The 70,313-nt window shown below is 44.8% G+C and overlaps 3 protein-coding genes and 1 long non-coding RNA gene across 15 annotated transcripts; 1 reads left to right on the plus strand and 3 right to left on the minus strand.

Annotated features, from left to right (window-relative positions):
* Positions 1–3,880: 3,880 nt before the first annotated feature.
* Positions 3,881–7,628, plus strand: LOC137484291 (uncharacterized). Of its 4 annotated transcripts, none has more exons than XR_011004815.1 (3): positions 3,881–4,281; positions 4,670–4,760; positions 5,805–7,628. It is a non-coding gene; the product is annotated as an uncharacterized lncRNA (long non-coding RNA). The 4 variants fall into 4 exon arrangements; XR_011004816.1 differs by lacking the exon at positions 3,881–4,281 and adding an exon at positions 4,288–4,514; XR_011004814.1 differs by having other exon boundaries at positions 4,670–7,628.
* Positions 7,629–10,978: 3,350 nt separating this feature from the next.
* RBM38 (RNA binding motif protein 38) lies at positions 10,979–25,632 on the minus strand. The gene is made up of 4 exons (XM_068208018.1): positions 25,267–25,632; positions 24,452–24,575; positions 23,781–23,835; positions 10,979–12,434 (listed from the first exon to the last, which is right to left on the minus strand). Exons 1-4 carry the CDS (start codon positions 25,432–25,434, stop codon positions 12,131–12,133), a joined length of 651 nt encoding a protein of 216 aa, XP_068064119.1. The 5' UTR covers positions 25,435–25,632; the 3' UTR covers positions 10,979–12,130.
* A 12,804-nt stretch (positions 25,633–38,436) lies between these two features.
* RAE1 (ribonucleic acid export 1) lies at positions 38,437–46,238 on the minus strand. Of its 9 annotated transcripts, none has more exons than XM_068208025.1 (12): positions 46,216–46,238; positions 45,433–45,529; positions 45,196–45,300; positions 44,543–44,635; positions 44,050–44,136; positions 43,532–43,618; positions 43,219–43,290; positions 42,597–42,704; positions 42,194–42,300; positions 42,018–42,093; positions 41,289–41,483; positions 38,437–39,797 (listed from the first exon to the last, which is right to left on the minus strand). In XM_068208025.1, the coding sequence occupies exons 2-12, from the start codon at positions 45,520–45,522 to the stop codon at positions 39,711–39,713; spliced, it is 1,107 nt and encodes a 368-aa protein (XP_068064126.1). In that variant the 5' UTR covers positions 45,523–45,529; positions 46,216–46,238; the 3' UTR covers positions 38,437–39,710. The 9 variants fall into 9 exon arrangements, with proteins under 9 accessions (XP_068064126.1, XP_068064128.1, XP_068064129.1 ...); XM_068208027.1 differs by lacking the exon at positions 46,216–46,238 and adding an exon at positions 46,176–46,194; XM_068208028.1 differs by lacking the exon at positions 46,216–46,238 and adding an exon at positions 46,152–46,169.
* Positions 46,239–47,044: 806 nt separating this feature from the next.
* SPO11 (SPO11 initiator of meiotic double strand breaks) lies at positions 47,045–59,198 on the minus strand. The gene is made up of 14 exons (XM_068208049.1): positions 59,088–59,198; positions 58,395–58,539; positions 56,223–56,336; positions 53,734–53,822; positions 53,098–53,164; positions 52,783–52,891; positions 52,089–52,175; positions 50,764–50,800; positions 50,431–50,540; positions 49,452–49,551; positions 48,913–48,950; positions 48,149–48,225; positions 47,841–47,952; positions 47,045–47,592 (listed from the first exon to the last, which is right to left on the minus strand). The coding sequence occupies exons 2-14, from the start codon at positions 58,490–58,492 to the stop codon at positions 47,473–47,475; spliced, it is 1,158 nt and encodes a 385-aa protein (XP_068064150.1). The 5' UTR covers positions 58,493–58,539; positions 59,088–59,198; the 3' UTR covers positions 47,045–47,472.
* Between the last annotated feature and the right edge of the window lie 11,115 nt (positions 59,199–70,313).

A 70,313-nucleotide genomic window follows, 5' to 3' on the forward strand; every position in this document is an offset into this window, starting at 1 on the left:
GCATGGATTGCTGGAGAGGCCTGCCCTGAGCTCTGCTCCTTCTGGGGGGATCAACAGTGCTGCAGCACACAGGAGGCAGGGTGCACGTGGCTCTAGTCTGATAGAGTCCACCCAAACACGTCCCAAACCCACACAGGCAAGAAAAATGACTCAGGAGAATTTCTCTGGCATTTTACCTTGCACCTCACTTCGTGATGCTCTGAGTTTGTGCAAAGACACAGCCCAGGTTGGTTGAATCTCAAAACTTATATTAAGCATTTGCTGTCTGGTTTCCAGGAGCTGTGAGCAGCATTTCCCATGCTGGGGAACAGGCTGGAGGAGGGATGTGTGCCCTCCACCTGGAGCTGTGGGGGCTGCAGTGACTCACTGATATCAGGGCGATGCCCAGAAAGGACCTGTGGATGTTTATGTTGCAAGGGCTTCTGGAGGTTTGCTCTATAATTGCAGTTATGTAAAGAAAAGAGGCAGATTTCAGAGTTTACTCTAAATGAAAAAGGGAGGAATGATTGTTTCTGACTGGTCATGGATTCATTTTTTAATTATGTACCCACAATGTGTTGTCATGCAAGAAAAATCTAACCCTTACAAAAACTCATTTCAAAATGAGTAACTGCAACATTTTTTCAATCATTGTCTAAGAAGGCTGTTGCAGGACTGCTGGGACTTCCCTTTTCCCCAGAATGATATTCTGGTATAATTAATATGGCATTTGGACTCTGATAGCATTTGCTTCCATCCAGTTTCTCATGAATACCCTCCTGATGCCTCTCAGATCTTCATGAAGGTATGTAAGCTTTACTCCCCCACTTTCTGCCTCCCAGAAGGAGAATGGGAACTGGAAAATTCACCCAGTTTCTTGGCAGAGAGGCTGAGGTGATGTGGTTCTGCACAAAGCAGGTCTGGCCATGGACTCTGCAGCAGTTTTATCTTCTTGCTGGGCTGGAAACCGTGACCTCAGCCATTGCAGCAGGTGTTCTCTGGAACATTCCGCGAGGAAATCGGTTTAAACAGCAACAGCATAGTTTATCCATCAGAACTAGCAAAGTGTTAATCTGTCTCAGGGGTGAGACAAAAATTCTGTGAAACTTTCAGGGCTTTGCTTGGTTTTTCTGCACCCAAACAGGCTCTCAGAGCTGTGCCTTGTACTTGTCCATCACTGCCTGGAGAATGCCCAGCACAGAGAGGCCATTTCTGCTGATAACAGGAAAGTCAGTGTTTGGTCCTGCTGTCAACAGGTTTTAGCTTGGAGAGAAACCTCCACTAATCAGCTGCTTTGTGGCAGTTTTACAGCAAGATAAAAGACGCCTGGAATTATTTGTTGGTCACCAAGCAAATGTTTTTACTGGTGAAATGTTCCAGAGGCTGTTTAGAGTCTTGATTGACAAAAGTGCCAAAAATTTACAACCTTCCCCATGCCCTCCCCTCCACAGATTCAGGGCTGAGATGGGAGATGGAGATGATGGAGATGATGGAGCTGTAGGTAAAGGAGATAGAGCCATCTCATGCAAGAGCTGCAGGGGTAACCCGGGGTTGAAGTGTGGGGAGAAGCTCATTTGTTATGCAAATTCTGCTTGAGCCTGGCGTGAACAGTGGAAAGCTTGAATTATTTTAAGCAGAGGACCAAAGTTCTCTCCATCCCCCTATCATCTTGGATCCTTGAAAAAACAAAATAAAACAGAAACCTCTGTGTGAGCCATCTGACAATGATCAGCACTTGGCTTTTCTGGCAAGAGCTGGGTGCACACAGGCACATGGAAATAGAACAGTTAAGGGATAAAAAACGGTATTGGAAGCAGCCAGGCTTTGTGTTGTCTTGATGACAGCACAAAGTGATCATCCTCCAGCCTTATCTCTCAGAGCCTGCCAGGGACAGCAGAGCTGCAGGGCTGGGGGCTCTCCCTGGGTGACACACAGAGGAGCTTCCTTGCTGCCTGCTTGTTGAGGGCTGCGGCTCAGCCTGGGCTCTCTGGGCAAGGAGAGGAGCGAGGGTGGCTGGTTTGGATGCAGGAAGCCCTTTCAGGCTCAAAGCTCGTGCTGGGAGGCTGGCCCATGCAGGGAGGCACCCGTGCATGGCAGCGGCCTTCCTGCACCGGCCGGCAGCTGGAGCTCCCCGGCCACCCGCCCGCAGCTTTGCATGAGCAGATGTGCATTTCGTGCTGCTCAGAAAATCCTGTCAGTATTTACATAGCGTCCAGGGGCACCAAGGGGACAAAGCTGAGCCTTTCCTACGTGGGCAGTGATGCCATGCTCCCATTTCCATGGGAAGAGCCAAACCTGTGCCATGTGCTCCGGCAGCACGGGCTGTGTCGGGCAGTGGTGCTGCCTGTACTCTGCCCACAGGCAGCTGTGCTAAAACCCTGTTTTCCAGATAGGTTGCATCTCTCCAGAGTGGTTTTCCCCTGAGATGAGCTCTCCCCTGGCCTCAGCATCCTTATGCCCCTGAGAAGGTCCTGAGGGCCACTGCACTCTGGTGTACAGAGGGCTGGTTAAAGCTGGGGATGAATCTGCTTTTTAAAAGGGGCTTCAGACAAGCCCTTGATCTGCACCAGAAAGATTCCCACTGGTTCTGCAGCCCTGTGGTCAAACTGGGGGGGCAGCCTTCCTGCCTCTCTGGGTGCTGGCACAGTCTGGGCTCTGCTGGGGGAACCTGCCTTTTTCCATGCAGTACGTGTCACACAGGGAGTGTGTGAATCCAATGATTCCTGCTGGGGTTTCCTCCCAGCCCGGTCCCACACACATCAGGCTATGAGCTGTGCTGCATCGCTGCTCCCCAAAGCACATGGGTCCCTGGGGCTTTGCTGGTGTCTCTGAGGGAGGGCAGCGAGGCCATGGAGGCTGGGGAAAACCCTTACCAAGCCTAAACAACCCCCCAAAAGCCCCGTCCAGCCTGCAGAGTCGAGTTCAAGCCGTTGTGGGCTCTGCTGGCTCCTCAGCACCCCGGGATCCTGTCGGCACAGGTGACAGCCCTGTGAGCTCAGGACTCACTCTGTGTGCCCCAACAGCGTGTGCTGTGGCTGGCTGAGGCTGAGGGTGACACTGAGCTGGGGAGCTTCACGAGCCCCTCCCAGGCACAGGGCAGAGGAAATGGGATGATTTTCCTTGGCATGGCCAGGAGATGCTGGCATGGCTTTCCCAGTAACCCCAACATGTCTCTGCAGGGCCACCTGCCCCCAGCCAGGTGTGAGCCAGGTGCAGTGGAAGGAGCTGTGGCTTGTGGTGCAGTAACACCTGGACTATGTTTTCCCCTCTGTATAAAATGCTTTGTTTCCTTAGAGCCATGTCTGCACTGCAAAGTCTCCACTGTCATTCTTCGACACTTAAAAGCAGTTGCTCTCATGGGCATTTTTGAAATTGTTTGAAAAATTTGTGTGCGCATTACAGTGTTTGTTTTCTCTGATGACTATTTTTAATCTTGTTTTTCATTAGAAAAAAAAAATCAAGATAGATATGAATTGAAACTGCGCCTTTAAATATGACGTGATATTGGCTGCCCAAAGCTAAACACAAAATAAGGGAGAGCTGGAGCATGTGCCTAAAAGCTGGGAAAGGCTAAAGCTTTGAATGCCACTCGCTTGGCAGCACCGTGAGACCAGAGCCCAGGAAGCATGGCCAGGGCACGGTGCTGGCCAGCGGGCACCTGAGGGGTTAAAGAAGCGGGTTCACCCTGCAAGGAAAGAGCTGGAAATGGCCTTTCCAGGAGGAGGTGCTGGCACCCCACTCTTCCCCTCGGCACCCAGGCTGAGAGAGCCACCAGAGCAGCCCTGAAGGACACAGGGCAGCACCAGGAGTGACAAAGGCAGCGACGGGGTGCTTCACTTCCATGCCCCGCTGGTTTCCAGCGCTGGAGAGGAGCTGTGCAGGGAGCTGCTCCCTCCCCCAGCTCCCTGGCCCGTCCTGGGGCTCTCTGCTTTTGTTCCTGTGCTGGGGACTTGGCCAAGTGGTGTTTGGCCAGAGCCAAAGGCTGCGAGAGGCTGAGAGGGCACGGTGCTCCCTGCAGCGAGCCAAGGATGGGATGGGGGCCCTGCAGCGGGGCCTGTGCGAGCAGGGCACCCCAAAAAGGCAGAGTCTTGCCCCACAGTGCCACGTCACACTCAGTGCCTTGTCATGCTCAGTGCCATGCTGCCTGGAGAGCACGGTGCTCCAGGACAGGAGCAGCTCTGCATGTCCTGCTTTGCCTTTCAGGAGCACAGCCTTCCTGAAGGGATGGTCCCGGCTGAAGCCAGGCAGGGAGGACGGCAGCATGTGGGAAATGCAGTGGCACAGACCCTAATGGATGTCATGGTGAGCTATTTTAAGGCTTTATCTCGCTAGCCTCTGACAAAAATGTGCTATGGAGCAGAGCTTATCACGTGCAATTTGGCACATGGGGCCGGTGAGGGGACAGTGGAGCTGATCCCTGGAGCTGGGGCAGGTGACACGGGGCCAGCGGAGTGGTGGGTGCTGCTGGTGCAGACGAGAGTGTGTGCCACAGGGGATGGGCATGGACAGGGTCTGACCCAGCCAGCAGAAACCAGGTATCTGAGCCTAAATCCCAGCCCAGGTCTGAATCAGGGGAGTGCCAGCTTTGCTGTACTCTTGGCTTCCTGGTGTCACCCAGAGCATGAGGATGCAGCATGAAGCTGGGACCTACCCTACATCCAGTTTCTAAACTTTGGATCCTCCTAAACAGGGTTGATTGGTCAAGGGAATGATGCTGCCTCCTGTAGCCCCATTTCCCCATGGCTGTGCCCCAGGAGCTCAAGGCATGAAGAGCAGAGGAGGTGAGCGGGCCAGGGTGAGAGCTCTGGGGTTGCCGCCACCACGAACTCCTGCTGGCTACCCTGGGGAGGGCGAGGGGGTGCTGGGCTGGGCTGGGCTGGGCAGACAAACCCTGCGAGGTGAGGAGGTGCAGCTCTGCAAACACTCAAACCCACAGCAGCACCCTGCACTGCTGGGACCCGGGGGCTCTGGGAGTTATCACCCTCAGCCTTTCGGCTGCTGTGGCTGGAGATTAGGGAGCTGCTCCTTATCAGCCCCCGGTCCTGCGCCTGTGGGGCTCCCCTTTCAGTCTTACTCACTGGAGAAATGAGTAAGCCTGTTGTAACCACCGTGCTGGGACCTGTGGGGCAGCGGGCTGTGCTCGATGGGTTGGGGTGGGGGTTTTTAAAGCATCTCTGCACAGTGACCTGCAGCCTGCAGGACATGCTGCAGACACCCAGCAGAGCTGGGGCTGTGCTGGAGCTCAGGGCCCTGCACATCCAGAGCTCACTGTGTCTGATGAGGATGGAGGATGGGAAGAGTTAATTCTGTGTGTGTGCAAAAGAGGGAGGGGAAACCCAAGGTCCTCACATGCCCACAATCTCCAGTGTCTCACTTGCACACAGACCCCCACACCTACCCCCCAAAACCATTGCCTGTGCACAAAGCTCTTGGCCCAGCCTCTGAACTTGGGTCCAACTCCTGTGTGTGTGTATCCATCCATCCATCCATCCATCCATCCATCCATCCATCCATCCATCCATCCATCCATCCATGTCTCAGCCCCTGCCTCCTCCAGGATCTCTACACAGTGACCATTTCCAGCAGTTTATTTGACAGCTACAAGAAAATATTCTTGCACTCTCCAGCTCCACGAGGCACATGACCCGGACAGTGCCGATGGAATAAACATTTGGATTTAATTTATTATCTTTCCTGCAGGCTCTGTCTCAGCCGGCGGCTGCAGAGGGGCCGGGGCTGCTCCCTGCCTGCAGGACAGGGCCCAGGGCAGCCTGGCAGCCTTTACCCAACTCCATGGGATATTTTTATTTTTTTTTCCATTCAAGCCTGTGCAGAATTCCTGGGAGGACTGGAGCTTCGTCCAGATTGCAGATGCCCAAAATATCTGTATTCTGGGCTGAACAGACTGAGGCTGAAGTGCTCGTGGTTGGCTGATTGAGGAGGACATAGGAGGATGAAGAAAGACAGACAGACAGAGGAAAACTGCCTGAGCACGTATGGCAGCAGTGGGCAAAAGAATGGGGGATGCCCCTGGGGTCTGCCCCATCTCCAGGTATGGCTCTCACACCAGCATGGGATATTTTTACTGCTTTTCCCAGTCTGCTGAAGCCTGAGCTCAGTCCAGGACAGGGTCTTGCCCCAGATTAGCTTGTGCTACCAGCCATTAAATGTGGTTGCACTGCTCTTATGTTATGCGTCTTATTTTAAATTATCTTCTAAACTGTGGTTCACCTGGCATCTCAGGAGCCAGGATTTGTGAAATGAAAGTTAAAATGACAGTTTAAATAAGGCATTTATGTGTATTCTTTGATATACACACACAAATGCACACAGCTACTGATAAAAACCACGTGTTTGTTCATACATACATGCTTCTAATCGGATTTATAATGTATATAATATAAGTGTTTTTCTACATATAAAATTCATTGGAAACAGGAAACCCAATTAGTTTACCTTACTAAAGTGGCATGAAATAAAGAGCAGCGTGCACTGTTGAAAAGAAGGTAGGATGTGGTTTTTGGAGAACTTTTCTTCCCCTCAGGGCTCGTTCTACCATGTTTATGTCTAAAACCTGCTAATTTTAAAGCCAGCTCACAGGAGACTAATGGCATGACTCATTTATTTCATTTCACTTTCATTTTGCAGTGTTCAGGGTTTGTTTAAGGTGCTCACATGTCAGCAGCTCATGCAAACACACCAGTGGGTGCTACAGGAGACCACAAATGTCTGTGGGTGTCTGCACATACTGACCCCCCCTGTTTATCCATGAACAGGAGCCACTCCAATGAGCTGAGTATGATTTTAAAAGATCTTTTGAGTGTTAAACATGTAATAAGATGCTCAGTGCTGTTTTCAAACCAAGACATGTTCCTGGCTGATTTATAAAAGGCCACAGTCTCCACTTTTATGTGGGCAAATGCTTTTAAAAATTGGCTCCTGGGATTTCGGGAGCTCATTGATTGATTCTCTCAGAAGCCTCCATCTCTGACCTTTCCATTACCAACTTTTCCATCCCCAACTGCTTCATCATCCTCCTGAGCATGGGCACACAGCTAATAAATCTGAGTCTTTAATTGCCCTCCCACACTGTGTGGCTTTATCTGAGCCATCATTCCTGTCGCTGTGCTTTGTCGCATCTCTCTGCTTCCAGGTTTGTGCTGCTGGAGTCAGCAAGAGGATAAAACTGTTATTTAGGTTTGGGTTTAGGTACAAATCCCCGCAGTAACACACTCCATAGCTGCATGGCCCCACACGATGTGTCTGACATGGCTGAGTTGGCTCTGCCTGGGGGAGGTACAAACCCTCTGCTTTTATCTCATGCAAGGTCCCATTTTTTGATTCTTTATGCAGCTGAAACTGAGAAAAAAAAAATGTGTAGGGGAAAAAACCCACAAACCCACCATAAAGTCCCTTGCTAAATACATCAGTAAGGGCAGAAGGTCCTGCTGGCCCAGTGGTGCCAGGACCATTGGGGTGGAAAAGCCTCAAGAACACCCAACACCTCTGGTACCCAAGGGAGATTTATTTATTCCCCTCCCCCCCCACAATTTATCCTGTCAGGAAGTTTCCCACAGCCCTTCAGGAGTGGGTGCAGCAGTATCAGCAGGCACAGGTCTATCAGGCTGAGCAGAAGCTTTTCCAGGAACTATCTAGTGACACACGTGACCGTGCCCGGCCGAAGCGCGATACGTGACAGGCATTCACCGGCTTCCCGGCCAGTCAGTTGACTTTGTTATTCAGACTATTTTAGTGATGGTTTTTAATCCCAGGCTTAAGTTTTTCTTTTTCTAATTTTTTTTTTCTCCCTCTTCTTTTTTTACTCTCTGAACAAGGGAATCTCTATGCTGGCAGGATTCAGAGAGGCACAAAGGAGGGGAAAACAAGTTTCAGCCAGAAGAGAGAGAGAGAGAAAAAAAAAAGGATGCTGTTAGCATTCCCTGTATTTGAGGGGGTAAAACATTTTGCTGTCAACTCTGTTTTAAAGGGTAAGTGCCAACAGCAGCCCAGTTACTATGCAAATAAATAGTGTGCTCAGCTTTTCCCTCTCAGTGCAACGTTTTGGGGCTTGTTAGCCAGGGGAGCTGGGCTGTGGGGGCTGGCAGTGCCCCAGTGCTCCCATCCCATCCTGGGGATAGTCACTGGCTGGGGGTGCCACTGCAAAGCTCTGGACCTTGACAGGAGCCCGTGGGGGTGCCCAAGTGTCCCCCCAGACAAGGTGGGACAGCGTGGGGAGCACTGCAGAGGTGTGGGCTGGGTACCCCATGCTCCTTGTCAAATGCAGATTCAGGCAGCAAAGCCCTTGGCTGTGCCTCTGTGACAGGGGACACGCCAGCGAGAGGAGTGCCTGGAAAGGGCAGAAATCTTACCCAAGACATCCCCTTTCATGGCAGGCAAGTGGGGAAGGTCTGGCAGCAGCCACCCTGGGCTATGGGGCTGTCTCTCACTCGCTGCTGCCAGCTGGAAAGGGAGGTGATGCCAGGACATGATGCCAGACTGTGGCTGGGTTCATCCAGATGATGACCAGCACCCCAGCACTGGTATTTATGGTGACACTTCCCCAAGACAGCAGAGGGGCTGCACATGCCCCAGCCCACACAAGCCGAACCTCCTCCTGACAGCCCCAGTGTGATGGTTTCCTATAAAAAAAAATTGAATTTGTCATGCAAATCACTGGGCATGTGGGCACAGCTGCTGAGAGGTGGCCTGGGCTGAGTCAGCTGCCAGCATGGCCACAGGGATGTGCCCAGCACAAGGTCTGGCCCCCAAAGTTGGTCCCACCCCTGGAACCTGCCAAGCAGATGGTGCTGCCAGAGCTGTGCTGCCAAAACCACCCAGCCCTTGCCACTCCTCCTGGTCCCTGAGGCTCACTGAAGCTTTTAAAACCAGCATTGTGACCTCCCCTGCTTGTCCCCTCCTTTGGCTTCTGTCTGGCTGCAGCAGAGCTGAGCTGCCCAGAATGAACGTTTTTTTGTGGTGGGAAAACATAAGGAGGTGGAAGAGGATGCTCCATCAAGCAATGCACTAAAATAATAATTAAAAAAAAATTATACTTTTAAGCAATTTAAAAATTATTTAAGCCCTTGCCCTGTGCCACCCTGATCAGTCAGGAGCCAGGCAGCTTCTGCCTCTCACCCACACCCCACTGCTCATACTCTGCAGTTTAGCTCTTGTCCTTCTAACACAGCAACCCTTTGAGCTTTTCCCACTTTCCCAGCCCAGCACAGGACAGGGAAGTGCTTGGGCTCCTTTCCAGAGGCTCCCAGCACCACCTGGCAGCCCAGTCCCGCTCCCACCAGGAAGGGGAATGGCAGAGCTCACGATTCTGCAATTTCACAGCCGGCTTTTCGCAAACAGGAAGGAGGCAGGTTGGGCTGCTGTTTTGATGTGGCTGTTTCTCGAAATGAGCCTGGAGCAAAACTGAGCGGGATCCAGGAATGGCACTCGGCACCGCCGGGTGCTGGGAGCGCCGCCTGCGCCCTCGCTTCCTGGCAGTTTGGCCACCTTTCAGGAAATCAGACAGCTAAATGGAAAATCATCACTCTTTTCACTCGCACACGTGGTGGGTTTTTTCAACAACAAATCCATGTTCAGCAGCCTTGTTGTCCCCATCGAGCGGGGGAGATGCGTGTCCCCGGCGAAGACAAAAGCCCAGTTCAGCAGTGCCAGGCACCACTGCCTGGGGCCGGGCACCTCAATGCTGCTGGGCTGGGGCCAAGGGCTCCCCAGCAGCTCCCAGCACCCCCATCCAAAAATCCTCCCCTCCCTTCTCCTCAGAAGGACTCCTGACAGGGAGAAAGAAGAATTGCTGCATAATCTCCAGCCCCGATAGCACTTCAAAGGCAGGGCCCGGGCCAGGCTGCGCTCCGCCAGTGCCGGGCTGGATGCGGCGCTCGGCTCTTACTCCTTTGGCAGCCCCACAGCCTATCCAGAAAGTAATTACTTAAAAAGGAAATAAATGTCACCCACATGGTTGTAAGCAAAACCCCGGGCAGGATGAGCAGAGCCCCACCAGGATCTGCATTCTCACGCAACACAAGCAGGGCAGGAGCGAGTTCTTTCCATTCATCGAGATGGGCTCTTTACTCTGAGGACTACTGATGACATTACACATGCCCACCATGGGCATTTAAGCTCCCCAGGGCAGCCACAGTGCTGAACCGCCTCTGCTTTTATCCTATGGCATCCTCTTCCCCCAGGATGACTTTAGGCATCACCACCTGAACCAGCAGCAGATGTTGGTGCCAAAAACATGGCCCTTCCTGGCACCAGGCCCGCTGTGGCCTTCATGGAGATGAACCAGATCACTGGCATGATCAAACAGAGTAATTTTATTTACTTTTACAGATTAATTCTTGAAGTTCGCAATTGTCAACATCTGAACACCAAACTTCTAAAGCAAGTTGGTTGGGGGAAGTCAAATGCAGCACCAGAGCAGCGAACGAGGCTCAAGGGTGAAAGTCTCTCTGCTGCCAGCACCTGCCTGGTTCTGCTGGACCTGACACACCCTCAGCAAATCCCCTTAACCAGGACAGGGCTCTGGCAGACTACTCTCTTTCAGAAAAATTCAATTTTAGAAAAATAACCCCCAACTTATTTTAAGCAAATAACAGAAGGAAAGTGATGGCCCAAAAACTCTGGGATGAGATCCCATCTGCCTCTACTGCCTCTGGAGCTGCTGCACCAGGATGGCAGCACCTCCCACCCTCTGCTCCACGCAGTGTGAGGAAGCACTTGGCACCAGCCCACGAGGTTCTGTGAGCTCAGAAACCCTGAGGTGCCTCGGGACACGCAGAGCAAGGGCAGTGTGGGACACGCTGCAGGACGGTGGCAGCACCTGATGCCTGCCACGATGGCAGCGGGGGCTCCTGCCACAGGACACCCCCCAGCCCACCCTGGCACACCCGAGGGCGAAGCCCAGCATGGTCAGACCAGGTGGGCTGGGAAATACTCCCTAAGGCACTGCAGCCAGGCAAACATGGTACCATACAGCATCGAATAATCTTAAAAGTTAAAATAGTTTATTGCTGTCTTTGTAGAAATGCACTTACATCGCCTGTTCTCTTCCTTTATTTGGCTGTTGGATTACAGGCATAAAAAGGTTACATTTACCCATTTGTTCAGTGACATAACGCCTTTTTCTCTATTGCTCCACTCGTGATATTCTCCTAAACCTTGCTGGCCAACAGCCCCAAATCTCTTTTACATAAATACTGTAAATGTCTCCATAGGTTGCAGCATTATAACAAAAGATCTACCAAAGTAGACAAAATGTTCAGTATTCTTGGTTGGTTTTTTGCATTTAAAAATATACCTAAATTTGAGATAATCTTAACAGAGTAACAATTACAATAAGAAAATAGTACAGTGCGTTGACTAAAGGAATATTCTGCTCTCCTTCAAGCCAATATTCCCTTTTGCATGTTGAAGTGATTCAGCAATTACTTAAGAACTTTAACCTACATACAATAATTTAGTAAAATGAGAATTAAACAAGGCAGATACTTACTACTATTCTTCTGTCTGCAATTCACAGCTCATGCGAATAAAATCGCAATAAATATTAAAAAATAGTTTTTCTTTTGCTTTTTTTTTTCTGTAAGGCATCTCTGAGTATTACAAAGTTTTTGTACAACCAAAAAATAAGATTGCTTTTTTTCCATGTTCTCCGAGTACCTCTGTACCTCACCAGTAAATAAGAGGATTGTAGGCTGGATGAGGAAGGAAGGGCTGACAGGGAAGGGGGCAGAAAGAAGACCACAGGTGATGGAAGCAGACTGCGATGTGTGCAAGAATCTGTCGTTTCCCTGTGAAACATTTCAGCCGCTTTTAGAACATCTTCAAGACAGTATCTGTCCAGATTGAAAGGGGAAAAAAAAAAAAAGGGGAAAAAAAACTTACCAGAAGTCCACTTTCATAAGCACAATCAGACTGCAAGGATTTGGGCTCGCCCTCAACACTATAAATAGCTTAGGTATCGATATGCACCTACATACGGGAGATAAAGGGACGGGGTGGGAGGGGGGCTGTGGTGGTGTCTTTTTGTTGTTGTTGTGGTTGGTTTTGTTTCTTTTATTGGTTTTTTGCCATTTTGCCGTCCTAGTCGTATCCTTGCAGGGTGAGCGATTGTCCGGGGGGCCCGGGCTGGCCCTCACTGCATGCGGTCGGGCTGCAGCTGCTGGGGCTGGTACTGCACGAAGGCGGCGGCGGCGGGCGCCGCGGGGGTGCTGGCGGTGATGGGCGGCTGCACCGTGCCCGTGTAGCCGTAGCCCACGAAGCCGGCGGCGGGGGAGGCAGCGTAGGGGTACTGGTCGTAGGCAGCTGTGGTGTACTGGGAATAGGCTTGGCTGGCGGCCGTGTAGTCGATGTAGGGAGACGTGATGGACTGCACGGGGGTAGGGATCACCACGCTGGGCTGGATGATAGCTTGGGGGTAAACATAGTGAGGCGTGAGTCTGTGGAGGGAAAGGGAGAGAGTCAGTGAGGGGCTGGGATGCCCCCGGCCTGCACGGCCCCTCTTCCCCCCAGATTCATGTGCATCAGCCACGGAAACGGTGCGGCCCAGCAGTGCTGCCCCGGAGCGAGGGGTGCTCCCCGGGGTGGGGAGGAGAAGCAAACGCTCCTAGACCTGAGGGTGGGAGTAGTGCAAGGTGAAGCATGGGCTGCTACTAATACACACTCCCTGGTCCCCATGGTTTGTATCTCCCACTGTCCAGGCTGCTGAAATCCAAAATAAGCTCCCTGGAAGGCCGTGACACAGCCTCTGGCTCACCTCATTTCCTCAGCCTCCACACACCCTGCCTGTCCCTGCCAGCCTTTCTGCCTCCCGTATTCTCCATCCAAACTTGGGTGGAGGAGGGTCCTGAGGACCCACAGCCCCTGTGGGACACCTCCTGGCAGCAGGGACAACGTGTCACCCTCCACGTGTCCCACCAGGAATGACCACTGACCCCGGGTGCAGCCCCAGGCCCTCCATCCTGCCAGGTGTTATCGGTTACTACACACTTACACCGTGTTTCCACAACACTGCATGTTTAGGGAATGCTACAGGGTGTTTGTTGTAAAACATGAGATATTAATGCTGCTTTCTTCCCCTAGTAGCACTGCCCAGTAGCTGGCAGGGCAGTGACACTCCTGTGTCCATGAGCTGTCACATCTGCTCCTGGCACCTCCGCTGCCCTTTCCGTGAGGGCCCAAAAGTGCAGCTTCTCCCAGGCTTGTCCCTGCCCTGAGGAGCTGTGCTGCTGAGAGGAACTTAACAATGTCACAGTCAATTAAAGTCCATAGATGGAAAGATCCTGGAGGTGATTAATGCAGGAGTGCCTACTAATTTGTTAGAAACTGCTAATGAGGAGGAAAGGGGAGGGGGAAAAAAAGCATCAAAATGAAAGGGCTGTATTTTCCAAAGGGCCCACATCAAGTCAGGTCTCAAATAGTGGGGCAAAAACTGTGCAAGCCTGAAGGTACATCCACAGAAACTGCCACAGGCCAGGCAAAAATGGGGAATTTATGTGGCCTGAAGAGAGCTGCAGGGTGACACATCTGGGGTTTGTTTAAGAAATAGGGGGTGCAGGCAAATGGCAGAGTACCAGTGGAAGATCAGAGCCACATGCACCCTGGGGAGAAGGTCCCTTTGGCCACTGCTTGCTGAACCACATAAGGCCACAGAATGAAGCAAAGCCATCCCCTAAAAGATTGTGCCACCCTGTCTCCAAACCCAACTCATTTTGGCCAATAAAAAATCCCCAAGGTAAAATTCTGCAGAGAGATTATGCAGATTCAAATATTTTGGGGATTTTTGTGTGGATGTGTGTGACAGCACATTTTCAAACACAACCACTTTTAAAAGCCTCCCACAGGCTCTTCACAAGGCACAGGGCTGTACGTGGTTATCCTCATTCCACCTGAGCATCCTGAATCTCAGCCACCACCTGCAGCATGCTGGGGTCCACCTGGGGCTGGTCCCTCCTACCCAGCACTTACAGGGCTGCTCCCACTTGCTTTACAACCAGCACTGGATGGTTTAGTCTGCTCTTCAGACAGGAGAAAGGCTTCTCACAAACAAGGGCTCATCTGAACCGAGTTTCCTCTCCTGTTCCCACTCCCATATGCAGTTTGTTTTTGCTTGAGACAATTGGCATGACAAGAGAATGACTGTTCTCTTCCCCACACACCAACACTGCCTCTGAAATCAGGGTCCTTCCATATGGCCAGGGAGGAGGGATGGTGGTGAGCAGCACCTCAACCTTTGATTCAGTGCGAGACCTTCTTCTGAGGCCACCAGACACTCCTGGACAGCAAGAGGGACCTCACAGTCCTTCAGCCCATAAGCACACCATACCCAGCATCACCCTGTGGGTAACAGGAATGAGATGAGGCAGCAGAAATGCACAGAATCCCTTTTTGTTCAGCTCTGCTCTAAACTGAGGCCAGCACAGCTGAATCAGAGCTGGAGCTTAGGCACCAGCTCAGCCCAAGGGCACTTCATGCCACACACTCACACAGCAGCAGGCCCCTCTTGGAGAAGCAGGGCTGAGTCCCACCCAGAGGTTCCTCACGCCTGTCACTGGGGGATTTTCTCATTCTTTTTGTTTTAAATAACTCAGAGGAGCAATGCTGCTCTCTGGGTCTGCCAGAGTCTGGGGAGAGGCTCTGCAGAGGCACCCCCAGGCACTGGCCCTTGGGCATGACATGAGCAGGCTCTGTCCATGCTTACTGCTCTACCCCTGGTAGATCAGCAGCTCAGCCAACATCCTGCATCCCAGACTGGGGATGGATGCTCTGGCTGCTCCTCACTTCTCCCTACCTGTCACACCCTGCCACCAGGCTTCCTGGTACTCCAGGGCCCAACAAAGTTAATATCACTCCACAAATGCAGCAAAAAAATGCACAATCCACCAAAAACCACCTGGTGGCAGGAGCAGAGGAGGGGCCTGCACTTTTCCTGCCCACAGGAATTCCACCTGTGCTCACCAAACAACCAGGACAGTCCAGAGACTCTGGGCAATCCAGCCTGAGCATCACCCGGTCTGAGCAGCTCCTCCATGTCCCTTGCTGCCACCCAACTGCTCACCTGAGCTGGCACAGCCCATGTGGGGGACGTGGTGCCATCAGGGTGAGTGGACATTTCCAGCTCATCCCAAGAAACTCTGCACTGTTGGCTTTGCTTTCACACAAGGAACTCCTCAGTGGGCTTGGAGACAGCAAATCTGCAACATCCTGCACTACATTTTTCCTTCAGCAAGGAAAAAACTCCAGCTTTTCAGTGTTACTTGGAATAAAAAGCACCATTAGCTTGGAAGGCAGAATGTACTCCTGGACCCTGCTCTCAGAAATCCATCCCACTAGCCCAGTGCATACACAAGCATGCATCACTCACAATAGCTGGTACTGCACTAAAAAATCACACTCAGCAACTCCAAGATCTGCTTCTGAAGGGAATGTCAATGCAAAAGGTTCTTTTGGTCTGTAGGATTTCAATAATTCAGCTAGAAATTTCAATCAAGATATTATGCAGTTTGGTCTTCTGAATTAGGTGGACAGATGGCAATTCATCAATCAAAACAAACACACAACCCAGAGTAAGGTCACTTTGATGACTTGCAGCTACAAACAAAACAAACCAGTGCAGTAGGATGAAGTTCTCTGCTGGCTACATTTAGCATCCACAGAAAATCTTAAAATATTTCCCCCTCTTCCATTATTCCTGAACATGATCTTTCAGGAGATAAATTAACAAAAAGCAAGCTGTTCTGGAGTTCTCTTTCTAGAAAACAGCAAACTCTAATCTGAATTTCTACAGGATGAGTCACATCTTTGGTTTAAGATGCCTTTCCCTTCCTCCCTCCCTGCAGCTCTCCTCCATCCCCCACGATGGGCCCTGCCAGCCAGAAGAGAACTTCATCAGAAACACACACGGTGTGATTATAAAACACCAACCAAGTGATCAGCCGTGGCCACCACACACCAAAGTCACCCCGTGAGCAGCAGATGGACGAGATGCTGCTGGCACGACAACGAGCCATGGGCAAAGGCCACCCAACACAAGGAGCATGGTCAAACCCAAGCCCAGAGGCAGCAGTGGCACGGGAGGGACAGCAGGAGGGACAGCAGGGACTTGGCAGGGCCCTCGTGGTGCCAGCCCACGTTCCTGACCACGTGGCACCACACCACACTGCCCTGGCAGCCAGAATTGAACCAGAACAGAGATGGTGACAGGGCCGCTGGCAGAGGGACACAGGCTCTGTCCTGCTTTGAGGGGGGGACAGAACAAAAGGGGCCCCGTTTTGGTGCAGGTCTGGCTGGAGATGTTCAAACACGTCAGGGGAGGCACCCGTGGCTCCAGGCAGATGAAAATGTCCTCTTCAAAACCTGCCATCACCCAGGTCTTCCCACCACAGCAGCAGGGCAGGGCTGGCTGGGGGGCAGCAAGAAAAAATGGACAAGTCAGGAGGAAATGTGTCCCACTTCTCTCCCCAAACACTGGGGAAGAGGAACGAGCTATTATCAGCAGAGCTCATCTCAGAGACACTTGATATATTTGACTATTTTGTATCAGATTTACACCTAAAATGTGCTTCAGCTGCACCTTCTCAGTTCTCTGCCATCCTGCAGGACTTCCTACACATGAGCCATGAGCTGCTCCTGCAAGCTGCTCCTGCATGCTGCACGAGTTTGGGAGAGCAACAAGGTGGGAGTTCCTGACCCCCTCGATCTCGGCCAGCCCTGCTGGGAGCTGGTTTTGTCAGTTCTGAAGAGGTGGAGACAGCTGTCAGGAGGGACACGGCATCACACAAACATTTGGGAAACAAGGAGGGGCACAGGGCTCTTGGCAGCCTCACAGAGATCAGCACACAAATGCCACCACCACGACCAGCCTTTTATTCCTTGAAGAATAAAAGAAACAGAGCCCTTTGTGTCTGCCTGTGAAGGCACAAATTCTGGCATTTGACCCCAGGAATTTGGCCTCCATTTCCACTAGAGCTGACCCATTGGCTGCCACAGGGACACCCACACTGCCACAGCACGTGATGGCAGGGGGTGCTGGGGGTGCTGCTGGACCAGCTGAGCACAGCCCCTGGTGATGTGACACCTCCAGGCACCGCCTGCGCGGCAGATCCAAAGGTGTATTTTGAAGTGGGTTCCTGAGTTTAAAGCTGCTCTGGGAAGCGCACCCCACGCTTGCACTGGCAGTGCCACGGCACCACAGCAGAGCTGGAGATGCAGGCACACATCCTGGTGTAATTCACACTCCAAGGAATCGTTCCTGAGGGACACTCCCAAGCCAGCAAGCACTCACCTGGAGGAGACACTCAGTGAACGTGTGTGGAGTGCAGGCAGGGCTGGCCACAGGTATCATACGGGCCCCAGCCACGATGACAGGCTGTGGAAATGTGAGAAATTCAGGTGCTGTTCTCAGTCCAGACATGAGGAGGAGGCTGCAGGATGTCCCTGCCTGCCCAGCAGGACTCCCACTGCAGGAGGGGATCACAGTTCATCCACTAACACTCGGGTGCAGATCAGGACAGTGGTTGTGCCCTGATCACTCCACCATCCCTCACCATTCACTGACAGGGCTGGGCCCTAACCACAACATGACGAACCTCCAACTCCCGAAATGTCCCTACTAAAGCTGATTTAAAAATGCACTGAAATGTCAACAGCTTTTGCCTCATCAGCCAGCTATCCCAGCCAGCTCAAAGTCACACAAGGATGAACTCTGCAGCTCCGTGGGATTTATCATCACCTGCTGCAATACGACACAAACACAAAATAGCAAAGCAGTCAAGACAACTTCTGCTCCTCTTGTAACTGATTTGCCTGTCTGCCTTCTCCTCATCCTCCTCTGTCCCTCTGAGAAGATTTACAAGCAGCCTGTGCAAACAGGTACAGGACCGAGTTCCCTGCTTCCCTGCTGGGAGCAGATGTCACCACACCAGTGGCAATCACCGAGGCACGACGTGCCACAACAGACTGTCCCAGACTGCAGCCAGTGGGGAAAAAAACGCAGAAAGCAGTAAAAAAACAGGCTGCAGACCAAAGATGGGAGTACATCTCACAAAGATCTAATACTTTTTCTCAGCTCAACCAAGAGTCTGAGATCAACATGCTGAGCTCCACCATGAGTTACAGCCAGGCTCAATAGCTTTATCCTCTGCATCTTGCTTCCCCCACACCCAAAGGAAGAAGGAAAAAAAAAAAAAAAAAAACCATGATCCCAAACAAAGGCATGCTGGGCCAGACCAAAAATAGTTTTGGAGAGAAGCAGGCTGAAAAACACTCAGGTAGCAGGAGATAACATCTGCCTGAAACAAGAGCCATCTGGCACCAAGGAAAAAGCCACATGGAAGTTTATCCACAACTAGTCAGCTCTCCAGAGAAGGAAAAACCCCTCCCCTTTCCAGTTATCAGCACAGCCAAACCAGAAATTAACTGACAGAATAAACAGGGACTGTTTCACACCAGTGCATGACAGGAACCTGAGTCCTTCAACATCCTTGTGAGGAACCTGGTAGGATGGTCAGATTAACCAAGGGATTAACCCAGGAAGCCCCAGAATTCTGCCTTTGACTGAGCTCTCCAATTTTCTTCTGCAATTTAGAGAAAACCAATGGCAGAAACATCTCTAAAGTCTTCTGAAGTACCTGACAGGTTTTGGAATAATACACATCAGTGACTACTTTCAACTGGTTCAATTTTTAATGGATTTCTTTCTTTACACGTGATCCCTTCTACTGACCTTTATTAAAACCATCCACTCATTTGATTTATCTAAACCCCTTTCTTGGAGAGATGAAGTATTTTGAAGTAGAATGCTTCAGCTATGGAAAAAGCAATTAAATATCTCTTTTTGATAAAAGAAGGCCTACACTTGATAAAACAAGTAATTAAGTAATTTCTCAGTCAAGAAAGAAATTCCATTTAAAGAGTTTTGTGATCTCTGCTACCAGTTGTGCCTTTGTGGTAGTAGAATGTTTAAGACATCTCAATCTAATCCCTCCACACCTTCCTGCAAGCTGGAATCATGGGGGATGCCTGGATCCAGCATGGTTTTTCCAGCCTCTGCTGCTTTGGCCAGGGCAGCTCAACTCTGACAGAGGAGAGCTAAAATGCTCAAAGCTGGTGACAGGGAAATTGCAGGGGACAGCACAACCCTGTTTGCAGCACTTGGAGACTGAGAAACAGGAGACTGAGTTTTAACTCTGAGGTCCAGGACTTTTCATCTTTTGTGATCATGGAGTATATTTAGCTCTGGTATGTAGCTTGCTCCCATCCGTGGGGAACAAGTTCTTCATAAAAGTCGTATTTAGAAGTGACCTGGTGTCCTTGCTACCAAATTATCAGCACAACAACTGTCTGGTTCCCTGGCTGGTGCCCTCAGCGCCAGGGCAGGATGCCCAGGGCTGCATTCATCATTCGAATTACTGGGCATGTGCTTAATACTGTGAGTTGGGGCCCATATGCCAACAGCTGCTCAAAGGAAACATGAGACCAAGCACAAACTGAGCTGCTCTGGAAATTCAGACGTGTGCATCCATCTGCCACTTTGGGCCTCTGTGGCACCAGCCAGAGCAACACAGGTGAATTTTGGATCTGCCACTCCCCAGCTCCTGCACCAACAGGAAAGGACTCGGGTCTCTGCTGCTGAGGAGGATGAAGAGGAAATCCACCAGAGGCAATGGAATCACACAGAGAAGATGGCACAACTCAAGCCACGTGCTGTAAAGACAAAGCTAGAGGCAGCTCAGGCTGTCTCTCCATCACACCCAAGCCCGTGCCCTGACTGCCCAGGAATGGCTCAGATCCTTCACCCAGAGCCTGTCCCTTGCAACAGGTCTGAGCTCACACATCATTCACATAGCCAAGTGGGAGGTCACTGTATCAGACCACGCTTTTGTATTGTTTTACAGGCAGAAAATGAGCAAATTCTGCCCCAACGCCAAAAAATATAAGCCAAAATAGACCCAAACCCTTGGGTCTGACACCAGCATTTGCCATCTTGAAGTAGATGTTCAAGAAAATTCTCAAAGCTGTCTGAACTGCTTATATATACGTTTATGCTTAAAAAACACAAAATAAAATAGTAATAAAATAAGAAAGGGATTTCTTTCTGACTGGCAAGCAATTGGTCTGAACAGTGGTCACGATGCATAAGAACCGGCAGCTGAAGCCATTTGGAGAATGGATTTGGACATTTCTTAGGAAATGCTCCCTTTCCCCCTCAAGCTTTCATGTTCCTGGCACAGGATAACACCAGGTGCCGGGTGCTCCATCCACATGAGCCTGGCAGAGTGGGATGGGAGCCTGCAGCCTCCAGCTCTGGGTAAGTGGGCAGTGGGAAGCTGGAGCAGGGGGCTGCCAGCTGATAGAGGCTGGGCACAGCACGCGCCCTTTTATAAGCATAACCACAGAAAAGATGAAAGTTTGTTGCCTTTTATTTTTAACCCAATAGAGAAATTTTAAGGATAAACAGCTGCAAGGGAGGCTGGGCTGACACAAAGAGAGACTTTCTTCACTTGTAACTGCAGCAGCATCGACGCATGAAATTTTAAACTCAAAAGAGTTTTAACTCTTTCTGACGTTGCCAGAGACCAAATGTGGGTCAGAGGCAGGGGGCCACCAAAACAATAACTACACATGGATGGGGTCTCTGGAGCAATGACATCCAATGTGCAGCTATGGAAAGAGCTGGATCCTGCCACAAGAGACAGTTTTATGTTTGCAAGAGCTCAGTCACTTAGTCACTGGTAGATCTCCCACACAGATAGCTCCTTCGCTGAGGCACAGCCACAGGAATGCATCTGCCATATGCTGTGTCCAGAGCAGCAAGCACAGAGGAGAACCAGGGAATCCCCTCTCCCTGCACAGACTCAAACCTGCCTCTACCTCCAGAGTCCCAGAGGAGGGAACCACGAGGTGGGAGCAAGCAGCTCTGCCACATCACCTGATCACATGAAGCATGGCAGCTGCAGGGACACTCCGGCACTGCCAGGTGCCTCCAAGCAAAGCACAGTCTGCAAGCCCCAGGCTGAGCCCCAGGCCCAGTGCTGCTTCCCTAAACTCAGCAGCCGGATCTCCAAGTCACCCTGACACAGACACATCCTTTGCCTTGCATTACTGTTAAGATCTCTGGTTACAACAAGCTAGAAACTTCTTTTCCAAACAGGATTTACTACTGACTCCGTGCTGTCTGCTGTGCAAGTGCCTCCCCTGCCAGGACAGCAGGAGGAAGGAAAGAGGCTCCTCGTGGTTTCTCTTTCTGTTCCGCATAGCCCTGGCAATATTTACAGCTGCATTTAGGTGTCTGGGGCTGGGGGGGGGGAAGCCTTCAGCTTATAAATAATCCTCTTGGTGTTTGGGTGATTTTCATAGTTTCCATTCATTTCAGGTTTCACCAAAACCTGCGTTTTGTGGCTTGATAGCCGGGACATGACTGGCTGCTTGCTCTTCCTTAACTGCCCAGGAGTTAACGGTTGTTCATTCATTTCTGCCCTGCCAAGCCCAGCTTGCTCACCAAGCACCCTGTGCCCCATGACAATCAACTTTTGGAAACCACAATGCCAACCCCTGGGCACAAACACTTTGCAGAGACGGGAACGGCAGGAGGGAGAGCCAGGCAACATCTCACACCGGGGCAAAGCAGCCGAGCCACGGAGCTTCCTTTGGGAAAGGTCAGGATCCACACGGCATGGTGTAAACAGACACCAGCAATTCAGTGACAGACCCTGATAAACTCCTCATCTACCCTCATATCCCACTGAGGGCCAAGGAAGTTGTGGGTTCAAGGGAATGCAGGAGTGGAGCTTGGCAGGCTCTTAATTTTGTTGGTCTACTGAGGAGACAAAGAGGGAACTGGCAGCCAAGCTCTGCTGCTCAGCTGAGCACCTGAGGCTTTGCTCAGAAGCCACAGAGCAGCCCCAGTTCTGGTGCTCAGGTAAAGGTGGTGCTCAGGTAAACACATTCTGCAAAATCCACACTTCCAGTGATTCTGCTGCAGCAATGACTGAATTCAATTAAATTCTTGTTTACTGATGCTTGCAAATAATGATATATAATCCCCTGCCTCCAGCCTTCCATTCTCCTGGTTCCTGTCTCTTGGCAACTGATAAATAATTTATAATGTTCTCCACTGTATGTGCTAACTGCAGCTCTGCTGGTTTAATGATGAAACCAATGCCTAAGAACTGCAACAGGAACTGTCTAGATCACAAGGAACATGTAATCAGTCGATCCCACACTCCTCTGGATGTGAAACCAAAAGCAAACTGTTGGAAAAAAAGAAATGTTTTCAAGAGCTGCGGCTGTGGGGTAGGAAGGGCACCCAGAAAACGGCAGATAATCTGCCAGGTGCTCCTGCCAACAAGAGGAGTTTTAACGGGCTTCACCATTTTGCTCTTCTCTGCTCCCACGCGTGGCAGGACTCGCCAGAGGCTGCTTTTATTGGCAACCTCTCTCCTGCACTCCCATGCAAAAGTCTCTGGGTTCACATCTCAAGGTGCTGCTGCTTTGGGGGCTGTGAAAGCTCTTGCAGCTCCCATGCAAGGAGAGCTATTAAAAAGCAGCATTTGGTCTATACAGACTAATGTGGCTCTTGCCCCAAAGAAGAGGAGACTCTTCCTTTCATGGCAGATGTTTTTCAAGGCTTTCCAGCAGAGCTGTAACCGCTTGCGAGAAGCGGCGTGTTTGAACCACACACAGCACACGTACACTGGGTGTGCACTATTGTGGCAACACAGCCTCTTACATCCATAAACTCATTGGAATGAGATTATCCAGGCAGTTGGCAACTGCGGCCATAAGGGCAGAGGAATGAAAGTTTTATTGTTAGCAGATTTTTTTTCCTATTAAAAAAAAAAAAAAAAGAAACAAAACACCCCCAAAAAATGAGCAGAGAGCAGGGACGGGATGAAGTATTGCTGTTGACAAAGGCCAAAATCCCATCTATTTATATTAGAGTCACACAAAAACCACACCAGGGCAGTGCTCAAAAGCTTTAAAAAATGCACCTACTTTCTTAATGCTCTTAGAAAATAATAATAAAAAACCTTATCAATATTCACTTTCTGAAATGGTGTAAAAAAAGAGCTGCATCAATCATTAAACAGTTAAATGAGGGCAGTATGACAGTCACTATTGTTCTCGTGAAGCACACTTGTCTTTTGCCGAGCAGCTGCCAGATCCTATTAGATGTATAAAAAGAGGACTTTTCTAACCGAGTAGGGATGGTATAAGCTATTGAAAACAGCAGACAAAAGCCCACTTTTGCAGACTATTCAAGCCTTGTATAACATCTGTCCAAAATCAATTTTTGACCTAATGTTACTTTCATTAAGTAACAGACTTTGTTTCCAATGCAATTTGTTTTCTAGGATAAAACTGTATCCTAAGCATTATTACGTGGGAAATGGCACAGAGGAAGCAGAGGATCTTATTTGAGAAACACGAGAACAGAATTTGCTTAATTGTTTTGACACCTTAAGTACTATGATAGAGAAACTATTTTCCATTTATTTGAATTCCTGTGAATTCTTGAAGCTGGCAAAGCAGCGAGCAATGCACTGGGTTTATTATGACTAAGATTTACTGAGGATAAAGAAGGATCTTTGGGAATTACATTAAAGCTGACAAATGCACAAAACTTCTGAAATCTCCACCAGAAATAAAATACTCTGAACATTAACAACAGCTGTTGAAACTGTCCACTCCTGACGGCGAAGGCTTTTTTCACACATTTTAAATAATGAGGAAGTTGATTTGTGAATCTGATTTCAAACAGACCGTTAGGAATCATTTCCACTTACCCAAAGGGTCTCTGAATGAAGGCTGGATGTAGCTGCTGCACACCTATGGTAAAACCTGAAAAAAAAAAAGGTTCAGAAAAAAAAGAAATATTAATGAATGGCATCCATTGTACCATTCAACTCGTAACACACAGGCAGAATTACACCACACGTCTTTGCATTTGATCTGCTATGCATGTGAGCAAATTCAGAGCCCCATTTAGAAACAAGTTAAATTTAACATGCATATGTGATATGCACGAGGAGCAGATGGGAATTCATGATGAAAGCCCAGTGTGAACGTGCTGTTATGGAACAGACAATGGGGTATAAAGCCTTATTTTACACACTGGGTACTGTGGTCATTAAACTAAAGGGAGAAATGATGAAGTGGATCTTACTGTTCATTCTCATGTAACAAAGAGGTTAATGGGCAAACAGATCTGCCGTGGAAGGAAACAGCTTTAACACAGTTACATGAACTTTGGCGAGTAACATTAGTGCAGCAAGGCTGAGGAAGAAGATACAGCAGAGAGGTAACTGGACTACGCAGTGCCCTCAGCCAATAATCAGAACTATGGGGGACAGATAAATGCGCATCGTCAGATCAGATGATTCCAGCCCGAGGAACTTCTTTCCTTGTTTTACAAGTTATTCTAATACAGAGAGATGGGATCTCCTGGATGCCTCACCAGTTTGAATACTCCTTGGTTTTGCTCCCAAATACGCCAGGTTCACATTTGCTTTCCTGCCGTCAATGATGGGGTTTGGGTCTTTGCAGGCTCTTTCAGCAGCAGCTCTGTCTGCCATGGTCACCTGGAATCGAGCACAGCCTTGTTTGTAGCAACAGTGCATTGTAAACACTCCAGCAACAGGCACTAAGTGGAGTTTATTTATTGTTCTATTTTGAATCGGGAGCTGAACTCCCATCGTGCAGCCTCGCTTGCACGGCGAGATGGGAAGGGCTGCTGGGACTCGATGGAAAAGCGGGCGCTCCCCCCGCGCCCGGTTTCCCCTCTGGGCCGGTGCCAGCTGTTTTCCCCTGCCCTTCCACCTCCTCCCCGTGCCTTTTTCAAGAAGCTGGTGGAGCCCTTCCCAAAAACCCCGGCGCAGAGGAGCTCAGGGCAGCTGCGGGCGGGATGCGGGGACCCGCACGGACATCGGGAGGGGGAAGCAGGTGCTGAAACGAACGGCACTGCTTCGGCCAACACGGGGGGCTCCTCCCGGGCCCCCAGCCCAGCTGTTGTCCTGACCGAGCTCCTCGTTCCCGCAGCGGGCACAAGCTCCGCGGCAGCCACGGGACGGGCGGCGGCTCCGCAGCGCCCGGCACCGGGGGGTCCGCCCGGCCACACCGGGGCTTTGTCCGGCCACACCGGGGCTTTGTCCGGCCACACCGGCGGGCTCGCCAGCCCGGGGCTCCGCTGCCGGCCCCTTCCCCGGCGCACGGCGGGCAGCGAGGGCAGCGCCCGTCCCGCCGCGGAGCGGAGCGGAGCGGAGCGGCACTTACAAAGCCGTATCCTCGGGATTTGCCGGTCTGCCGGTCCGTGATCACCACCGCCTCCTCGATGTCCCCGAAGACCTCGAAGTACTTCCTGAGGGAGGAGTCGGTGGTGTGGTAGGGCAGCCCCCCGACGAAGATCTTGGTGAAGGTGGTGTCCTTCTGCACGGTGTGCATGGTGCCGGGAGCGGCCGGCCCCGGCCGGCATCCACCCCGAGCAGAGCCGCGCCCCGCCGAGCCCCCCGCGGCGGCCGAAGGCAGCGGAGCGGCGGCGGGTCCCGGGGCCCTACAGCCGCCTCATGGCCGCGCCTGGAGCCGGAGCGCGGCCCCGCGCCCGCCCGCCGGTGCCGGTGAGTAGCGGCCGCCCCGCCGCCGCCGCCGCCTTTGTAGGGCCGCGCGGCCCCGCCCCGCCGCCGCGCAGGGCCGCTCGGGGCGCGTAGTCCGGCCCCGCCCGGGGTCCCCGCGGCCCGCCCCGAGCCCCGGCAGCGCCGCACGCACCGCGGGGCCCTGCGGCCGGCCCCCGCACCGGGCCCCGCACGCACTGCAAGCCCCGGCGGCTCCCGGCGAGCAGGGCCGGGCGGGCGCGGGCAGCGCTCCGGCGGGAGCTCGCCAAAGATCCCGCCTGGGCAGCGGGTGTCCCGCACCCCCAGCCCGCCGCTATTGCACAACCGCCGCAACGGCGAGGGCTTGGTCCCTGGCAGGCTCGGGCACGGGGACAAAGCCGCCCGGCAGCTGGCAGCCTTTGTGGCACGCAGGGTGGCAAAGGCGCGGTCGAAGGGAGGGCAGGAGGAAGGGGTGGTGTTGAAGCGAATCGCTAAGGAGAAACAGCCAGGGAGGGGGTGAAGGAGTGAACAAAGGTTCAGAACTGCCTTTCTTAAGCAGGTTCTTGAGCCTCCTGCTTCCCCGCTGGGCAGCTGGGTGTGTATCTGTGCAGCCTCTCTCTGGCCAGGGATGCACCGCTCCCATTTCCACTGGCAGTCAGCAGTGGGGTTCTCCCCTTTTGCATTTTGTTCCATGAAAGGAGAGGCAGCTCCTGCTGTGAAGTGCCACTGCCTTTGACCTGACCTGCAGGTTTCTGCCCAGACCTGCGATTCAAACTTGGGAGAATTGCTACTGTAGCACAGCCCCATATTTGCTGCATGTACCCCTTGGTCCATAACTGCGGGAAAACAAAAGCTGAAAAGCTGCTTGGTACTTGAGAACCCACCACTGGGGAACTCCAGTGGTGGGGTGCTTGCAATGCTCTAATTCCTCCTCTCAAGCATCAGTTGGAGTTTGGGGTGTGGGAAAGGATCCCAAAAATCATTATTTGTTCATATTTTCCATCACCCAGAATCTCAAGAACTGCCCCTGTGCCTTAGGTTTATCATTTCTCAGAAAAAGAAATTTTTTGCAACATGATAAATGCAGAGATAAAATTTTAGGAAAAATAAAAAAGCCAGTGAAGTTCTAGATCATCATCTACATTGGCTTCTATACAGCAGGTTCAGACTCTGCAGACACTTTTTTTTTTGTTACAGACCCCACAGAGAAAAGCCAGTTATTTCAAGAGAAAGGAATGCATTAATGTCTGCACTCCATAGTTATTCATTAATATTTTTCTTGCACCACTTCCATAGTTCTAAACATCCTATGCTTCATAAAGGAGAGAAGGGGAAAAAAAAGCCAAGGAAAGCCATTAAGCTTTTCAGTCATGAACCACCAGACTTCAAGACTAGGGTGCATTTCCTTTGATTACTGTAGAAGGATGGAGCTGGGCCAGCAGCACCCAACATCACTGAAAAATTAACAGCAAATGGATGGTCCATGGAGCCTTTGGGCCTTGTGAAGGCACCAGCCGTGCCTGGTCCATCCACACAGCGAGCCTGGAACACACCTTTGGGGTCGGACTGCAGCCAGGGGCTGGGGCCTCTCCACCCCCGAGTCACCCCTTCTGTCTGCATGACTTCCACCACAAACTGCACATCAGCTGCTTCCTGGGCTGCCCGAGCTAATGACAACCCAGTTGGCATTCAGTCACTGTCCTTTTACAGAGCTTCATTCTGCTCCAGATGATGGCAAAGATTCAAATCATCCAAGCAGACTCCAGCTCCTCTGCAGGGCAGGCAGGGCTGGCCAAGTTCTCCAGAGGGACCAGCAGCATCTCTGCTCTCCATGCTTATGCTTGTCCGGGGGGAAAACCAGCACAGGCCTTTTTGTTCTTCAAACATGAGCCCCACATCTCTCAAGGGAGAAATCCCAGCTCCTCTCCTTCCCTCGAGGCAGGAACAGGAGTTTCTTGCAGGCAGAACAAGAAAGGAGTTAAGGCTAAAGCTGTGCTCGGTGAGCAGCACAAACCCCTCGGTAGCGCTGGCGTGGCCGGGGGAGGCGGCCTCGGTTCTGCCACATCCTGGAAAGCAGGAGGGGAAATGAAATCTCCTGTCTCATGGTGCAGCTATTGCAAACACAGGCTGTAATGAGCTGTTACCACAAACACAGCAGGAAAGGGAAGAGAAAGTGAGTAAGGATAACTTTATGGAAGTTAATTAGTTTGCTTTTATTTTTCCGCCTCATTCTTGCGAAAAGCACTCATCCTTCTCAGAACACCTACAGATAAAATCCAGCCATCAGATCAAAGCTGCAGGAGCTTGGCAGAGGCAGTTTGCTGACACCTCCCCATGCTTTTACTGCAACAATAGGAGTACCTGAGAAGAGAAGAATAAATTTCAACTTTCTTTGAGTTATCTCAAAGCTAGCTCCTGTAAAGGCAAGCACATCTCAAAGTATGAAGCTGCCTTGGGGAAATCAGGACATTGCTTAGCACAAATCTAAGAGCAGACTGCAAGCAAGAAGGAGAACACAGACTTGATATAAGCCATTGTAGGGGTGCATTTAGTCCTTTGTTGTTATTAAGAAATAAAACTACACAGAGGAGGCTGGGAGAAAAGTCATCTTTTCCAGTGGGTGTACAATTATCCCTATCCTTAATGTACAGGATTTGTGTTGCAAATCCAGAGCATCCTATTCTCATTCAGATTGGGAAGATTAATGTTATGATAATTCAACACAGTTAAGAGGACTCACTGGGTTTTTACTTACATGTTAATACATTCCTCAAGGCTTATGCAAAATTGATACACAAAGGCTCCTTCTGGTGGACTTCAGCAGCGTTCTCCAAGAGGTGGAATGGAACAGCTGCAGATCACCAAACCAGTGTGCTGGATTCCACTGACAATCCTAGAGAAGGTGGCACTGTAAGACTATCCAGGTACAGAACCATATAGAAATGGTGCCTGCCTAAAGGATGAAAAACAGATTCTAGCAGGAAGTTATACCTTTGGGAGCAAGAGCAGGACAGAGGTGGGCAAAGAGCAGCAGGCAAAATGTTCCCTGTTCCTTGGCCTCTGCAAAGCCCCAAACTCCCTTCTGTTCTTGTCCCTCCCTTGGCACTGAAGCTCTGTGGTGCTCTCCTTGTAGACTTGTCTGAGCATTTTCCTTTCTTCCCTCAGTGTCTTTGGGAAAATTGATTTGAGACACCCCAGGTCTGATCTGCAAGCTATTGAAGAACCTGCCTCATTTCTTAGCAAACTGATGGGCTTTATTTTTAAAATGGAGCAGAGCTACAGTGGAGCTCTGACCTTTTCCAGTTCCTGCTGCTGCTTAGCCAAGACTTCATTGCTGTAGGGCAGTGCCCTTGGGTTTTGCCATGGATACCAGCTTATTGCAACAACAGCAGATGGAACATCCCCCTTAGAAGCTCCACAGTTAAATAAGTTAACTGGAGAGCAAGGGACTCACTGTGGGAACGGTTTGGTTTGTTGGTTTTACTAATGCTCAGTCTGGATGCTGGCCACCAGCGAGGCTGTGAACAGGGAGATCTTGAGGGAGCTGCATTCAGTGGCATTTGGTTTAGGTTATCGCAGGGAATTCTGCATCTGGACCCTCTGTCTCAGACTTTTTGGTTTGATGCCCTGAGCACACCATAACAATTGCTTAACCCAGAGCTGCTGCTGCAACAAGAATTGAAGAATGAAAATCATTCTTCTTTGGGCCACTTGTAACAAAACAGTTGAGCAGAGGAGTTTCCCAGTCAGGGCTGCTTTTTGGCTTTGGTTTCTGTAGGAATCCTCCAATAGGACTATTTCCTCTTCTGAATATTCCAGAACTGGGCATGCTGAGTGAGCTCTGTTTCCTTTTGCTGGCTACGCTGGTTACACACAAGCAGACCACCAGCTCTAGTGGGTATCTAGAGTGATCAGGCTTAATGTTCAAGTAACCTGCATTTAAAAAAAACATAGATATGGATGTTGGTAGCTCTGGGACTGAGAGAACAACAAATGGGACACCTCACTCAATTCTGCTGGACCACAAGCATAGGTTAGTGTGTGGCTAAAGGAAATGTCATTAAAAATGTAATTCTACTTCCCCAGTCTTTCCTGCCCTCCCACTTGATGTCCCTTCACAAAATGAAAATTGCACATCTGTGCCATGACAAAGGACAAATAGAATCATGGTAATTGCAAATAAGATTCCTGAAAAAGAAGAGGCTTGGAGGAGACATTGCAGACCTCATAACTGCTTGGAGGATCTTGCCACAGGAAGTGCACTGCAAGCCTTGGATAGAAGTCTAGATGAAAATAAAGGCATAAAGAAAGGCCAAGGAAACTAAGGGGCTGTGCCATCACATTGCTCATACCTCTGCAACTGCCAGCAGGGAGAATGTCTAATATTCAGGAATCTTGTGCTGTGCTCTTTGTGCCACCATCACTGTTTCCCAGGAGTTTCTCAGAGCACAGCTGTGCACTTTTGCTTCCACAGGCCCTTGTGCCAGCCACGTGTGTCAGGGGAAGGATGAAGCACCTGTTTGGGACCAGGAAGGACGAGGTCAGCAAGGAAAGGTGCTTCAGTGGACCCTGTGGTGGTGTCCCTTCAGTGGTGATGATGTGCTGCAGCCACCCTGAGTAGCCACACCTACATTTCTTGGTGCTTTTTACTCTGCCCTTGAGGAATTTCTCCTCCACCATCTCCAGTTCACTGTTCATCCAGGTACAGCTCCTGGGAGCTGTGTGTACAGACTCTCCCCAGCCCTGGCAAAACACTCTGGGAGCTGGAATGACACTGGGCTGGGGCTGCAGCCTGGGCCTGCCAGCTGGGGATTGTCACAGTGTGACAGCAGGGAGCTGGGCTGGCTTTCTGAGCAATCAAAATACTGCCCTTGATAGGATGGTGCCTTGTTTTCTGGCATTGCTGGCATCTCTGCCAAATAGTTCTGTCATCATCAGTATTGTAATGTCTTGGCCTAGAGCAATGGTAACCCTTGCCTTTCCTGTGACCTTGGGGATGATCTCTCTTTGACCTCTTAGAGAATGACTAATGAAAAGTGCAGGGGTTCATATTGGAGCTAAATTATGCAACCAATCCAGGAAATCCTTCACTAGCTGAGCTTAGTTTCTTCTTTACTTCATAGAGGACGGGAAAGGGATGATAAAGGGTTAGAAGCAGAAAAGGAGCAGGGCAAAGCAAACAACTGATGGTGGTTTCTGGGACAGAAGTTTCTCTCCTTGTTTTCTACCACAACTCCTCCATTGGCAGTAAGCACTGGGGAGCAGGAGTTGTGACATAGATCCAGAAAACATTTTCCTGCTATGACAGCATCTACAACTCAGCAGAACAATAAATATGTAGGCCAAAATACTGCCGATTTCTCCACGCTTGCCTTTGGTGATGTCATGGGGGAAAAGTCTCTTCAGGAACTGGCTCAGGTATCCCCAGATCTGTGAGGCAGGGCACTGGAAGAAGGGAGAGAAGGATAAGGAGATGAAACCACTTGTTATCACCTGCTAAACACAACCTCCAATAAAGATACTGTTCCTTCCCTGAATTCCTGCACAGAAACTCTGTCTCTCTTTAATGGAAATATCGTCCCATCTCTCTCAGGCTGGGATTTAATCATCAGAAGGGTTTTCCTCCCTCAGAAAGTTTTTTAGAAAAAAACATTCCATTTGAGTCAAACATCCAAACTACATCTCAAAATAGTTAAACAAATATTTTTGCTATTTCAATTTTATGCTGTACTTTGGGAAAATATTAATTGCAACTTCATACTTTTGAAGTTTGAAAACCATAAAACTACATTTTAAAATGAAGAAGAAATCATTTAATATTCTTTAAAGGAAGGAAGCAGTAAAAGTAAGGCCTTTTGAAATGGCATTAATAATTATCTTTTTTTTTCAAGTATTTGTGGAGTTATGTTAAAACTAAGTGGTATTTTCTGATTTAAAAAAAGAAAATGCCAGAAGGCTTCTAACAATCTCTGCCAAAGCTGCCAGGGCCACATCTCATGACTTTTTCATGGGAGTGCACATGACACTGGTAGCACAAACTGAGCAGGAACTGTCCACCCGCTCCAACCAGGGAACAGTCAGGACACAGAAGAGCATTAAACAAGATGTCTCAGCTCTGGGATGTAGAGCACAGCTGTATGGACACAACAGATATTCTTAAAAGCAAAAGACAAGTGTCTCCAGGGCTGGAACACATCCATAGCTTTGGGGCAGACCCAATTTCTATCCCCCTTCCCACAGGTGAGCACAGCCAGGTCTCACCCATGGATCCCCTCCTTAACCTCATGCTCCTTTTCCCCAGGTTGCTGTATTTTAGTCCTCACAAATCCAGACTCTTCTGTCACATCACCTCCAATGAGATAAATAATCCATCTATTCTGGTATGACTTTTCCAGTTGTGATACTTCTAGAAAGTATTTAATGGCCACAATGAACCTGGCCAGGTGCAGAACAACATACACAAAAAGAAAAAATATTAGCATGGCAATTGACCTTCCTTAAAGGTTTTGTTTGAAACTCTTAGAGCCTTCTAGTTACCATGTCTACTCTATTTAAACACAAGGCAGCAAAGGTTGGTTGCAGTGGCTCTGAACAGGATATAAACACAACTGGAATGTCAAGACAACAAACCAACATATCAGCACTGGATACAGAAAATTTTTCCATGGAGCCTGGAAAGGTATTTAAAAAGAAAAACAGAGTTACCTGCACTGAAATCTGGGCAGGAGGATTCCAGCTTCTGCGTGATCTCAAAATGTCCAAAATAGGCCTTTTACAAAAAGAGTCATTTATGATGGTGCCACAGCAGGGCAGCGCAATCACTGACTGGAGGGGTCAAAATTCACTTGGGCAATGCCACTGGCTCCTGACAGTTCAACATCCACATCCAGTCTGCTGGAGCAGTGATTCCTGCTGGGGAAAAGCCATCAACAGCTCAACAGGCAGCAACACAATGTCCCCAGCACTGCAACAGGACAATGACATCAGCTGAACATGACAAGTGAAACAAAGGCAGGCCACTGCTAAATCACACGGCCCACTTAGTGCCCATCATGCCTTTAGTTAGTGAGGAAGCACATAGAGAAAGTTGTGAGGTAATAAAGAGGGCAGGTTTTGCATTCTCAGGAAGACAAAAAGGCTGGCAGATGGGCTGATTGTATTCTGAAGTCAAGCTCCTGAATGAAGTGTGTGGATCAGTACTAAATGAGGAAATCCATTCTGCTGCTTGGAGTATGGTTTTCCTTTTGCCAGCCCTAGGGTGCCAGGGCCAGTCTTACCTCAAAGGACATTTTCATCAGCCTACAGGGAGAAAAACCATTCCTCTGTTTCCTTACCAGTAGTGTGGCTGTGACAGCACCATCCCTGTTAAGTAGCAAGAAGGTCACTAGTGGGAAATGTTACCCTGGGCCAAGCCACATTCAGAACAGTTTGGGGAGTTTAATCATCCTCTCTCTCATCTCCCTGCTGCTGTTTGCAGGACCACCAAAGAAAGGTGCCCAGATGATGAACTGGATGAGCTCAGCCATTGTGACAGACACAGGTCAGCACTGCAGAATGGCTCCCACTGCATCACCCAGCCGATGGCTGAACAAAAGCTACAAGTGTCCAATGACAAGGTTTTGCTAAGCTGTTCTCTTTAAATAGACTGTCTTTCTGTGGTTTTTTGAAAAGCTGTTTCAGCCCAGTTAAAGTGTTTCTGAAATGCTACATACTCGTGTTTGAGGCCTGACAATGTTCCACAAATGTACACATTCTTCTTTACGATTACACAGATACTGCTCTGTAAATTAAACATTAATGCCTCAACAACCAACTGCTGTCTGCAACCCTGCTGCTACAGACCAAGAATGAACATTACTTAGGAAAGGGAGACCTCCAAGGAAAAGAGTCAGGTATCTGCAGAAAGCAATTACCTGTCAGTAAGGGATACCTGACTCCATATAAATCCCACTCTGACTCCATATAAGGGATACCTGACTCCATATAAATATAAATACAGCAGGAGCATGGCAGACAGCTGTCCTTCCAAAGGAAAAAAAAGGTTGTAAAGATTGTATTTGAACTGCAATTTAGTCATTTGAGAATAGTTTGAGCTGCTGCATTATCTCTGCCCTTTACTGACTGCAATAATCATGGCATATTCTAAACACAATGGATCTCCCTTTGCTGTAGGTCAGTAGTGAGCTGCATTTTATAGGCAAGGGAAGGAAGGTGATTGAACCAGTTGGCAGTGGGTCAGAAAAGGACATTTGAGCTTACACCTTTCTGGGAGATGGCACAACTGTGAGGAAGTACCTTGGGAAAGGCTCAGGAAAATCTGTTACCTGAGTTTTATTTCATAGTGTTCCCAGGAACTGAACATTACCCCTCTCCTTGTCTGGTCCAGCAAACCAACAATCTGCATTTAATAAACATGAGTGACAGAAAGCATTCCCTGTCAAACTACAAAGCATTTGCTAATACACCCCTGAGGACAGGCTTAGCTGACCTGGGTGTTTAACATGAAGTTTGCAGCATTTTCCCATTCCTGCAACAAACTCATTGTTGGATGTCAGCACATCCACACCTCACTATAAAGCACTTACTGCCTGCAAAAGCCACCCTGGGCAGCAAAGGGTAAACTTTCCCTATGCCCAGGGAAGAGCATTACCTAATCTCTTATCTAGGCCTGCTTTTCAGTGGCACTTGATACAGGAGCTATACCAAACACTTCCTTGAAAACATAAAGCCAGGGGTTGGGTTACACACGATTCGAGATCTGTGCCACCAGTAAGACAAAAGCTCCTGTATTACCTGGCACATGCCTGCTGAATTATTGAAGTGTCCCTTCAAACTGAATATATTCACTGCATAATTAGTCAACAGAAGAAAACGGTCTCTCTTTACACAGCTAATGCTGGCAGGTATTGTATCTTTTATGCACCGTAACAAAAAGCATTTGCAGAACTGATGCAACACAAACATTTGGAATTACTCTGTCCATGCATGAGTGTTCCCAAGGCACATGCTCCCCTTTGTGGTGCTGCCTCAGTCTCATGTTACCTTGCAACCAAGACCTAAAAATGGGAATTGTACCAGGTGTAGCACCATCCCCATTTCAGAAGCAGGTAAACGGTGCAAACACCTGGAAGTTTGCTTTGCCCCCGAGGAAGGAGTGAGATCAGTTTGGCCACTCAGGTCCCATTCTGCATCAAGTGGGACCTCCCTGGGGCTGTGCATCAGTGCCACTCTCAGCTCTCACTGCTTGCAGCTGATGCCACTCCAGAGGCTCTGCTCTCCTGGGCTTGTCCCCTGCTGCTGATTCTTGGGAGCACTGCTGCTCCAAGTGCACACAACACAGTGGCAGTCCCAGCACGTCTGCTGGGAGCAGCACAGCCAGCCAGCTGCTGTGGCTCCATTTATTCTGCCCTGGCAAGGGAAAAACAGCAGCAGATTCCTCTCATGGAATGGCTGTGCTGTTTCTGAGAGAGGGATGGGCCCTGCAGTGCTGTATATAAAACTAAGCTTACCTGGAAATGCAAAGAGATGGCTTCCAGCTGTTTGAACACCAGCTGCAGGATGAAATGCAGTTCTACCAACTCCAACCCACAGCCCAAGGTATGCAAAGACAACATTCTGTCAGTGGAAATATTCCTGGGTTTTTCCCCTTTGAATTACACCTGTTACACCTGACACTAAGGGGACAGATGGGTTCTTTTAGGGGCCTTTGGCACAATAAAGACAGCACTAAATTGTAGTTACAATCAAGGTTTTCTCAGCAGGATATTCTGATTAGCATAGCACAGAATTTATGATTAGTATGGCACAGGATTTCTACAAGTTGCATCAATATGGTACAATCTGTAAATAGCACAATAAAGAATTTACATTTTTTTATAGGCTGGACCCTCTGCAAGTCTGAGGATCCTAACACGTGGTTTAGTAAATCAATGTAACATTCACACAGACTTGGAAATCATGTCACAGAATGAGCCACTCAGTCCTGAGGAAGCAGAGGACAGTGGAGGCACCCGTGGCCATGAGGGGTCACAGGTCACTGCCCAGCAGCAGTTTGGGTCCCAGCTCTCCCCTGAGCATTTCTAACTCCATAATTTTACAGCAGCAGCAACGGGCTGGCCAGGAGCCTGGGACCTTCAAGGCCAGCAAGGAAGGGAGGAATGGGCCTGGAGCCCAGCAATCGTGAGGCCAGCAGCCAGGAGAAGAAGAAACTTGTTTGGTTGACTTGGTTCAGGGGACCTTCAGGGCCTGATAGTGAGAGAAGGGGAACAAATGCATTACCTGCTTGGTCAGATGTCTCACTGAGCAGCTGAAAGAGCATTGCATAGCTCTAAAGACTTGGATTCTGTGTATGGATACCAGGTACACTCCTGAAAAACTCAAAAATGGAAATTATTTCCATCTTCTTCTGAGTATTTTGGGATGACTTGCTTTTACAAATAACTGTAGCTGGTATTGCAGCAGCACTCCAGCTCCGTGCAGAGCCCCAGGCGTGCTGCAGCCCCGGCTGCAAGGAGAGCTCTGCTCAGGAGCCATCAGCACTGCCATCGCCTGGCACCAGAGCAGAGCTGCAGCAACGGCTTCAAACTGCTGCATTCTGTGCATGCTGCAACTGCCGGGGTGGAGAAAGTTACTGGGGAATGGTTCCTGTCCTGAATTCGTTCCGGTCATTGTTGTGTGCTGCAGCTCCAGATGATGATCATCACCTGGCTGGTAAAGCTCAATAACCCAGGGGAAATGCTTTACACGGTGAATCTGCGCCAGAGTTTCGTGAAATAAATCAATCTTACCCAAAGGACTGCAAATGGCACTTAATTAGACAATCTGGAGACTTAAAATTAGCAGACATTTCATTTTGCTCAGGTTTATCTCTGCAAAAAGCAAACTAATTGGAAACCAGTGGTTGCTGTGATTTCAAAGGCTGGAGAGGGTAAAACCTCGTGATAGTGATCTGACACAGTTCCAGACACCTCGTCTGCAAACAGTGCTTCACCATTAAACTGAGCCAGGCGACAGCAACAGCTTTATTGAAATGTCCCACGTACACCTAATCCCACTGGATCTCAGATCCACACCTCTCTGCAGAACAACTCAGTGACCAGTTTTTCTGGCCTAGGAGCTACGCTGGAGTGCTCCCCAATTCAGGATTGCATTTCCTGTGGCAGATGGTTAATCAATGCTCTGCCTGCCTGCCATTGTGCAAACATGTCTTGTTTCATCTGTGAAAGGCTTTAGCAGACAAACCTGGCCAATTATTTAGTTTTCTGAAATACATTTCATTAAACCAATGTGCAAAACCACTGACACGTGAGAGCAGCAGCAGGAAACTCATCTGAAAATGTAAAATGTTCCCATTTTGAGGGGTTTAACTGGGCTGCTCTTTATGCCAAAGATTATTTGCCTGCAATAAAACACACTGATAGCAAACTTTCAGAAAACTAAAGAATTTATTTTATAAATCAAGCATTCCTACTGTTAGCTTTGGGTACATTAGAATCTTACATTCTTCACTCAGTTTTTTTGGACAGGTAACTGCCATAGAATAGCAACTTAATGCGTTTCCAGAAATGCACTAACACTTTAAAGGGTGTGAATAAACTCTCATTTTTGATACTTGAAGGGATACAGCTGTGTGTACTTTACAACAGAACCTCACAATAGTTCCAGGGAAGAGCAGATTGCCAATGTGTTCTGTTAACTTGGGTAATGGAAAACAATTCAGTTCAAAGCCTGACTCTCCTCCCAGCTGAACACATCTAATGTGCACAGCAACATAATGGAAACTATGTCCTTCTAAAATTAGTCTGAACAAGTAGCAAGTGATGATTAAATAATTCTGAAGCCTCACTGACAAAGAAATTCAGTCCAGCAGAGTTAAGTACTCAACATGTTAACACATGATGTGTTATGAAACCAGACTCACCAGTGCTGGCCTCTGTGGCCACTGAAGCAGGTGTAGCTCCACTGGAACCCAGAGAAATGTACCTGCTGAACTCATCTATTTTCTCTCACTCATTCACATTGTTAGGTATTATAACAAAACGAGATTTTTTTAAAGCAGGAAACAATGACACGTTCCATTCTTCCCTCTTTACTCCAGTGGGAGTTCTGCACACTTCAGTGATCACTTACACCTGATCTTGAGCCTGCAGTTGCTTGGTGGCATTCAGTTGACTGGGAAGTCTGGAAAAATGTGCTAACAACCAAAGACTGCTGCATAACAATCACAATCTTAGGGAAAAAAATCAACAGAAACCAAAGAAATGTTTGAGAAAATGATCAGCTACTGATTTAAGTGCTGTGAACTCTTTCCTACCTAAAAGAAAACAAATTGTGCATGAATGTGAAACCTAAAACTATGTAAAACACAGAGGTAGCAGGAAAAAAATCCAAATTATCTTGAGAAATAAAAAAGATAATCCCTTAACAAAGCAGAGCTGGGTGCATTTGAAGGATTTTCCTCTATACCAAACAAGAAATACCCATCCAGCAAAAACTGATGAACGCAGGGGAGAGTCTGGAGTGGAAAGACAGCGGGCTGGAGGGAGTCTGAAGAGTCTGTGATTCATTTGTACTCACCATGTCAGGTGTTTGGCTGCTGAAATAGCAATGAACTAGATTCATCTCAAAACAAAAGGCCTTTCACACCAGTTCTCCCAATTCTTTGAGGCAAACCCACAGGACTCATTCGTAGCGGAACAGAAGTTGGAAAATGCATTGGATTCTCAGCTTAAGCAGCTGGAGGAAAAGGAGCTGACTTTCAGCAAATGTCCCTGAATTACAGTGAAAGGCCAAGAAGCTGCTTTGAAACATGAAGCACATTGCCTTGCCCATATTATTATAACAGAACTTCTGAATGTAAAAAAGCATTTAGTAAAAATTTTATTTGAAACTCAGCATGAATCCGTAACCACCAGCATTAAACCATAACAGTTTTACAGAGAATTTGTACAATATGCCATGTAATTCTATACATGCTCCCCCCATCCCCTTTTTATTCAGTCATTATCAAACAAACAATAGTTAGACAGGAATAATAAGCATTCACTTCCCAAAAGAAAACTTTGGCATGTATATAAATAGCTAGTTAAAAGTAAACAGTGGTAGATTCAAGTCAGAAAGAGACCCACTCATTTTGTTTCACAGCATTTTTGATCAGGATGAAACTTCCCAGCACTACTTTCTAGTTAATAAAAAAATGAGTATTTTTTCAGTCCTGAACACCCTCTTACAGGACAAAACCATGTTAAAATGCTCAACTTACAACTCTAAAAGGTGTCAGCTTCAAAGAAGCTTAGGTCAAAGGGATTTTGCACACATTGGCTTGGTCATGAGTGAAACCTTTAAAGGTTGGCTCATGTTCCTGAACTCTGAGCTATTTCACCACTTGGCACCACTGCAACTTCTCCTTTGAACTCGAAAAAGCAGTTTGCTTTTTGACAGAAGTCATGTCCATTGCAGGAGTGTCAGAAAAATCTAAAGTTTGCACTGGGCCCATTTTCTGTCTTGAGTTTCTGTCACTGCTCTTGGCCCCCTACATACCTTCCCAGTCATCTAAAAAAGGAGGGAAAACTATTTTCAAAGCATTTCTTCCTGGCATATAGCAGACAATGCTTCCATTTCAAAAACCAGAAAGCAATGAAAGAACCCCTGAATTATTAATAAGAAAAAACAAACAAACAAAAAAAAAAAAAACCCACAAGCCTCCTTTGAGAAGAATTACTGGTGATTCTCCAAGTACTTACAAAAAATACAGTATTTATACAGCTTCTCCAGAACTATTATAATTAACATATTTTAATGTAATACTAACAAAATAAATCCAGAGATACAAATGGTTGCACTTCAAAGCAGGAATATCCACCCCAGATGTTGATTTTGCTGCAATTTCATTATTGCTGTGGAACAGAAAGTGGTTAAGTCTTGTCAATATGAGCCTCTCTTTCTTACACGTCAGAGTATCTAATTTGGAAAATGTTCTCCAGCAATCAGAATACATTTACTGTAATTTTTACAGATCCTGCTAAATGTTTGTGATCCAAAGTTGACTGAACCATGGTGCAACAGGGCACAAATGGCAGAAGAGCAGAGGCAGGAAGGGCAGAACAAGTAGAGGAGTTCAAGTCAGACTCACTACTTCTTATTCCTGGGCTTCAGCTCTTCTGCTGCATTTCGCAGAAAAATGTAGTTTTTCTTCTGTGGATTATAGAATTCATGACCCTAAAGACAAAAATAAAATTCATTTACTCTCTTCAAAGAAAAAATATCAGCATTACCTAAAATGTAAGAATATGGATATTCCATTAGTTTGGTTTATTTAGATTTAATCTTAAAACCTTTAAGACCAGATATTGGACCACACTGGTGGATTAGGAACAGCTTACTTGAAGAAGCAATTACAAGAACTGTAAACATAAAGTGAAATTTAAGAGACTTTTATTCATTTTTAAAGTATAAAATATTTTTAATTTAAAAAAATAACCACATACTCTAAGTTCTACGTTACAGATGCAGCCTAAGAACTCAATATGATTTCTTTTAAATGTCATTCAAGGCAGAGAAAAAAACTAAACCTTTAATGGCCACCCAGCTTCACTTTGTATTTTCTATCTTTTAAATGACATAAGGTCACATTTTTTTCAAAGTGAAGCCCAAGTTGTACAGGCAACTGCAGAGTTTTCTGTTCCCCAGCTGCAGATGCAAATGTCCTGTTTTGCATATAATTTTCATACATTACCAAATTAATACCCAAGTATCCAAATCAGGGAGAGTAAACACTAATAAAGCTACTGAAGTCCAACATGCAAGTTGGAAATTACCAACGCTACAGACAAGAAATGGCTCTGGGAAGGAAGGTTAGTACTTAGCACCAACTGATTTTACTACTTAATACAGGTTTGCAGATCTGAAAGGTACCACTGCAGTCTACCCAAGCAGCAGAACTGAAGAACTCATCGGCCTTGACACCAACAAATATTTTAATGTGGGCAGAGGACAAAATGCAGTGCAGTGAACTGAAATTCAGCTCTCTGTGGCATACAATTGAGTTAATCTGTCTGATTCTGCATTCATTTCACTCATAACCAGAAGGAACATTAACCTCCAAGCACCATGAAAATTAGTTACATTCCAAGCTTGCTGCTCTCCCTCCTCAAACTATTAGGAAGTATTGATTTTCCACAGATCATGGTTTAGCTGTGGTTCTGCTGCATCTGTATTGTTAAGTGTGGAAGAGAAATACATAAATAAGCACCATCGAAAGCCTCACTAAGTGGCAGTGAAAATTTAATAGAGAGCATTCAAACACTGAGATAAGTGTTTATAATCACAGCCACAGCTTCCTTCCCTGCACAGGCAGCAGAGATGTGCATTTCACAAGCTCTGTGGGAAGCTGTCAGGGTGCCACACTGCCCTGTGACACTGCCCACGGCACAATGTGTGTGAGCAACCAGAGCAGCCTCTGAATCAGGGAATTTACAGTTTGCATTTGTAAGCCAGCATCATTTAGCAATCCTGTCCAGCTGGAGCTGAACCACCACGAATTCAAAGCTTCAATGTTAAACCTCATCAGGTGGCCAAAACGGCCATTTGAAGTTCTCTTAGAAATCAGAACGATTTATCTACTACTTACAAAAACCAGCAGAAACCTCACAAGAAGAAAAGTCTCAGTGGTCAACTGAAAGTATGAACATGAGTCTAAAGCCTTCTTACCTTTGACCAATCATAGCTGGAAGCATAAGCAAATATATTGCCATTGTGGTTGAAACAACAAGCAGATATTGGCTGGTCCAGCTGCTCTGAGGTTTTTAGCTTTGTCCGTGCATCTTTATCCCAAAAGCTGAACCTCCCATCAGACCCTACTGTGGCCAGAGTGCCATGGACAGGGTGGAATGCGATCCCATTAACCTGCAGAACCACACAGAACACCATGTAAAACACCACACTCAGCAACAGGTAATGGGAACACTCAGAAGGTGTGCTGAAGTCTGTGAGAGTAAATACATTAATTTCAACTACATACAGCTCTTAATTATTTAATTTTTTTTTTGAGGGAAAAAAAAAACCAAAAACAACCAAAGAAAAACCACCAAAGCAACAAGCAAAACACCATCTTTTTGGCTTAGTACCTAATAATTCAATGCATAATGCCATTACACAACTTGTTTCAGTATCTGCAAAATCAGCAAGTGCCAACTCCACTTGTTGACAAGCAGATTCAATGAAAGGCTGATCTAGTGCTGGTTGTATGGGAGTATAAAATTTTTTTTAATATATAAATAACAATTTAAAAAATATTTTTATTCTTAAAGAATGACTGTGACAGGTCTTTAAATGTGTCTAAGACAGCCTTAGGCAAGATAAAAGGTGAAGGAGAACAATTCAGAGCCAATTTTACATTAGAAGTGTACAGTGTATACATGATACATGTTGGATACTCACAGCATAGATGTCCTGAGGTGCTGATGTGTTTGTTCCATTGGAGCGATGGCATTTAAAAGTGAAATTATCTTTTGCACTGGAAAAGTAATTTAAAAGTTTATGTTTTTTTTAATAGCTTTTTATTTCCATCACTGTGAAGTGAGCAATAGAGAGAGGATGTTTTATTGAATACTTACGGGTTTGGGGGGTTGATATAATGGATTGCTACTCGGCCTTCAATGCTTCCAAGGGCAAATCCAGTTGGTTTGTTGACTTTGTCTTTGAAAATAGCAACACAGCGATGCTGAATTTGAGAAAGATACAAAGGAGTTTTAGACAGAGACATCTTTTCCACAGGGACACAAAACTTCAAAGTCATCAATGCAAGGTAAAGCAAAACCACTAGCAAGGTCAAGAGATAGCTCAAATTCTGTTGAGAATTTGGGCAACAGTATTTAAATTTCTAAAACCTTGTGAAGATCAGCACCACATCACTGGCAAACCAGGTCACTGCCATGCTAAGGTAACTTGGTTTTGAAACACTGCATGATTTTACAAAAAATGTCAATGATATGTATAAATACAAATATTATTATTTACCTGGTGTTTCAGGGGAGATTCTATTCTTCTAAATTCAGATGGTTGGTTTTCTAACTGATAAACTATCAAACCCCTTTCTGCAGTGGCCACAGCTGCCATAGGATGAACCTGGATAAGGTTGTAGAACAGGTTGGAAGAGAGACACTTTTGTTAATTGCATGGCAGAACACCCTGAAGAACTTAAAGGAATGAGAGGGAGGGAAATAGGAAGCAGATAAAGAAAAAAGTTCATTTATTCACATATCTTCAAATACAACCAGTCAGTTTTTCCCTGCCACTGAGAAATTAAACACACCAAAAATCTTCTAATTATGAGCTGATTCTTCCAGTGTGAAGTGCAATGGTGGTTTACAAACTTGTCCAGAATTAAGGGTTAAGTCAGTTCTCAGGCTGACTTTTGTGGTCTTGAAAGGACACCAAGTGTGTCCTGTATGATGAAAATCCCTATTTTCATCCCTATTTTCCAGGGCCTGATCAAGAAGATCAGATTATGTTCTAGCACTACAATCACACAGACATCAAACACTAACAGAATTCAAGTCCTGTCCAACAGAAGCCCCCAAAACTTCTTCCTACTCCCAGTTATCCAGCTGGCACCAGTTTGGCACATATCCTGACTTACCACATCTGCACAGTAACATCGTTCAGGGAGCTGCAGTGTCATCATAGGTGTTGGTGAACGGGTATCCCAGAACTGTTGGGGACAGAGGAACAAACAAACTTACACCTAGAGCTCAGGATACACCTAAAATTACTACAGGACAGAGAATGTAACTGTTTCATTCTTGTTACAGTCAGAACAGTGCTACTCTCTGTGATGTCAGGCTATTCCATTAATTATTAGAGCTTAATAACATATTTTCACTTCACATAAATATTTTTATATGCAAATTACTAGCACACTTTGTGTCCATTTGTTCAGGTAAAAATCATACCTTCAAAGTTTTATCCCAGCTTCCTGTCATCACACAGCTGTAATTTGGTGCTTTAATCCAATGGATGGTCTTCACAGGAGCATCATGCTGAAGAAAGAAAGGACAAACACACATGCAAGAAGCAATCATTAAAGACAACTCTTCTTAAATTACAACTGGTAAGTAATTTTAGTCACCATAATTACACATTCTACAAACAGACATTAAGTTCTAATTTGAGAATGTAAATTGTAATTCTGTTATTGTTGCAGTAGAAAGCCGGTATTTGTGAAGTGAACTGAACGACTTCTTAAAAATATTTTTCCCCTCTAATGCATCAGGGTGACTTAGTGCGATCACTGCAGCAGTGGAAAGAGCTCTCTTAAGTAAAACAGAGGGAACAGATGCACAGGGTTTTTAAATCACTTTGATCACTTGTTCAGATGCACTTTGCTACCACAAAAATATAAAAATTAGAAAGGTAGTTTTTAATAAAAACAAAAAAAGAAAAAACATTTAGTACTTTGGGCTTTACTTACTTGTGCAATCTGAATTGCCTGATTACTGTTGAGATCCCACATTTTGGCAGTTTTATCACAGGAAGCAGTAAATACTTTACTCCCATCCTAAAAAATAAAAATAAAACCAAGAGATTAGTGGGCTCTACGGGAAAACTGTCAAGTGTTACTCTCTTCTAGGAACAGCGTAACATCAATGTAACATGTACAGGGATTGCAAGACAAAGAAGAAACATAAATTCAAATTTATTTATTACTATGTTATAAAAGAACAAACAGTGCTAGTTTTATCTAGCTTTTAACACACTCCTAACTTTTAAACTCACTTTTAACCTTCTTGCATCCATGCCAGCCCATAACACTAGGACACACTCAGCACACATTTACAGCAATTTCAGTCTGTGCAATAACCATGGGCGGCAGCTTCATCTGGCACTCATCTGCCTGCAAACCACACACCAATTTATTTGGAATTCTGGTAAAAATGTGCGTTTGTTTTTGAATAACAACATACATCACTCCAGCAGGCATCTAGTACAGGCCCTGTGTGCATCTGCTGAGCCTTTGGAATTGTCTGTCCGTTATCCTGAACTTCCCAGCAGCGAACCTGTAACAGGAGAAAAATGCAGATAAACCATATTAAAAGGAGCTTGAAAAGACTTGTCCTGAAGACTGCAGCCCTAGTTTATCCAAAAAAAGTATTGTTATAAATGCCAAAGTCTGGGTTTTTTCAGAACTAGTGAAATCTTTTTTTTATTTTTGCTTATGTTCCATTCACCTGTAGAACCAAAACTCAACCCCACAACCTGAATTCCACCTCAAGAGTGCTTGCAAACCTGTAACCCCTCACCACACTGTCCAGGAGAACCCCGAACCCTCAGCTGGGCAGAACACAACAGTTAGAAAACATGCCCACATCTGTCTTCTCTCCCTGCCTGAGCCAGCTGGGATCTCATCCTTCAATCAAAAAAAAAAATTGTTATGATAACTTAATCTTTTTGGGTTTGCGATGATTTATCAATCATATTAAATTTAATGCCTTGGTAGCAGACCTAAATTTTGCAGTTGTTCAAGTTAGGTTTTCAGGTGCCCTGCACAAGCTTTTAGGATCCCATTTTGCAGTTTAGGCACTTTATTCGATCTGCATGTCTAAGTGAGAATACTTACATCATTTGCCCATGATCCTGCAATGAGGAAGTTACCCGGCAGCGTTGGTGGACTAAACGCTAAACAAGATATGCTGTCATCAGGTGGAGATGTTACTTCAATATCCTAGGAAGGACAGGAGACAGAACAACTTCTGAGAACTGTAAACCGAGCTCTTCTTACTTGTCCAGAATGAGTCAGGAGGTCCTGTTGCGATAAAATAACACACACAGCAGCACGGGGGGCTGACACACGCACCTTCATCGGGTTGTGGTTATCTGCTGTCGTGCTGCCGAACATGCTGGTACCGCCGGTACCGAACCCCGACGTGGATCCGAACAGACTCATCCTTGCTCTGGAACGAGGGAAAGGTTGAGCCCCGCAAGGCCCTCGAGCGTGCTCGGGGCGTCAGCGCAGCCACCAGAGCAGCACGGCCCTGCGAGGCACCCTGGGATACACAGATATACCAACCCAAATAGAGTGAAACAAAATAAACTAATAAAAACCACTTCTCGTTGCTGTTGGACCCCCACAGCTCCGGGCTGCCCACCCTGCCGCGGATCCCTCTCGGGCCGTGCCCTGGCAGCACCAACCCCGCCGTGCCCCTCGCTGGCACTTCAGGGAGCCCAAACCCGAGCCCGGCCGGGGCCCTCCGCCCACCCCCGAGGCCGCCGCTCCGCGGGGCTCCCTCTGCCCGGCCGGCGGCACCCGGGACGGCACCCGGGACGGCCCCCGGGCGCTGCCGCGGGCCGGGGCCGCCCTCACGCACCGCTGCGGGCCCGCTGCGGGCCGGGGCCGCCCTCACGCACCGCTGCGGGCCCGCTCCGGGCCGGGGCCGCCCTCACGCACCGCTGCGGGCCCGCTCCGGGCCGGAGCCGCCCTCACGCACCGCTGCGGGCCGGGGCCGGGGCCGCCCTCACGCACCGCTCCGGCCCGGGGCCGCCCTCACGCACCGCTGCGGGGCCGCCCTCACGCACCGCTGCGGGGCCGCCCTCACGCACCGCTGCGGGCCCGCTCCGGGCCGGGGCCGCCCTCACGCACCGCTGCGGGCCCGCTCGGCCCGGGACCTGCGACGCGGCCGGCGGCGAGCGCGGGACGGGCCGCGCCTCGTGCGCAGGCGCCGCGGGGCGGGGCCGCGGCTGCGCCCTGCGCGGGCCGGGGCCGGGGCCGGGGCCGGGGCCGGGGCCGGGGCCGGGGCCGGGGCCGGGGCCGGGGCCGGGGCCGGGGCCGGGGCCGGGGCCGGGGCCGGGCTCCGCCCCAGCCGAAGGTGAATCCCGGTTTCCTTGCGGAGCCGCGGGAGAAGCCGCGAGTTGGGGATTTTGGGGATGTCCCCGAGTCGCAGGTGACCTGACCCTCCTGAGGTACAGCGGCTGCTGCACCAGCCCTGTATTCCCTGGGATTACAGTGCCTGTTGTGACTCTGCCTCTGTACTGTGAATAAAAAGGTCGTTTAATTCAAGTTTGATACTGGTGGAACAGCTGTAAAAAACCCAGCTAAATAAATCTACTGAAAATACCATGCTGATGGCTGTGGAGATCAATTTTGGAGGCATTTTCTGTGCTGACTCCCTCACATGAAAAATTAATGTGCACTTTAATCACCACGGTTTTCTGCTTGTCTTTACTGTTTTACAGGCAACAAAATAAATAAAATGAACAAGGGTTTCTGTTACAATGTGCATTATTAACAGGATTATTTATTCAATTCTTAATCAGTAACATCCACTTTCTTATTTGTTCATTGAAGACAAATAATAGTTTGATTGCTAGAAGATTTACAGCTGCTTGAGATTCACAGTAATCAGGAATTATTTCTGGCTTTTGGGTCCAAATTTACAGTGAACACAAAACCCCACAATGCTGTGCCCAGAATAATTTCCAAAAAGAGGCACGTATAATAAATTCTTAAGCAAGTCTTTCACTCCCTTCAAATACAAAAACCTTGGTACAGCATCATGCAGTGCATTAAGACAGAAGGCAAAACAATTCTTGGATATGTTTTTGAACTTCACATTTTTCTGGCCAGAAAGAACATATTTCATTATCTTTTCTATGTGCATTATTGCATATAGCACTGTCTCACAGCAGAAACCACAGAATGGAAGTAGCAGTAGTCTGCAAAAATCATAATTACTCTTATAGTTTGATCAAAGAAAAAGAGAAGATTATACTCTAGGTACAGAGATAAAGAAATTGAACAAGAAACTGACAGATTCTCCTTTGTCTCTGCACTTCTTTTTCTTAAGTGTAGTTAAATTAAATCAATATATAGAAAAACATTTCATTTGCAGAGCAGCATTCATAACCATCCACCAAACTGCAGTTTGTTTGATAAATAGACTCTGGACAGGTAATCTGATGAGACAGAAGTTAAAACTTGAATTTCAGCCTTCAGTTTAGATGCTGCCATAATTTCCAGCTAAAAGAGGGGAAAAAAATAAAGAGGAAAAATTAACGTGTGTAGGAAGTTAAGTAAGAAAATTCCATTCACTCATTGTATGTGCATGTAGAGCTGTAAAGTGGTTCAGAGAGACATTCCAAGCTTTCTCAGCCTTGCCTTCTTTTAGGGCTACAAAACCTGGCTGGTTCTGCTATCCCAAGAGCTTGTCAGATACAGGATCTGTCCTATGGGGAGTAAGAAATAGAAAACTGTAGGTTTATACAAACCTCTTTTTTCCACAGTGGCTGACACGCAATGTATGGTCTCTTTTGAATACTTGCTAACTTATTTTCATCTTGCTTTGTAAATGGAATCAAGGCATCTTTGCATATGTTTAATCTGTAAAGAAAACAAAATTCTTATATTTTCTCACACACTTAAAAATATATTTGTCCATCTTGTTTCCTTATATTAAGCCAAAATAATGCAAGGAAAGAGTAATGGATTTAAATAGATTTTTGTGCAGTAAGTCAGCCTGCATTTCCTGTCTGTGAAGCAGAAGGATACTTCTGTTTCTTCTGAGGAAATAACTCACCTCTTGAGATCAGATGGAAGGAGACCAAGCCACTTGACAGAGGGAACAGTGAGATGATGGGCCTCAAAGGACATTGACTAAAATAAGAAAGGTCAGCTTTAACATTCAGTGATCTGTAGTTTAACTTGGGATGTTCTTTTTCCATTTCTCTACTGAACAGTTCACCCATCTGCTCCTGTCCTCTGCCTTCACCTCTATCTTCCCACCTTCCATGATGTCTTTCCATACCTTGTCTATAGCCATGTAACATGGTAATACTTCCTTGTTCCTCTTGTTCCTCTTTACCTCTTCCAAAATGTTGCACACTAACACAAGTATCCCTAAGTAAATTCTCAGTCCAGAATAAAATCTTTACCAACATAACATTATTTTGTGGAGAATCACCCATCTCGCATTTAGGTTCTCCTCCTCCCAAGGTCCCTCCAGCCTTTGTTCCTCTTCTAAGGCAGAAACAAATCCAAATGCTGAACCCTTTTCTATTTGGACTGTCTGAAAATTGCCTGTGCAGCAGAGAAAAACTGTGAAATACGGTTAAATGAAACACCTGGCATTACTATCCAGTTTCTTTTTGTTGCAGGAAGAAGCTGTTTCTGCAGACACACAAGGCCTAAAAATCACCTCTTTGTGTTGAAACAAAATGGTAAAAGGCAGCACTAACCAAGGCTGTGGCATTTCATTCTAACAAAGGCTGCGGCTTTTCATGCATTCCAGCTTCCAGGCTGGGCTACAAAACAATGTATTTGAAGAGGAAAAAATATACTCACCACAGATCCATATTTGTAGATGCACATTATTTCTACACCTGGGTTGCAGAATAGCAAAAGTCAAGTGTCTGTCTGCACAATGGGCATGCTTAAGGAGACTGTTTAAAAAATCAGTTTCATGGCACAACAGTTATGGCTTTATGATTAGTGAGGTTCTTATGGTCTACATATATTTTTAGATTATGTCAAAACAATCAGAATCTCTGCATGTCACCTTCATGTAGTTAAATGTTTTACACTATCTGTGTGCAGTCCATTCAAACCCAAGGATAATCAGCTCTTTTACACATTGTCCAATATGTCTTATTAAAAGTGTCTGTCTTTATCCTGTGTTATTTATATCTCTTAATACTATTTCTTTAAGCAGCTGCTTCTCACTTTGCAGTAATCTCCCCCATTTCAGGTGGGATCAATGTAGATAGATCACCTTCTGATTGTGTTGGATTTCTGAGCTCTCAGAACCTTCCCATAAGAGTGAGAAAAGACATTCTAAACAAATTTTGCTTTCCTTTTATGCCTTTGAGCCTCTATAGATTTACCATGTGGATCTGCATCCATAAGGGTGAAAATAGGAATTTGAAAAGAATCCCACATCTTCCTGACCAAAAGTCGTGTATTAAGATCTGGTATGCCTCTTCCCTAAAGAAATAAAAGAAAAGCAGACGGTTTTATATTAACTGAAACAACATCTGGCTACCTATGTGTTTACATTTGCCATTTAAAAGCAAACAAACAAAATGCCAGCAGAAACATTTCTCCAGCAGTGTTTTGCAGGGAAAGTTCTACCTCCTATTTTGGCTTTGTGCAGAGGGAGGGCCAGGCTGGGAGCAGCTGGGCAGGTGTTCTGGATTATGGGCACTGCAGGAGCATCAGACATTCCTCTGTTCAAGGAGTAAATTTGTAAGGTCTGGGAGTTGATACATAGATGTAGCCTGGTGTCTGCATAGGCCGGTGTGAGAAGGCCACTTTTTTATCTTAAACTAATATTTGTGGCACTAATGGAACAATATAAAACAAGTTCTTGCTATGACTGACTGAAGCTGGCCTATTTGTGGCATAGCATAGTAGAAGTGCTTATCTCTCTTAGGAATGGCAAAATGTTTTTTCCTCATTGTACGCATATTTCATTTACACATTCCTGTTAATTCCCCTGGCTCCACAGCTCTTTCAGTACTGTCCAAAATCAACCAATTCTGTTTCATTTGGGTTTGCAAAACCTCAGGTCCTGAAGGACAAAAGGGCACTGAACAGCTGAGCCTTTCTGAGACTGAGCAGCAATTTTGCAGCAGCACAGGAAGCTGATAAGCTACCAAGCTCTAAGGAGATGTTTGGAGGAAATTAGTATTTAGAATGTGTGTTTCATAGTTCTATGAGGATAATTAAATTTTAAAAATTATTGTTAAATATGTTTCCTATTAATTTTATTATGGCCTTTTGCCCAAGTTTGAGCAGCTCTACAATGTTGAAGTATTCCTTAAATTAGGTGTAGCTGGAGGATATGAAATACAAGGTGCATACCGTGATCATGATACATGGGGACACTTTATTGAAGAAGTTGTCATCCAGGAGTCTCTGGAAAGTTGCATCTTTTTCTACAATTAATATAAATTTGGCATGTGAGGTTAAATCTTTTGTGTTAAGGCCAGCTCTGTGTAAAATGATCCATCACACCAATCAATTAAAATTAACTGCTCTAAAATACCTGTTCTAGAGCCAAAAGCAGTGATCATGACTCAATTTCAGAGCCAACAAGGAAAGCAAAAATTACCAGAACTTTGTTTAACTTGGAGTATTTCTTGTTTTTACTTTCTTTTTTTCCATCTATGATTAGAGTTCTTGCTCAAAGGATACTTTTAATTCCTTGAACATTAGATGGCACAGTGACTGCCTAAAACAACAAAAATGAGATTAATAATTTTAAATAGAGAAAATGATATATTTTAAAATAACAACATTAGGTAATGAAGGACACGATTTCATCCTGAAACCACCATCCTCCTCTATATGCAAGATCAGTTCTGACATTTTCACCTCTTTACAAGTGCATTCATATGCACTATTTTGTAGTGGTCTGGGAGTCCCCCTGTCATAACAAGATGCTTTTCAAAAGTGTTTGTGCCACTATTGCAGAAAATTGTTCATCCTATGGGCATGATGGAGATTATAATACCCTGATTAATGTTTTATCTGTTTTAGCCAGAAAAAAAGTCTGCTTAGTGTGAAGATTGCAAATTTAATACAGACTTACAACATCTAAACATTCTTTTTATAAGACCATTAAATTCACTCTTTTACTGTCCTCTAGCCTGATTTTATGAGTATTTTTGAGCAACAACTTCAAGACATGGTGATGCTTACTTTACATCTTCAGTTAGGATTGGCTGAATCTGGCAAGCATACGGATGAGAAAACAGGAACTGGGGGAAGAACTTGGTCAAAGAGAATGTATGTATGGAAGTGTGTGGTCTGCTTTAACTCCTGACTCTAAATCACCCCAATGCCAGGCTGGAACAACTCAGCAAATAAAAATATGGAGATCAGTAACAGGCGACTTAATGCTTACAAACAAAGCAAAATGGGCAGCTAAGGTTACCCTTCAATTTTGAAATGACCAACTGAGGCTTACAATGAACACATTTTTCAGAAAATTGTGACAGTAGTCAGCAAGTCTGAGTTTTATTTCTGCTTTCATTCTCTGCACTGCTGTGGAAAATCTTTCAGGACTAGGCCAGTTGAATTGCCTCCCCTTAAACCAATTTTGACTTGTTTTCTCTCTCTGCCAGAATTCAGTCTGCTGTGACAGAAATGCTCTAGGTTCAGAGTGCCCAGGATTTTTTGCTTCAGGAGCACTCATTTGACAGAACAGTGTAATATAAAGCCTAAGATATGTAATATATACACCTTCCTCTGCAAGAATCCCATGGCAGAAGGTAGTGCTAAAAACCATATCCAGAAATTTATTCCTGGTGGGTCTAGCTCAGAATTATAATACAGAGTCTAAGCTCCAGCATTACCATACAGTTAAGCAATATTTTTGTCTGTTTTATTTACTCAGATTGTAATGCCTCAATTTGTCACAAGCAGAGGTTTTTGTAATAAATGTACACTGTAACCTGACCTACAAGGAGTGCAGGTTATCTATGCTATGGATTGTGTTTGTGGTTTATAATACATACTGTTGCACTGCAGGTACAATTCACTTTTGTACCATCTTCCTCAGTGTAACTTAAATTACCAGCAACAAAACCTTTAGTTGTAGACAGCTGGAAAAAATAAAAGTTGTACAGAGTAAATGGGAAGTTACTATATTGCACAGACAAAGCAAGAAATCTCTGAGAAGAATTCCCACTGGTACTAAGCAGTGGTTCACTGCCATCAGCCTTTTAAACACATTTAAGCAATGTTTTGTCCTCATGGACATAAAGACTTACAAGAAATAATTTTATGTATGAAGGAACCCTTGCAAGATATGAGTCAATTTGACAGGTAGTTACATTTCTGATGTACTTTAAGTTTTCATTTAACCCCCAAATTATCAATTCATTCAAGTAGAAACTTGTAAACAGGTGTCTTGCACTCTGAAGTTTAAGCACTGCCTTCTCTAGATGATAACGAAAGTTCCTGTGATTTTAACTGGCAGTTTGTCCCAAACCCTTTGGAAAAAGCAAATGAATGATGAATTTTCTGTGAAGAAAAAAACCTTTTGAATACCACATTAAACCATAACTAGGTTTCATTAGCACCAATGAGAGCTTTTATTTTAACTGTTTAATTCTAGCTGACAACTTTTTGTGATATTTCCCCTTGCAGTTTAACCAGTTTAATAATATTTGGAAAGAATGACAAAAATATTGATAAGAAGCCACTTACCACATGAAGACTTCTCCGGGGTATCTTAAGCATGCAAGAAATGTCATTGATTATTTGGTCCACAACACTTTGGCTACCAAACAGTAGAGTATCTGAATAATATATATCTCTATCAAGACAAAATATTGTATTTGTAATTATAATACTGAAACAGCTGCAGGCTCATGAGAATTTTATAAAGAACATGGTTTACCAGATAAACCTAAAGCAATTTATGTACAGGAATCCTGCAGGTTTGTATCCTACAGGTTGATTTTCACAAAAACATACTTAAAACACAGCTTTATTTGAAATTGCAGAAATTGACTCCATTACCTTTTAGTTGCATAAGTGTTGCTCTGCACCATCTTATAGATCATTGATAATATTTTGAGTATCAGAGCTGAAAAAAATACATTTTACAAAATATTCTATAAATTTTCAGAAATGTGTATACAATAATTTGTCTTTATATAAGACCATATTTGTGTCCCTTAAATAAAAGTTTGAAATGTACTGTGAAAATACAGAGCGACTGTACTATTCAATAGACTCATTAATTTCTAGTATGATGAGAAATAATATGAGGGCGTTAAGTGAGGGAATGTATGCACTTATGTCCAGGCCAAGAAATGAAATTACTGAGTTAGAAAAAGAAATGAGCTTATTGTGTGTATTCCAAGATTCCTTTCCGGGCCAGCTTTTTGAAGAAGGGTGATGTTTTTACATTAAGACTTATTGAATATGCCTTTAGTTGATATATTGTATTAATTTCACTGTCACTCACTATAATTTAATAGAGGAAAAAAGAGAAAAGCTGAAAGGCTGATCATAGTATCAGCTTATATCAGCCACACACTTCCAAATTGTAGTGCATAAAATTTTTTTTGGATGTTTTTTTAAGAACTTGGGAACTAAGGGGAAAAAAAGAAAAACCCAAGAACTCCACTTTGGACTTTTTTTTTAACTTACCAAATCTTCTTGCTGTTTGAGGGCAGTCACTTCTTATTTGTTTTGTAGTACAAGCTGGTATCATCTGTAGACCTACAGAATCTTTAAATCTGACATAATGCAAACAAACACAATAAACTGCAAAATCCCTGAGTACAGGTGAATTGTTCTCTGCAAGGTAACTCAGACTCAGAAACTCCTTTCCTATGATCAAATACAGCAGTGCTATTTTCAGACTCAGCACAGAAACCGTCAGCTTGGGTGGGCTTGGGGTAGCCAGAGGAAAAAGGCAGCAAAGGGTTTCTCAGGAAGATGGTTCAAGACTGAATTAAAGTATGAAGTAGATAAGTTTCCAGACAGAAATAGCAGTATTTTATATATGTTTAGAACTGTTAATATATCAGCATCAGTAATTACTTAGTATGAAAACAAAGGAAGAAATGAGAAGAAAAAATCTGAGTCATTATTAAAATAAAAATCGTCTGACACAAGTCACTTCCTGATGCAGACTGTATGAAAATTTGTTCCTATTTCAGAATACAATAATACTATCTAAATTATGCCCTTAAATTATTACCAGGATAACTTAATTGTATTCTGTTACTAAGTGTTTGAAAAAATTAAAAAAAAAAAAAAGAGGGTGTATCCTGCTCTCTAAACAGTTGTTTAGCATAAATGAGCTCCAGTATTTCATGCTTCACCATTTCGCATCTGAAGGTGCACATTTCACCAAAAGAATCAGTTATTTTCTTAAGGACACTTCATTATTTTACTTTAATTTAATTTAGTGCCTTATGATCCTGCCTTTAAAGCATTCTTTTTCATTTCAGATTTTCGTAGGTACATTTTAAAAGTGCTGCTGGTTTGATGGCTGTAATTTTATCCTAAACCACATCATGTTTCCAAATCCGTTTGTCCAAAGTTTTGCTCCGTGCGTCCTTTGGGTGGCAGAGCGCACACGCTGCACAAACCTACGGGGACAGCCCGGCGCAGCATCTGCCTGCCAGCTTTAAAGCAACTTTATTGCTTTTGTGTTGCAACATTTTAAAGTTATTTGTGCTTTTCGCTTGCCTGCTCCCGACGTTGTAACTTAAAAGGAGGAAAACTGTAATCAAGACTGTACTGAATTACTCTCAGGTTAAACCTGGATTACATCCATTCTACCCAGGACTGTGCTTACTCCAGCGAGGTAATTTTCCATAAGAGATATCTGAGATTACACTTCTCCACCAGAAATAATGATTCTGCTCTTTTTGATAGGATTGATGACTCTTATTTTTAACATACTGTGATCTTAACTTGTTTTAATTTGAACATTTTCCCCATATGTGTTCAGATGGTAACCAACAGCTCACATTTGTTTTTCTAGCATGGAATGCCATTTCCCCAAAGACTGCCAAAAATTGCAAAACTTCGTAAGAGTATTTTAATTTTACAAACATCTGAGTGAAACATTTTTGTCAAACTATCAAGACACAAACCATTAAATTCCCTGGAACCTAAAAGCTTTTCAGTTAACTGATTACCTTCAGGCCCCTCAGGTTTTTTGATTGGCAGAAGTTTATTGTTCTCATTAAATGAGTATTCCACCAGAGTGTTATGCCTGGAAAGTTTACTGTGCTTCCTCAACCTTAAATGTTTGTAATGTTTCCATGTACAAGCACCTCTGCAATCTTATCAATCTGACTATCCTTTAACCTGCTGATGTCCAAAGCTCTTACAAGGCCAGAGACAGATTTGTTCTTCCTTTATTCTTTTGCTATTGTATTGTAGAAATCAGCTAATCTCTCAGGTTTAATGATTTTCAGTTTAAATAAAGTCCTTGGAAAAATACTGTTGCACAAGCAACTTTTACAAATCACAGAATGTGCTATAAAGGAGGACAGGTTTCTTTTTCTCTGATCCAGTCTAGGTCAGCTGGCAAAAGATCTGAAATTTAGATAACGTACTGGAAACTTGGTTTGCTTTATTTTGCTGGTAGTGAACTTAGCACACAGGTAAGACACACAGCAGGGAGAGATGAGATGCATCTTCTCTGAAGAATAAAAGGAGAAGTTTATCACTACCATTTTAAGAAATATGATACCACGAGGAAAAGCAGAAGAAAAGAAAGTAGGAAGCACTCAAAGGGTTTGAAGAACAGAATTGACAGTAATTTCTTCCAGCCTAAGCCAGGTTTTTTCACTCTAACACAATGTATCATTTCTGGTTTCTACTGCTTCCAGAAAAGGATTTTTTATAGGACCTCCCTTTCCTTTCCAACTCCTATTACAGTAGTTTTACATTTCCCTTTGTGCTGTGGTCTGCTCTTACTTAATACATTATGATGATGCCTATTCAGAGTGGTTACTAAGCATTACTTTTTATTTGTCCATTACTTTTATAAATTATTTCTTGATTCTAATGCTGATAGAATGATTATGTATGATTAACTTTTCTGGAATAATCAAATTTATATTCATGGCATTTGTATTAATAGAAGGCAGGACTTCTAAATATTTACTACTCACTCTATGTTCCTCCAGTCTCTTCTGTTAGCCACTGTGAGAACAGGTGCTTTTTTTTGGGCCAGGCTTTGAAGTACACCTTGGATAACATTTTCTATTGCTTCAAGAACCTCAGAACTGAAACAAAGAGAATTGATGACACAGATCATATAATAAAATCTAGTTCTGCTTGAAGTTTTATCAACTATCCCCACTTTTACAAAAATCATGAGAGCCAAAACTGCTTACAGCATACTTTAGGTTAAGAAATGTGGAGGAACACTTTCATTTTTTAATTTTGTTTTGCTCAGTTTCCCTAATACCTTTGCCTTTCCATTGTGAACGCATGAATAGAGGACACAATTTAAAGTATATTTCTGTTCAATCCTGTAACCATCAAATTTTTCACCAGCTGAACTTCTAGACCAACTGGCTGGTTTGTGACTAATGATTAATGTTTTACTATAAATGAGGTAATATTGGCTTTGGCCATGATTTTGGCAAAGTTGTTTTTAAATGCTATAAATTTAAAAAGTGTTCAAGACTACAAATACTTCCTGTTGTACCATTGCACATTAACCTTTTGATCTGCTGCCCTGAACGAACTGCTAAGGATTTTAATTACATGAAGGCTCAGTCTCAACAGACACACACCATGGAAAGAATCAAATCTGTATCTTTCACCTAAAAGACAAAGTAGCCTTGCAGCAGATCCCTTACTGTAAAACTCCAGGCTGGTTTGAGTGTTATGACAGATGCTTTTTATTTTCATAAGCAATCTGACTCCAGCGTTTCAGCTGTCATTAAAATTACAAGTGTACTCTGCACTGTCCTAAGTCTAGGTAGGAATTAAAGAATTCATGGAACTTATTTTAGCTCAAAGTTTTATCAGCAAAGTCCAATTCTGTCATTAAGTATATCTACTGAGAAAAGATGAGTCAATACCAGTGCATGCCACACAAACTGAATTATCTCAAATCACCAAGAATGATTTTTAAAGTTAAGCAGTCTCCTTAAACAATAATGAGCTGTCATTAAAGCTCCCTTCTTTCAGCTGAATATGTTTCTTCTGTTTTATAGCTCAGCTTCCACACTCTCTCCACTTTGCTGAAACTAGATTATAATTTTTTAGAGCAATTTTAAGTTCCAGAAGAAAAAAAATTAGCGTTGAAGACAATAAAAATCTGAGCAGATGGATGAAAGAACAGATAGGTAGGAATTCTAAATAATGTCATTACTTTGATACTCATAAATATTTTACTTATTCATTTTATTCTGTCCACTGTAACTATCTTAATATTCCAGATGTATTTCAGAGTTTGCTGCAGAATTTGCAAGTCCAGATTTGTGTTCCAATCCCAAGTTCCCCTTTTGCTAGCCAACAGAAACTGGAAATATAATATGTAAAATGCAAAATAGGAGGAAAAGGACAGGAAGTCTCCATGTACCCCCTGCTGATATTCTGTCTCTTTTTGCAGAGATTATCTGAATTTTAATAAGCAAACATATGACACTGGCCAAGTATGCCTACTTAAAATTCACTGTGGTTTAGTTAACCATGACATCTGAGCAGAGAAAGGGAAGGTGCTGCACAGCTCGCAGGGTTTGCCTGATCATTTCTAATAGATTGCAGCAGAGTGGAAACTTGTTTCTATATAGAAGAACAGATCTTCAACAAAAATGGCACAAAATATTAATATTATAGCACCTTCAGCAAGCTAACAAGATACGCAAAAGAAACAGTTACAAACGAAAATCTGCAATGTAAGAAACTAACACACTCCAAAACTTAGACCTGTGTATCACTGAAGTCATGAGGCAGAGACCAAGAAATCTCTAAATAATAATGTTAATCATATCCTTTTATTTTTAAAATACCTTCATGATACTCCCAGACTGTTCTAGCTGCTGAGGCTGATGTACTGTGTGCAGAAAGACTTTAAAAATTGTCAAGGCTTTTTTGCTGGTGTAATTCAGTAAGCTCATTTTGTCACAGTGTTCTGTATTTCTGTAGCCACAGACTTTTTGGAGAGGTCTGAGGGAACGAAGATGCTGTTTGCAATCCAAGACCCCGTTTGTTTTTGTATTGGATTATGTTTTTGCTTCAGCATGAGCTTGTTTGGTGCAATAGTGTCCTACCTACTTAAGCATTACCACAGAGAGATAGTGGAGGTGGTATTTTTTACATTTTTTTACCTGGGGACGTGGCTCTCCTGACCAAACGGACTTGTTTCCCTGAAGCTGGCCTTGTTCCCAGCTGGAGTTTCAGTGGAACACAGACCATGCTTCTCCATTAGAGCTGGTGCAGGTCAGTCCACCTTCTCTGGATAGGGAAGAAGCCCTGTTAAAAAGAGACAAAAAGAGGTTATCACAGGAATTGGAAATGGCTCCTCTGCTTCCTGGATGTAAAACACAAGACCTGAGCTCAAACCACAGGATCATAGAGAAAAGGCAGAGATTTGCTGTGGAAACCAAAGTCAAGGTTTTTCCACCCCTCCTGACTGACCGACTGAGGGCTTCTCCCTCCCTTTATAATGAGCAGGAGCGGGCACACCCTATCCTGACCATCTGAGGGCTTTTTCCACCCACCCTGTCTGACTGAGGGCTTTTCCTGGCCGACTTAGAGCTTCTCCCACCCTTCCAGACCAACCAAGGGCTTTTCCTTCTCTTCCCAACCAACCAAGGGATTCTCCCACTCTTCTTAATTGACCAAGAACTTTTCTTGCCATTCCAAAATGACCAAGGGCCGTTTCTGGCCTTTCTGACCAGCTGAGGGCTTTTCCTACCCTGACTGACCAGCTGGGGCTTTTCCCGCCCTTTCTGACCAGCGGAGGGCTTTTCCTACCCCAGCTGACCAACTGAGAGAATTTCCCACTCTTCTTAACCTACCACTGGTTTTTCCCACCCTTCCTGGCCTGCCCAGGCCTTTTCCCACCTCTCCTGACTGGCCAAGGGCTGCTCCTGCTGGTGTTGATGCCTGAGGGCTTTTCCCGCCCTTTTCTGACTGACAGGCGGCGGCCCCGCCCACGCTGCCGGCCCATGGCCGCCGCTGGGCGCTGGCCCTCAGGCCCGTCCATGGAGCTGGTGTCCGACCACAAACTCCACAGCACCCCGGCTTCTGGAATAAACCCAACCAGGCCGGCTCGGAAGTGGCCAAACTGCTGACCAGCTGACCAGTACCTTTCTCATCCAGCCATTTCCCTCTTCCCGTAATCTCAAATGTCTGTTCCTGGCTGGCGGGAAGCTGAGGGGGATGGAACTCCAGTGCGGCTCCAGCTGTTGAAAAATCCACGTCCTTCCCCAAAGTGGAATTCAACTTCTACTGAAGTCGAATTAAAGATTTAGTGCTACTTTTTATCGTTTGCCTTCAGCATTCCGAAGGTTTACGACAGTCTTGCGATATGTTGTCAAATCTTTCTCAATACGCTGTTAAAGCCTTGTATTCTGAACACACAATAAACCCCAATTCTGAGAATCATGAATCACTGGCTTCCAGAGAAGCTGAAATTTAAGAAGAGAATGCTAAATTTTGTTAAGGGTTATGGCTGAACTGGGATTGTTGTTATTCATGTGGCATCCCCGGCCAGAGGGCAGCGCTGCACAATGGGTGACACAGGCAGACACAGACGGTGAATTTGGGAAGAAACCCCACACATTATGAGTATTTCGGTGCATTTCACCTTTAGATGTTCAGCTTTTCATACAAAAAAATCCTGCCTGTCACTTCAGAATGTTTAAATTCATGGTGACTGCAAAGAGAAAATGCAGCACTCCTGGGAATCCCGCAGAGGAGCAGCCCCGGGTACTCCTTGGCACTCTCTGGTTCTGCAGTGCTTTTGTGTGCAGAGCTCAGGGCTCCTGCCCCATCAGCTCCATGGCAAAAAAACCCCAAATAACACAAACTTTACCTGCTCTTTCCTTTGCAGTTATCATATGCCAAGTTGAATTTTCAACTCATAACTATGTCATCTTAATTGATTCCTCATTAGACGTCTCACTGAGAGTGTTAGAAGTTACTTAGGAGATAAATATCATAAGGCTTGTCCTTTCTAGGGAAAAATTTTCAAAGCTCACTGTTGATAACATCACGTTTAGTGCACAGCAGTCAGCAGTACTGGAAGCTGTGCTCAATCCAGCTCACAGCCAACAGCATTTCAAACGTGTGATGCTTAGACTTGTTAGCAAGTTAGATGATGTAGTTTTTAAAATGCTGCTCCCTTAGCTACTGCCACAGAACCTTTCTTCTTTGGTACTCGTATGAGTGAGCAATCCAAGTCCAGCCTGGGTAGGTAATTAAAAAATTCATGCATTGATTTATTCAAGGAAAACCTCAGGCTATGATGATATGAGCACAAGGTGCTTCAATTAACAGAGGGAAGCCAAAGAAAGGGGAAATAATAAACTGAAATTTCCAGAGCTTTCATCTTAAGTCTTTGGCCTTTAGGTATCTTGAGATCATTCCGGAAATATTTATGTAAAATCTCTGTAGCTCTTTCCAACAACTCTACATCAAAATCAACAGAATTTTTTTGATATAGAACTGCCAAAATTATACCATGCCCCCAGCAACAGATTGCAAAAAAACTTAAATACACCAACTTATGAGAAACCAATTTAGCTACTTACTTCTTCTTCACAGCATCAAACAGCAATCATAAAAAACCCCAACTTAAATACTTAGTGTTTATATGTGAGTCAACAAAAACAAGTAGCAATAACAAAATTTTCCATGCTTCCAACTTAATACTGCACACATATATGTAAATATAAATATCTCTAACCAGATAAATTGGTATCCAGAACATAATAAGCAAATGAGCTACAAATGAGCTACAATTGAGAAATGGACTAGCAGATTTTTTTTCTAGAGTCCTCTTTCTTTATTTATTTTCCCTCTTTAAAACCTTCTTTTCAAAAAACCCACCAAAATTAAATTCCAAGTGTCGACTGCATATGTTAAAAAAATTATAGAAATACGCATATACACATTTATAGATAAATGTGTGTAAATATATACTCTAATATGTATATATATATAAATGTATTTATATACTTTTTTTAAGTGTAAGAAGGAAAACTGCCAGGAAAGCAAATGAGGAACCATTTTTAAATGTTAAGATGGGAAGGAAGAAGTGAAGGCAGCAATGGAGGGATGCAGTTCTCTTGTCCAGCGTCTACCAAGCTGTGCAGTAGATGGCACCACAGGTGCCAGAGAAAGTGTAACCACTCAGAAACTGTTAAATTTAACACTGTGATGAAACAGGAGCAACACCCATCACCTGCCAAATACATGAAAAGTTATTGATCTATTTCTAATGAGCAAAGCCCAGAGAAATAAGAGATGAAATGTCATTCACTGCTAACAGCTCACAACTTCAAATGGGATATCTCCTTCCAAATAACGTTGGTGGTTAAAAAGAACAACCCAAAAATAATGTATGTGTGCAGTCTACCTGGCTCCAGAGTGAGAAACACCTGCAAAATATTTTTTCTGTGGTGAGTCAAGTCACTGTAAGAGGAAGTGGGGTTTTGTTTCCATCCTTTCTTTTGGTGTTTTGTCTTTCAGCCAGAAATAAACTCGACAGACCATCCTTAAAAGGAAAAGTACCTTTCATCTAACCTCTGTCAATTTTGCGATCCACATTTTCTAATGCTTTTAGGGATTTTTTGTGGCAGAGCAAAATAAGTATTTGAGACAAAACCCCACAAAGTTAAATAAAAGATTACTTTTTGATAATTGAGCATAAATTCCATGAGCATTCATAGTAACTAAGCTACAAACAGGCAGCACTGTAGGACTGAACATTTGAACACATCATTTTTACATGCTGAGAAGTTTGAGCTTGTCCAGTACTAACTTAGTCACTATTCCTCCCTCTCTCCTGAACTGGTCTCACACTAAGATAGTACACTCCTCCAGCCTATTAGGAAAAATTCTGATTAAAAAAACGTGTTGAAGGGGAAATATGTTGAAACAAACAAATGAAAGATATTTGTACTAAAATATAACTGGAAAGCAAGAATGGCTTCTATTCCATGCTCATATGACAGCTTGAAAATAGCAATCTTGAAAACAGCTGCACCATTTCTTCACTTTCAAAAAGCAAAATGTCTTATTTTCTGTTTTCCTTTTGTTGGCAAAATCCTAGAAATCATGAAGACTCAGGTGTGGTTTTACTCTTTAAATACAAAAATGACACCTGCTGTACATTAAAACTATTTAAACCTAAATCTGCTGCATTTATGGGAATGCTGCACTAGTGGTGTCATGACCCCAGATTTCTGCCAACAGGTAAAACTCGGGGTGGACTTCAGACAGTTGTTATTAACTATTTAATAATCCCTGGGGGAAATGAAGTCAGAGGATGATGTAGGAGTTCTGACACTGAGTACTGTGGGCCATATAAATGGTGGGTGAGGCAGCTGATTAACATTCTACTTCATTTTTGGAAGTCTCGATTAAAATCAACTTTATGTCATTCTTTAAAATGCGTTTGGTGATTTTAATTAAGCTACTAATGTTAATTGGTCCGCACCACAAAAATGCCAGGGGCACTGTGATGTAATTTTGGATAAATGGCAACCTTTGCTTTTGAGGGTCTTAAGACTCAGTATAAAGTATATAAAATAAAAAAAATAGCATGGATGTCTCATCTTAGTTTTTCTTTTTTTTTTTTCTTTTTTTTTCTTTTTTTTTTCCCTACTGGAGAAGAGAAAAACCACGATTCAAATATAAATATGAATTAAGACTAAAGCATGTCTTACCGAGCTGTTCACAAGCAGTGCTGGATGCAGTGAGATTGCTGGTCAGCCTTCAGAGAAGACTCCTTGCTGCTTTTTCAGGATACAGTTTAAGACCATTCAAACATTTTTCACGTCTTTTTGCACAGACCACTCTTTTCTCTGTTCTCAGAGCAAACTCAAAAGTGTCAGCTGGATGTCACTGCTGTGACCCATCCCTGTACTTGGGCATGGAGGAAGGGGTGACATTTTGCCCTGCTTTGCCTTGTCCCCCTGCTGCTGGCCAGGACAGCCACCAAACACCTTGGGTTTGGTTTGATGGATCTTTTTCCAGGCAGCTTTCTGCCTGCTGCTTTAGGGATCTAGGAGGCACTGGAACAGAAGAATCACCCAGATGTCCCACAGCCAAAGGTGTGTACAGCTCACAGCCACAGGAAGGTGTTAATGAAATGTCTGTGTAATAAAACTGTGGAGTCTGTGCACATAAATACAAACTCCTATAATATGAAGTTCTCCCTGAGTGATCTCACATATTGTTCCCAAAGGGAGTTCAGTGCAGAATTTGGGCCTTAAAGAATTGAATAGAACAGATTTATATTATTCTCTAAAGAGAAAAGTCTTCTGGCAGAAACAGGAGTTTGGAGCTGTTGACTAAGGACTTTTCTACACTGGAAAGTGGACTGGAATTGCTATTGCAGAATCAGCTATTCTACAATGACTTATTTGACCCATGACTTTTCCAGACTAGAATATCCACACAGGGAGCTATTATGGAGAGTTTATTCAGAAATAACTATTTTGGTCACTTTGTGTCCATGCATAGATGTAGTAAGTTTGGTTTATTTTTTACAGAAAAATGCTTTTTGTCTGATATATAACATATGGCAAAATGGGAAAGTAGAAAGGGAATTTTGAATAAGATCATGATGCAATTGATTAAGATCCTTTATTTAATTTACTAATATAAGATATATTATTACAATTTACCATGATTACTTACATACTAAGAACATCTCTACATCTGCAAGATTATGTCCATTACAGGATGTTGCATCAGTTTAACTAAATCATTAAAATACCCCTCATTTCTAATTAAGTCAGTGCAAAAATATTAACAAAATTACTTGCTGTAGTCTTTGCTGGATCTCACATCTCAGTCATCAGCCTTGTGGTAACATCATGCACGTTGTTAGAAAGAAATATAAAACAGTTCTGTGCTTCTGCAAAATTCAGGCTTTTTTGGTGTTAGCATATTCATTTTAATATACAATAAATGAACAAGAAATAGCCATTTGCTGCCAGCAGTACTTAGCTAGGTTGAGAATTCCTGTTTGTGCCTTAGGAACAGATGCATGACAAGTGGGTTTAGCACCTGTTAACATAGTTCCTTTCTAAAAATCTGATGTAGTGTTAATTTATTATTTCAACATTTTTCTGCATGTTCTCTACTCTGTAATGTTACAGGGTTTCTCATGCATTGTACTGGAATGCTTCCATGTTTGGATCCATTAATGAGGAGTTTTGTGTGCTGGGAATGCAAGTTTGGGACCCTAGCATGTCAAGAAGAAATAAAAAAATATAGAAATGACATTACTGAAGATACCATCAACCATCCATTAGCCCTAAGAAAATAATATCTAAAGCTTTCTTTATTAATTAAACTGAATATTATCTTTCAGCTCTTTTGTGAAGTTTGAGACTTCATCAGAAGGAAAATTAACATGCTCATCAACTGGTCCAGATTCTTAGGTGGTGTGGAGAGCTGGATGAGATCATATCCTCAGCAAAATTATGGAATGCTAGGAAGTAAATCAGCACAGCCAATTCCTAACTCTCATTTTAACGATGGGTGCCTCATGTTAGTCATGAAATGTAAGCAAATAATAGGTGTTGCTGAACAGCTGCTCTTACACTATATTGGCTCTTCCTTCTGAAAGATTCTAGCAGGAGAGAACCATTCCTCTAAGTTTTAAATACATTGATTTTCTACATATTTCAGCTGTTTTTTGATGTCCAATACATCAAAATCATAATTTTTGAAAGTATTTTTAAGAACAAGGGCATAGCCTTCAAATTCAGAGACGGGATAAGGATGACTGACAAGGTGTTTGTAACACTCTGCTCCCATCTTTTCATTTCAATGGTGTCCAGCTCTCAGGAACTTGTTTCACCTTCATGTTTCACTTATTATCCTTGTGTGGAGAGGAAAACAACACAGCATAAACCAACGAGGTCCCTGTGCTCCTATAAGGGGCATGTAGTCACTGATAATGTAGAATAATTTTTTTTTAATTATGCAAAACCCAATATTTATGGAGATTCAAACTGATTTCCAATCCTAGTGGAAAACTCCTCCTTTCATAACCTCTATAGTTAGTGTCTGCTTTATTAGAAATGTTCTTGCAGAATACTCAGTCATTATCCTCATCCATGTTAATTTTCTGCTGTTATGCTGTAACAACAGTCTTGATTTTTTTTCTGTGTTGCACATCATCCTGTTTTCTGTTTGAGAGCTAAACTGAAAGTGAACTTTTACTCTGAAATTATACACTTCAGTGTTTTATATGACACTTGTAATAAACATATTAAATTATATACTGTGATGCTAAAGCACTGTAATAAAAGTACTTGCTGCTGAGTGCTTGAGAAATTATGAAACAATTGTTTTCAAGTTTTCATAACTGTAAAATCCCCAAACGGACTTGATGTTTGAGAGACATTTCTGTGCAGCACAAATGCATAATTTTCAAAAGAAAAAGCTGTAAGTTTTGCCAACTGACCTCCTAGGTAGAGAGCCTTGCCCATAAATGCAGCGAGGCAGATTGGTGCTAACGATATGTAAAGTTCATCTTTGTACTCCATTCATTCTCACTTCATTACTGGCAAGATTAGTAATAGCCAATTTGCATTGATTTATACCAGCTATTTACAGTCCCCAGGGCACAGAAGTTATTCATCCATGGAAAAACCTGTCATACTCTCCTTTTTTCTAGTCATGCCTCTATCTATGTGGTAATAGAGGGATGGAGTTTCTGCCTCTGGTGTGTCCTGCACAGAAGCCAGTGTCTCCAAAGCCAAGTACAACAGAAAAACATGGCTTTGCCAACAGCTGGGATGGTGACCTAAAGATTACAATGAGAAAAAGGCTGAAGTTCTCAAACCCTCTATTACACTGATTTGGGCGCGCACGAGCAGCTCCCAGACACCTCTGTGTACCAATTTGGCAAGGAAAAAGGCAGTGGTGGAACAGAGCAGGGACTTGGCAGTGAGGCTGGACAAACTCAGCTAGAAGGGGCTGGTTATGCTGTGCCCAGTTTTGGCTCCCCCAGTCCTAGAGCGGTGTGGAGAATCGACGGGAGGTTCGGTGGAAGGTGCTGGGATGCTCTGGGTCAAGAGCACAGGGTCGAAACGGAGGCACTGAGGGTGCTGGGCTTGCTTGTCCTGGCAAAACAAAGGCCAGGGACTGGTCTCTGCCTGCACAGCAGTTACAGAGATGACAGCCAAGTTCAGGGTAGCTAGTGTCATAACACAGAACAAGGAGCAATGGCCATAAATCACAGCGTGGGAGGTTCAGTTGAAAATTAGGAAAAAATGTTACTCATTTTTCAGGCATTCTTTGAAAAGCAAAAACAAAACCCCCTCAAAAACTACAAAAACAACACCCAAGTGTGAGTACAGCTGAAATACCCAATAGAAAACAAAAAATTGCCATCCTCTGGTTTCTTATTGTTTCAGATATCTCCTACCTTCACACTGTAATTTAAACTTTAATTACAGTATTACACACATTTAATCTTACAGGCATGTTACATACATATATTACCTGGTTTTGTTTAAAATTCTTTGTATGCAATTAGTAGTTGACAGAATGCCATGTTTTGTTGAGGAATTAATTCTTTTTCTACAAGCAAACCCCAATAGTGCTTAATTTGCAATGCAATATTGACTATCATCTCTGAATCAAAAATTAGTTCTTCACAATGAATTCATTCAATTGTTTGGGCACTATTGCATCACTGTGTCCAATGGGATTAAAAAGAAAAGTTGAAAAAAAACTCAATTGAAAGGAAACTGCAAAACTCCATTGGCCCAAAAACTATGAGCATGCTAATTAACTAGAAGCAGTTACCTGAATAAGCAAGACAGGTTTTTTCTTGTATTTATTACCTGCACTTTCAGGTATTTGTTACCTCAGCTGTGATATTTATCTAAGCATTGGTTTACCACATGTGTGTGAGAGTAAAGGGGTTAATTTTGATCACTCAAACTCCAGGTATTCCATTTAAGGCATTTTGTGACACCAGCAAGTTTTCACCTTTCCCTCAGGATTTTAAATCCACTAGCACTTTTCAGATGGCTTATAGCAATTTTAGTGCTTCCCAAACACAGTTCCAACCATTCAGCTGTTCAGTACCCACTGAGAAAATTGGTTTCCTTTCCTTTGCAACTTTTCAGTTTCCACAGACCAGTGGTAAATATTTTCAATACAGACTTTCTATTCAAGAAACACAAAATGTTTACAGCATGGGTGACATAATTATCTCTACAGTGTTAAAACTCAAGACGTGGATTTGCCTACAGGCAAACTAAGGCTTCCTCCACAGAAAATTTGTAATGGTAAAGATAATGTCTGGAGATATATAAATATAAATTTATGCTTTATTACATTGATTAGTGTTTGAAACTTTTCTTTTTTTAAACTCATTCCTGAGAGTTTACCCCTGTTGTACTGAGTCCATCAGTTTGGATCTGATTTAACAATGTCTCTGTGCTTCAACATACTGCTGCAAGGACTCATGTCCCCACACATAAATCTTCTTGATGAGAGAAGCTTTTGTATGAACTTCTTAAAACAGTTGGCAACAAAATATAAGAAACATCTACCAGACTTCACTGGATCAGATTAAGGGATGAAAAAGTAAGAGGAGAGCAAACACCACAACACTTTGTAGTCCTGTTTGACAACTAAGGGATAAATTGCATCCTGCCTTCTATTCTTAATAAAAAGCATAAGACCTATTATACTTGTTAATCCAAAGTCCACCTAAACTAATATTCTCCTTCTGACAGCAAGAAATACTGGACATCATAAGAAGAGTAAAAAAAAACAGTGTTTAGTGATATATTCCCAACATGTTTATGACTCAAAGACTTCTGGAATAACTGGTGGGACTTCGTATTCTAGGAATTCTGGTGATGTCCTTGTATTCATCAGGTTTTTTTTTTAATGGATTTCATGCACATTTTTAACATAATACATCCTGTGACAGGGAGTTCCACAGGTTAACTACTCATTCTCAAAGATGTGTGTTCTTGAATCTGCCATCTCATAATTAGTTATGATGCTCCTTACTCATGATGTTGAACAAGACAGTGAATAAACAGCCTCTTTCCACCTTTACTATGCCACTAGGTTGAAGTTTTGGTGTTTTTTTCCCGGAATTTTAATGTATTTCCACACTGCTTCCCCTGATTCCTATTTTCACGGATTATGGAAGAAAGAAAAGAAAAAAAAAAAAAAAAAGAAAGAAAGAAAAGAGAGTGAAAATGGGAAAAAAAAGATAGAACCACTTAGGAGCCTGAAGCAAGATGTAGGGAATGCAGTGCTCAGGATGTTTACATCTCTCTCTGGGGCAGAGAGGGAGAGCAGGAAAATAGGCTGGGCCCAAACACAGAGGAAAGAGAGTGGAAATCCCCAAATGACAGGAACAGGTGACAACTTCAGGCAAAACCCTTTGTCTTGCTTTGATGATAAAGATATTGAGATTCAGAAGGAATTTTGGCCATCAGAACTTGGCTGGAAGCTACACATTCTCTCTATTCCTTCCTTTCCTCTGTATTTGTCAGGTCTGCAATCAAATGAAAAAAAAATCCAGTTTTAAATTCCTCAACATCTGGGCGTACACAGGCAGGTTTTACCTCTTTTATATCCCTGCAGTCCCACTAATATTTCAGCCCATGAGAACCTGAGATCATAGTTTGGCTTCAAGGAAATTCTGTGTACTGAAGTAGACTAAGGAGATACACCATCCTCTCTCACCACTGGAGGGAACGTTTTTGCCCTTGACAAAGAACTTGGGTGTCATTAAGATAAAATAGATTATGGAGAATTTGATATAGGTGTAAATGCTTCCAGATATTTAATCAATGGGGAAGCAGTGGAACAGGTTTAGGCAGCCTACAGGTTGATGACCTGTTCTGATAAAACCTGGCTGGACTATTGAAGTCATTCAATATCCATCCCTGCTGCAGTTTCTCATGGCCAGCTACTTACATGGAGCACAGATTCCTGATTTTGTTACCTTTTAACTTGCCACCCTCATACAGGTCATTGGAATAGGATATAAGAAAGTAATCTGAAAGTAACATTGAGGTTTCACTTATCCAAAAAGACCCCCAAAAAACCTCAACAATAAACAACCCCCCAAAAAACGCTCAAAAAACCCCCAAGAACATAAGCAAACTATTATATATATCCAGATTGGGATGGAGAGGAGGAAACTGTAGGAAATACTGGCTATGAGTCCTACCATATGCATAGACATGAAATCTTGGCTGCCCACTCTATGAGCTAAAAGGTTGGATAGTAAGAGTGCTCTAGAAAAGATTGAACCCTGGGGCTTACTGAGAGGCAGTGATGGATTTAACGAGCTGGGTGTGACTAGAGGGAATGAAGGAGATTCTTCTCTGGACGTGCCTGCACTTGAAACCGTGTGGATTTTGTGCATCTGTGTTAAATGATTGGAAAAAACTATTGTGTGACCAATGGCACAGACACACACCTCCTCACAACACAGCCCTACACGCATGATATTCTTATTTCTGTCATTACAATTCCTCCTGCAATCACAACGAGCTTTTTAGGAGCTTAGTTTAATTTCTCATCTTGTTTAAACTCCTTTAGTGTTTTGTGTTATTTACCACATGTTCAGATGTGAACCATTTCACCCCCTTCCTGTTACAAATAGAAAGAAACCTGGCAGATTAGCATGCAACTAAAAAAAATGCTCAGTGAAAAGGCTAATGCTATGGTTTTGCCTCTGAGCAGCAGGCTGCATTAAAAAGCACATTTCCATTTACACAACAGAAGATTTTGTTAGTCAATAAATCCCTGCAATCTCAGAGGAAAGAATTAATCTTACATAATTGGAGTTTTGTTTCAGGAAATGAATTTATACTAAGAGATTCAATCTCTTAATTAAAAAGATTTAGTGTGTTTGTGTTCCACTTAGCAGTTTTATTTGTTCTTTAATTTGCAGGAGTCCATACTGGGAAATAATTGAATGAAAATGCCAGGAGGAATGGGATGTGCATACCAGGTCTGTGTGCTGACAAGAACCAGGATCTCTTGAGCTCTGCTACTAGTTTTGACTT

Source organism: Anomalospiza imberbis, chromosome 17 (assembly GCF_031753505.1).
Source record: "Anomalospiza imberbis isolate Cuckoo-Finch-1a 21T00152 chromosome 17, ASM3175350v1, whole genome shotgun sequence".
NCBI lineage: Eukaryota > Metazoa > Chordata > Aves > Passeriformes > Viduidae > Anomalospiza > Anomalospiza imberbis.

Coding starts and splice junctions, on each gene's coding strand:
- RBM38 (XM_068208018.1), bottom strand. CDS start 25,434: ATGCACACCGTGCAGAAGGACACCACCTTCACCAAGATCTTCGTCGGG. Junction 23,836..24,451: donor ACCAAGGAGTATTCAAACTG/GTGAGGCATCCA, acceptor TTTTTTTTTCAG/GTTTTACCATAGGTGTGCAG. Junction 12,435..23,780: donor TTCATTCAGAGACCCTTTGG/GTAAGTGGAAAT, acceptor TTCCCTCCACAG/ACTCACGCCTCACTATGTTT.
- RAE1 (XM_068208025.1), bottom strand. CDS start 45,522: ATGAGTCTGTTCGGATCCACGTCGGGGTTCGGTACCGGCGGTACCAGC. Junction 42,094..42,193: donor TATATCAACCCCCCAAACCC/GTAAGTATTCAA, acceptor TTACTTTTCCAG/TGCAAAAGATAATTTCACTT. Junction 41,484..42,017: donor CACCTCAGGACATCTATGCT/GTGAGTATCCAA, acceptor GTGGTTCTGCAG/GTTAATGGGATCGCATTCCA.
- SPO11 (XM_068208049.1), bottom strand. CDS start 58,492: ATGGAGAAGCATGGTCTGTGTTCCACTGAAACTCCAGCTGGGAACAAG. Junction 53,165..53,733: donor TCAAACAGCAAGAAGATTTG/GTAAGTTAAAAA, acceptor TATTTTTTTCAG/CTCTGATACTCAAAATATTA. Junction 50,541..50,763: donor TAATGTTCAAGGAATTAAAA/GTATCCTTTGAG, acceptor TTAACACAAAAG/ATTTAACCTCACATGCCAAA.